General features: G+C 45.1%; 1 protein-coding gene, 1 long non-coding RNA gene and 1 other non-coding gene across 7 annotated transcripts; all 3 read right to left on the minus strand.

Annotated features, from left to right (window-relative positions):
- Positions 1–1025: 1025 nt before the first annotated feature.
- SEC14L1 (SEC14 like lipid binding 1) lies at positions 1026–39698 on the minus strand. Of its 2 annotated transcripts, XM_062506058.1 has the most exons (17): positions 39674–39698; positions 37894–37985; positions 16097–16246; positions 15876–16007; positions 13751–13879; positions 13272–13506; positions 13161–13163; positions 12490–12599; positions 11558–11747; positions 8440–8528; positions 7595–7665; positions 5921–6092; positions 5435–5569; positions 3682–3816; positions 2949–3200; positions 1805–1983; positions 1026–1282 (listed from the first exon to the last, which is right to left on the minus strand). In XM_062506058.1, the coding sequence occupies exons 2-17, from the start codon at positions 37954–37956 to the stop codon at positions 1177–1179; spliced, it is 2151 nt and encodes a 716-aa protein (XP_062362042.1). In that variant the 5' UTR covers positions 37957–37985; positions 39674–39698; the 3' UTR covers positions 1026–1176. The 2 variants fall into 2 exon arrangements, with proteins under 2 accessions (XP_062362042.1, XP_062362041.1); XM_062506057.1 differs by lacking the exon at positions 13161–13163.
- A 1589-nt stretch (positions 39699–41287) lies between these two features.
- LOC134051956 (uncharacterized) lies at positions 41288–54423 on the minus strand. Of its 4 annotated transcripts, none has more exons than XR_009933833.1 (5): positions 54202–54423; positions 53332–53386; positions 44777–44949; positions 42364–42509; positions 41288–42089 (listed from the first exon to the last, which is right to left on the minus strand). It is a non-coding gene; the product is annotated as an uncharacterized LOC134051956 (long non-coding RNA). The 4 variants fall into 4 exon arrangements; XR_009933835.1 differs by having other exon boundaries at positions 42225–42509; XR_009933832.1 differs by having other exon boundaries at positions 41288–42509.
- On the minus strand, positions 53996–54151 carry LOC134052240 (small Cajal body-specific RNA 16). The gene has a single exon (XR_009933865.1). It is a non-coding gene; the product is annotated as a small Cajal body-specific RNA 16 (non-coding RNA).
- Positions 54424–57742: the final 3319 nt, after the last annotated feature.

The following is a 57742-nucleotide window of genomic DNA, read 5'->3' on the forward strand; positions in this document are numbered from 1 at the left end:
AGAACAGAGTTCTGAACAGAGTTCAGCAAGGATCCAGCTTGGGCCTGGCAAACAGGGATAGAATCCCAAATGGCAGATCACCTCTGGCAGTGGCAGTAGGGAATAAGGTGGAGAAAATCCTGAGAGTCTTTTCTCCTGTATCATTTAGAGGGAAGATCCCTGTGCTCCCAGCCCACATGAAGGCTGACCAGAACTGAGGTGCTCTAATTCTCCAGGCACAGGGAAGGACAGGAGGCCCCAGGGAAGGAGAAGTGCTCAGGAAGGATGGAAGCCTCACCTCCTTCAGACTGGTTTAAGCAGCAAGCCGAAGCCCTCCATAAATTCCTGACAAAAAGAGAATCTCAGTAAAATCCATTTGCTTGGAATGCACTAAGGAAGCAGAGTGAAGCTCCAGCAGAGCTGGGAACAGAAGCTCAGAGCAGCTCTGGATGAGCCCAGTGTGACACAGTGAGGGAGAGCCTGCTCTCTGCCTCTCTTTCTGCAGTGCTCCATGCACAAATCCAAGGAAAGAACAAATTGCTTTAACCCAGCAAGACCCAGAGCTCAAATTCCCCAGAAATGTGCTCATACAAAAGGTATATTCAGTGTTACAGCCTGGCCACAGCTCTGTGGGCACGCTTTGAAAAAAATGGACTCACAAAGTCAAGTATCCAGCAACTGCTGTCCTTTGTCTCAGAAATCATTAGTGGCAGCAGGAGAACAGTTTGCAGCACTGGAAGATCACAGGGGATTTCTCAGGATGGCAAGGAATGTCCTGACAGGAGACTTGCAGTTGATCTCTAATGCACTACAGAGCATTTTTGGTAGGGTTTTTCTTTTTTGCTTTTTAACATCTACACAGTTAAAAAGAAAAAATCATTCTTAACTGATGCACTGGTTGTTTTTCCTTATCAGTAAGAGCCCTTGTGTTCAGAGTTAGGATTTGTGCAAGCACACTTGCAAAAATATTTATGGCTGAGTTAGGAAAAAGGGTTAAAGTTAAGAGACAAGCTGCTGGATCTAACAAAGACCAAAACCACTAAGTGTAAAATTCAAACAGCTACTTTACTATCTATAAAAGGCTTTTTGGGGTGGGGTTTTTTTGCACAATTGCCAGTTGAATATGCTGTATTGCAGTCAGCTGCCATGGGCGAGGGTCCAGCCATCACATCCATTTGCTTTTGAGCTGTTGTGGCACTACCTGGAAATCATGGAGCTGGAATGGGACTGGCTAGAGGAGGTGGTGGCAGCACTGAGCTGGGAGAATCCACTGTGACTTGATTCAAGGCTGGTCATAGATCCCCTGAAGAAAAAAAAAAAAAAAAAAAGAAAAAGAAAAGGCAGTTTTAAGCTTCAGAACACACAAAGATTTTAATTTCTGCTGTGTATCTATACTGTTTTTGTTTGCACACTGAATAAAGAACATGTAACAGCTTTGGTGCAGATACTCAAAAGCTTTTCTGCCTCACCACATAAAGTAATGAGGACACTGCACCCCTTTCAAAAACCAGATGCTATATAAGAGATGCAGACTTAATTTCAGTCAAGTTTATCCACTGGCAGAAATTGAAATTCAACAACTGGAATTTGAATTGCACTCCCTTCTACAGGACAACCTGCCAAGCCCAACAAGCTCTCAAAGCAGAGCCAAGTGACCAGTGACATTACCATGAGACAACAAATTAACCCCTTTTATACATTAGCTGCCCTAAGTGCAACTTTTCAAGGCTCTCACAATTTACTTGTATTTAAGCAAAGTTGACATTGACTTGATCATCCAAATAATCAGAAAGGTTTGACATTGGCTGCCCTTGACCAGACATACCTGAAATCTTCAGATCCTATCACTTCTGTATAGTACATCACTTTACATTTGTGAGAGGACACCTGTAGAGATGCCAGCACATCATCCACACGAGGCAGGTTGGTTGTAGCACAGGCAGGCATGCTGTGGAATTTCCACTGTAAAATGTAGAAGCCAGGCCACCTGGTCACGTGAGAGCCCTGCAAGCAGGCACAACAAAAATTAACTTAGTTAACAGAGATTTGTAAGCTTGGCATTTCTTTTCCAAGCTTACATAAAGCGCCTACATGCCCAGGATTTTTGCCCAATGCCAATATTTCAGCTCCTCAGCCAAATGGCAGGGCTGGGAGATTCTCCCCACATAACATCCTTATCAAATCTGGGATGGAGCACCATCTCTGGCTTTTCAACAGTGTCGAGGAGTTAGGATTTAATATGCTGAAAGGACAAGTTCTGCTTTAAAACAATGTTCATTTTTCCATTTATTTTCATTCACAGCTGTCCTTTGAGATCATGAAAAGAGCAGCCAAGGCTTCTACCTCTCAGCTCAAGAGGACAGTGCCCATACCTCCAGTTTAACAATTCCATCTTGGTGACTTAAAGAGCTGCTGTTTGACTCATTTCAAGTCTAAAGGAAGAGCACTGGCAGTGTGTGACTATAAACATGCTGCATTTTATAACAAACTTGAAATTAAAGGACAGGTTGTAAATGGCATAAAAAAGCCTTCAGGAGCTTTGGTCATCAGCAGCTCTCAGAGTGCCCATTAGAGGGCAAACACACGGAAGCTCAGACTTGATTTCCAGTCTTCTCTTATTACTGAGGGCAGGCACTGTGCTATTCCTCAAACACAGAATATTTGCTACAGTAAATAACTGCCAGAATTACAGCACAAAGCATGTTTTGTTACTTTCAGGATGTGCATTTTGGGTGGCCTCCCCATGTTCCTTGTTGATCCATCCCAGTGACTAGCAGACTGATACAACTTCCCCTCCCAGCAGATCCCACATAAATCCCATCCCTGCAGCACCCAGGAACAGCAGCTGAAATGCTGGCCAAAAGCAAGCAGCCAGCCCAGCACTGAGTCACCACTCAGCTGTCAGTGCTGTGAGTAAGAACAGGCAGTCTGGGCTCCATGTGCCCCCACAGAGACTCTGGCTGCCTCACCTGTACACTCTCCCCTTCTTTGCAGATCAGGGGAGACTCCACCATGCTGTAGTCACGGCCCAGCTGCCATACTTTGTCTATCAACTGGACGTTGTTCCCACCAGGAGATGTAATGCTGTGAGCTCCCAGAGAGTCCTTTTTGGGAGGCTGTGGGGCTCTTTTGGAATGGAAGATGTTAAAAACAATGTCGCCCTTGCACACGTCAAAATCCCACGTGATCACCGACGAGGCGTCCACGATCTGGATGAGAACCTGAGACAGGAAAGACACATCAGACAACAGCAATTTGCTCAGTAAAGGCAATCTCCTGCAGAAAAAAAAAAGACAAAGAACAGAGCTTTTTTGCTGCTGGGCTCAGTTTCCACTATTAAAAAGGCTTTTAAATAGTCAAAAAAAGGCATTGCAGATTCATATTCCTCCCTGATGGTGCGTCTATTCTAACACACGACTTGCATAAGCTTTCAAGCAGCTTCTGAGAATTTTGCTTGCTTTGCTTAGAAGAATATGGCTTTGAATAGAATGAAAACCAGTGATGTTGTCTAAATGGCAACAAAATAACAGGAGGAACAATCACAAACTTCACAAGCTACTAAAGCATCACCATGCACCAGCTCCAGAAGGTGGAAGCACGGGAACTAAATAAACAAACAATAAACCATTCCCAGGTCAAGAGACCAAGCTCAGAGCACAGGGCTGAGATGAAAATGAAAGCAAAGGGTAGCTGGTGCTGTACCTCATGTGGAGCTCCTTTGAAGACACTTGCAGACTGGTAGATTGTTTCAGTCCAAAGCTTGATGTCTTCATTTTCCAACTCTTCTGCTGTCCGGTAGAGGGACTTGGGAACCAGCCCACCCTCTGGTACTTCACACTAAAACAAAAAAAAAAAACAAACCCAAAACATTAAAAATTATCTAATTATCTCCTATGGCCATCCCATCATGCTCTCTGCCTTCCAGCTTCAGAAACAAACATTCAGCAATACTCTGGAGAAGGGAACAGCCCGACAGTAATTTTATAACTTGTACATGATATATCTGTAATTCTTTTTACAATGATCTGGGTGAGGTGTTTGCAGAACTGCACACCAGGGGAACAGATCTTGTACACACCCAACAGCCAGCACCCCAGAAAGGGACTGAGTAATGGTTGTAATTATCATTTACACCACCTTACACTGAAGAAAGTTGGGAGGCACTTCAGAATCCTGAGGGAAGTGGCAATAGTGACTAAGTCTGAAAAGCAGAGACACACAGATCTGAAAGAACAGGGGTAGCTAAATTTAAGGATGGATAGTGGGGAGATACAGAAAGTTTCCAAGCAGGTAAAAGAACACTGCAGCCAGGAAAGTTAACAGTTTTGAAGTTAACAGCTGTCTGACAGCTCAGTACTGGAAGTGATTACACAACTTCTCTAAGCAAACTTCTGTTTTAAGAAGCCTGTAGCAATGAAGTTGACAACAGGTTCCACAGAAGTGTCTGGGGAAGTAGAAGTGTTTGGTAACTGAATTACAATAGAGAATTGAAAAGATCACAGAGAAGTCATTTTTGTTCAAATACCCAGAAGTAAAGAAGAAGAGAGAAACTGCCACTGCCTGTAACTGGCAGGAAGTATTGTAGCAATTTACTTTCTGGTAACATTCACTTTTGCTTATTTAAGCAGTGGATTTTGCCAGCTTTAAGCTCCAAATTAGATAACACTGAAAGCTACTGCTGCAACAAAAACCAACCTACTGGAGATAAGCACATGCTCTAGTCCAACACATCAAACTGTACTTCATTATCGTTTGAGACACTATTGGAACTGACACAGATGAATTTTCAAGAATGGTAGAGAAATTAATCTGGAGAGTGTACAGGGGCTGAAAACACACCCAGCCTGTGTTGTCAAAAGTATTACATGTGAAACAAACCTCACACTATCAGTGAGATGTTAAAATGCCAGACCCAACTGACACCCAAGGTCCAGGCAGGAAACAGCTATCAAGGCATGTGACAAGGGACTGGGAAAATACAGTATTCTGCAGTAAAAACACCTTTCTGGTTTGCTGGGGGTAACTGCACATTCTGTGTGAGAAGACTGGGCTGTTTGCTGAGCCCTGTTAGCAGATGTGCCACAAGTTCCTTGTCCTCTTTATGGGATCAGTTTTTCAGGTGACACAGACTCTCTGGATCAGCTAACAGTGACATCTCCTGCTCAGAGCTCTGCTACCATGTCTGCCTGAACTTTCCAGGGAACACACTGTGGCTTTTAGCTGTGCTTGGCTGTTTTGATAAGGTATTTGATACTCATCCAAGGGCAGCATTGTATTGGTCTTTTTAAAGTGGATCCAGAAAACAGCACTGAGCCTGGAATCCTACACCGTAGCTCCCACCTCCAAACTACACCAGGAACCACACTGTGCCTACAGACTTCTTTGTTAGGAGGAGAAGAAAAATAACCAAAAAAAACACAAATAAGTTGCTATATGCAATATTTTACATTCTCACCATGCACTCTCCGCCAAGAAAGTCAGGGATAATTTCTTTATCAATGTAATCCAGCAGTCCTCCAGGACCCTGGTAGTCATTTCCAGCATAAATAAGGAATTTCTTTCTAGTGTTGTCATCTATGAATGGACTAACCTACAAAGAAAGAAAAACAGAACAGATCAGGCCCTCACGTTTTTCTCAAGTCAATTTACATTGTTTTCAAGTCAATTTTGAAGGGATCAGTTTTGATCACACTGAGTGTTACCATCCTAGTTATGCAAAGTCCACACCACAAAGAAGCCAAATTAATCAACTGTGTAATTAGGTGGTGTTTTTAAATCCCCTCCAGGAATCCTATATAAAGGACTTATATAATACATAATATATATTATATATATAATATTGTATTATAAAATGCTTCCAAATTGCAACATTTGCTGCACATACAGCCTGATCTCTGAAGTGCTTTTACAAACTGAAGAACACCTTGGATTACACACATACCAGTGTCCAGAGAACTGGGAAAACTCGAGGTGCTCTTAGGATAAGCAGACGACCCAAGGTCTCAGGGTAATTAGCTTCAACCACCTCGATGATTCTCAGCAAGGCCTTGACACCAGGTCTCCATAAATGCCTCATGTTCAAACCTTCCAGATCTACTAGACAGGTCCAAGAGCTGAATTTGAGAGAGACAAAAAGAAAAATCCCAGTAACATCAAAATTCTCCTCACTTATGCAAGTGTCCAACACACTGAAATGTGGGGATCCTCTGCGTGCTTTGCTTTCTTCTGTTTTACCTCCTTTGTGCTGCCTGTAGACACTGGAGTTTAAGGGTTGTGCAGTGATCACTCTGCACACTCCTCCACAGATATTTTAGATTCCAGATAAAAGTTCCGTTCATATGAAGCAAAAAAAAAAAAATCCTGTCAACAGTCAGCCCAAACATTAAACCATTGTTTTTACTGGGAGATCAATTAAGTGGCCACACTGCTGCTCTGAAGCAATTTAACATTCACAGTGCAGATTTTCTACTAACACAGAGAACAGTGGTGCCAATACACATCAAAGCTAATTCTGTTGTCAGATCTCAGGGAAGGAAGCTTTTTCTATAGGAAAAGAAATGTTCTTAGTACTAACCACTGAATTGCAGCATGTGTTTCAGTTTCTTTCCAAGTTCAGGTCTCATCCTGGGCAGGAATTCAAGATTTACAGCTGTGCTGCACCAGCCAGCAGCCATTACATTATGCATAAGGCTTCTATGAAACACCAAACCCTTCTTTGTTTCACTTTAAATGTTTAATACTCAACCCTTTAGGATTATGGCTGCAAATGAAGATCCAGTAGGCAGCACCATTCAACTGTTAAACACACAAGACCTCTCCCTTGGATCTGACCTCCCTCAGAGAGCTTGGGCAGCGAGGTCTGTAACAGGGAGGGGATAAGCAGGCACACCCCACATCCCTGGACCTTACAGATTACAGGAAGGAGGCAGAAACTGGACAGAGTCCAAGAAAAATGGCATCTTTTGAAGGTTGGTTCTGCCTTCATTCCACTTCCTTAAATTCATTTTGCAGTTACCACTTTCACGAGTGACCCCTACAATGACTTAAGGATGGGCTTGCAAACCACTTCTGACTGAACTTCACATGAAGTCGTGCCAGAACCTGGAAACCAGGTTTCACAGGAGCCTCATGACCTTACCTTGGATCAACAGCTGAGTAGCCACACATCATAAATGGAGAATGCAAACCAGAACTGAGCATAATGAGCCTTGGAGTGGACTATGGATGAACAAGTGACATGGAAGCCACACCTTAAACTACTGGAAATGTTACTCATGACACTGAGTACTCATGGCCTGATTGTTTGGAAACCTGTGCTCATGCTCCGTGTCTGTAAAATTCCCCCTAACCCCCAAAGAGATTTGGGAGTTAGGCTGCACTGCTCTGCAGATATCCAGCAGCAGAAGGGAGCAGAAGAGAAACAGCCCCAACAGAACCCTTATGAGTACAAGACCAAGGCTGCTGGGGCAGGCTTTGTGTGTCCCTCAGTCTTCCTTAATTAACTGTGTGATTGTACTTGCATGTGACACACAGCCTACCCTCTACTTGTTCCACTGCCTGACATTCCCCACACACATCCCATGAAAGCAGCTCATTCCCACAGAGCAGACTTTACCTTATTGGCCTGCCAAATACTTTTGTATTCTCCTCACATCGCCTCAGCCCTTCTTCATTTATTGAAAGAACCTGCACAAGAAGGAGTGGGGTTTAGAAAAGACAGTCTCAAACTCAGTAGGTGGGAAAAAGAAAATATGTTTATATCCAAAGACTAATTAAAACTACAAGATCAAGCCAGTATAAACTTTTCCCCTGCCAAAGAATGAACTAGAAGTCACTACAATTACCCTTAATCACTCAGAAATTAAAGCCCCTTTAGAAATCACTGAAAGTAACCTTGAAACAGAACTAGGGCCAGCAAACAAAAGCTAGTGTCTGCTTGGAAATGCCATTCAGAGAGAAAAATAAAATCCAGTTCCTATTCGTAACAGTCACTATGGCTACCCCTGTCATTACTAAGAGTCACAAAAAGTTAGTGCAAACGTGGTATTCTGCCAGCTTTCTGCTTGGAAGCTGAGCACAGCAACAGTCTGAGTGATGCCTTTAGAGAAGGCAGAACTACAGGCAAGCATTCTTTCTTTAAAAATATATGATTCCTATCCCTGGAATACAGGCTTGACGAAATCCTGAGCCTGGCATTTTCCCTTCTGTACAAGAGCAGAGACTGGAGACTGAAACCCTGCACAAGCACAGAAGAATCTGTGCAAATGCCAATCAATAGACACGAGAGCTGCCAGAACTCCACCTTTCCACCAGCCTGCAGAACACACCAGGAACAGCTAGCAGGGGTCTCCAGAGTATTCCAACCAAAAAGTGATGGCCAGAGAGCCCATGAGAATGGCCGGGGGTGGGTGCAGGGGCAGAGGGGATGTGGAAAAGGAGAGCTGCTGTAGGAACACTCACGTAGCGCAGCAAGGCCTCCTCCCCCAGCGCTCGCACCAGGCCCTTGGTGTCCATCTGGCCCAGCCTCAGCACGTACAGCGGGCGCCCGTCTGCACAGAGACACAAACACAGCACAGACACGTCAGAGAGCTGCTTCTAAAGAATTCTGATGGAGACACGCCGTAACGCTTCAACCTCCCCGGCAAGAGGAAGAATCAAGAGCAGACTGCAACACAAACATAATTGGGTGCAGCCACGCCAACAGATTACCTGTAAATGAGCTGCAAAATGGAGATATCCTGATTCAGAAATAGCTCCCTGACCTTCATGGAAAGTTCAAAGGACTCTGAGCACATCAGTACACTCCAGACAAGGTATACACAATTAACGACACAGACTATTCTTAGCTTCCAGGCCAGCTCAGGTACACCAAGGAACTGAAGCTTTTCCTGGAACTGTAGAGCTGCAAGGAAGGCTGTAAGGCTTTTATGACACGTGGTGCAGTAGTGCTCTGGAGAGTCTACAGCAACCTTTCCAGAAAAATAGCCATCCTGACGTGTGGGAACTAATAAAACCAGTGTTAACCCAGAGCCTGCCCTCTGCAGAGTCTGCTGGATGGAGCCACACTCCAGCTCTGCCACTGCACACTGTGCAGAACTGGCACACAGCCCTGCTTATGCAGGTTAAGCCTGGTGAGAACAGACTCTGTTCCAGAGATCAGCTTCAGCTGGACCCTCTGCATTAGAGCCCTGCTTTTCCACAGTCAGCCTGCACACTGGGGCAGCCTGACACTGGCAGGATACTCAGGCACTAAAATAAGTTACTGTCTTGGCTCAAAATGAGAATCAAAGTTTGCATTTCTGGCTCTTAGTTGTACAGAACAGCTCCCAGCCTCCTCCTAAAGCTGTGATGCACTTGTTAAACTTTGTTTCATCCATTCTAATACACAGGCTAAACAATCACCAGCTTACAAAAGTGAATATGTTAGCATACAACATAAAAAGAAGAGGAAAAGGAAGTTTTCTACATAAAAATCTCCCTCAAGTCCTGCTGTCTGTGCAGCTTCACCCCCCTCCAACACCTGCAAGAGAGGTTATCAAATTATCATTAAGTACTTTGGGACATAAGGAGAGAAACTGCAAAGAACACACTATTAATAAAACCAACAAACAACCAAAACTGCAGAGTCAAGGCAAGTTATTTATTTGGCAAAGACACTGCCCCCATGGAAGTTCACAGTGTTTTATGTTTTATCAGGTGGACTAGAAGAAAATGTTATTTTAACATCACCACATGCTTATCTTGGAATGTACTGTTTAGCTTTGAGACACTAAACAAAACCTGCTATTAAGTTTCATAGCAGGTCTCCCTCCCTCCCTGACACAAATGCCTCCAAACCCAACCTAACAGCTCAGTAACCCTGGTCCATCCAAATGACACATGAAAGAGTCTCAGCTGACAGTGCTTTGTTATCACTGTACAATTGATATTCCATTAGAGCTTTGTGGTTTTAAAAAGACATTAGATTGAAGCATTGCTGTCAAAATAAAAGCCATTCAGATGTATAGAAATCTGTGCTAATTGCAAGCCAAAATAATAACTTCTTTTCTTTAGCACTAATAGCTCATTCTAGACAACATGTTTCATTATCACTGCTGCCTTTGCTGTAGCACCAAAAGCCACACAGCATTAAGTCAGCCTAAGTTTGGCACATTTAGCATATGTAGGAGGAAAGGAGCAATACTAGAAAAGAGGATTTTAAAAAAGAACTTACCACTGTACAGTTTTAAATTATAGAGAACTGCTCAGTTCTGAAATGGTGTTTCCATTATTGACAAAGCCATGCTTTACTTGTGGGCATGCTGCAAGAGAGATCAAAGGAACTGCAGGGGAAGGGAGGGGGCATGAAGTTCACCACAAGACTGCAGAACTTCTCAGAAGAACATTAAACAAGCCTTTGATGCATTCTGCCCCTTTCTGCTCACTGGCAGGACCCAGTTGTGTGCTATTGACAGAGGAAGTCTTTGCAAAGGACAGACAAGGAACAGGCTGAAAGGGAGAACTTATTAACAGGTCTTTTCCCCTACAATCTTTACAAGCACATACTCATTTTCCATTTTCTCAGTTTGAGGTCTGCCAAACCCAGAGCAGCAGGGAAGAGTCATTCAAGCTCTGTGATTAAACTTCTGCTTCGTCCTCCCTGTCTCCTGGCCAATACTGCTGACAGCATCCTGCCCTGTTTCATATGCTGCATGAAAAACAAGGAGCTGAGCAGAAACAATGGTGCCTGGTGGGAAAAGACTCAATCAGAGCACGGATCGCTCACACTAAGAGATCATTTCCTTATCTGAAGAGCCCAGCTTGCCTCAAGCCACAAATTCCAACGTGTTTCATTTCTATGTATGTATTAGCAACCAGATCAGTGCACGACAAAGCAGAGGGACAGGGGAGTGTGTCAGCCTGTGGCTCACAGTACAAAGGGAATTCAGCCAAAGCTGCTTCTCTTCTTAAACCTGCTATATTTGATGTTTTTGCAACATTCCACTTCTCACCATTAAGCTGATTGTAATGCCAAATAAATATTCATTTATGCCATCAGCAGATTTATGCAACATCAGAAATAAATTGATTACAAAGATATAGTTATTTACAAACACCTTTTAATCATTGAAAGAGCACACTCAGCATTTGCCTAACACCCTTCTAAGCATCTCAGAGCACTACGGAAGTGCAATTAATCACCTTTTTTAAGCTCCTGGCAAAGCAGATTTAAGAATGTCAGTATTAGTCAGAAAGACTCTGATCCAGCACTCTGCCTCCAGCAGCTAAGGCTGGCAAACACACTGGAACAGGCTGTTCAGAGAAGCTGTGGATACCCCTGGAAGTGTTCAAGGTCAGGCTGGACAGGACTCTGAGCAACCTGGTCTAATGGAAGGTACCCCTGCCCATGGCAGGGAGATGGAACAAGATTATTTTAAATTCCCCTTCAACCCAAAACATCCTATCAATTTAAGTGTCTTTAGCACATAACAACTGAGAAGTTCTAACCAGCCACCTCTATTTCACAGAGGGACAACTATCACCTTTGATTCAAAAGGTAAAAAGGCTGTCCAATATATATTTTGTACTGAAACCATACCTTTGTCATGGTGATGCCAGCCTCCTGCATAGTAATCCTGGAGCACTTGGGGAGGATTCCAGGTGTCCAGAATATAATCCACCTGGTGCTGCTTACGCCACGTCAGGGACTGGCAAAGGATCTCTCTTGCTTTGTCGATGTTGAAGTCCCGGGCACGCAGGAATCTTAAAATGTGTTCATCCTTTGGGATCTATTAACAAAACCAAACCAAATTTTGTATTCAAGGTTTTAAACAAGAATAGAAACCCAAATAATAGAAGCTGATAAATGTGCAGCTCTGCACCAATGCAAGAGGATGGTGTGTAGCACTGGGAGTTACTCAAGAAAATCAGCCTTTGTTTGAAACAAAATCATGAGCCCTGTCAGGTACTGCAGCTACCTTCGTAAGGGATATAAAAATTTCATGAACTCTAATGTAATCATTTCCATCTGTATGAACATACCAAGCCACTCCAATTTAAATAAATCAGGACAGAACACAGACTGTGTTTTACTGTTAAGTTAGAGGAAGCTGAGACACACATGCAAATCACAAGGCACTGGGAAAACCCCACCCTTGCTATCAGTGCTCCACTGCTACCAATGTTTCAGTATTTAGGGCTATGATGTTTGGCCAAAACAAACAAATGTCAAAATAAGGTCATGGTAGAAAACAGGAAGACTTATAAAACTGATAAAACTGATGTTATTCCCTGTGGCAGTTTAACTGACAGTCTGAGAGGCTTTCATGCTAATTATTGAAGCACCTCAGCTGCAAAGTCAGCTGGACAGTCGCAATTAACTCCTGCTATTGCCACTACTTAAATTCAGGTTTTGATCATGGAGGGCCACTTAGCAGAAAGAGTCAGCCCCAGGGGGTGTGGCAGGACGTTCCCTCAGGCCCACCTTGTGTGTCACACACTCTGAGGCAGGGGACACCCCCAGGAACTCACTTTGCCTTTGTGCGTCTCTTGGAGCCACTGCCGCAGGCGGATGAGGCAGCTCTCCTGCATCGGGGTCAGGTCCCCCAGGTACCTCTTGATGTAATCTGCATCCAACTTATCTAGAAAAGAGAACACAGGTGATCAGAGTGCTCCTGATCTGACCTAGGCCAAGCACCAAGTGATCTGATTTTTGGCTGTCTCAAAGTGGCCACTGTGTTTAGCGCAATCAGAACTGAATAAAGTTCCTTTGAATCAACGAAAAGATAAGCAAAGCAACAAACACAGTCACCTTCAGGAAGAAGATAAAATTCTCCTTCTGCAGCTAAGGAAGGAGCAAAAGCAGACATTTGTAAAAGCATTTTGTCAGCATACTCAGATTCATCAATCCACAGCACTACTGGGCTTGCTGCTTCTAGAAATACTTTGATCTCCCAGCGCAAGAATTTCCAAAATTCCCAGAAGACTGTGTCTAGGGAAGTTTCAGCTGTTTCTTCCCCATCATTCCTATAGTTATGCCCATCCCTGAAATTCAGGGTGAGAGTAGACTGTTCATTTGCCATCTAATGAACAGCAAAGAGTTCTTCTGCTCATACCTGATCTCCACTCACAAGCTCAGCCTGTAACAGCTGCCTGAGCTCTGCCATGTGTTACTGCCTGGTGAGCCCACACTGTAACATCACCAGCTCAGGAGCCAATGTGGAGCTCCTCAGCTGCCCAGGAGAAGCTGCCCAGTGCTGAGAGCCTCTCCAGTACAAAGCTTCCCAGTAAAACCCATCAGACCCGCCCCATACCATCAGGTGTTCCCGCAGTGGGCTCCGAGGGGCTGCTGGAGGTGTTGAGGATCTCCTTGTTGCTCAAGCCCTCCTTTGTGGCAGATTCTGGGATATTAATGGCAGGTGACACTGGTCTCCTTGGGTGGGATGTGCTGCTCTCTGATTTACATGCAACCGGAGGAGCCCAGCGAGGGACAAAAGTTATTCCTTCTTCCTCCAGCTGCTTCAGGTAGTACTCTATTATTTCCTTTCCCTTCAAAAAAAGAAAATTTACTTCAGCTACTGAAAAACCCACATATTTAGACACATAAAAGACTGGGCTGAAAATTAAGTGATCAGACCTCAGAAGATCTGAAACAGCCCTACACAGACACACTGCTCCAGGCCTCTAGCAGAGCAGCCCAGCTTTCTGAGCAGGGCAGCCTGTTATTTAGCAGCAGCCTCATTGTCTTTTGGTACCTTGGAGCTAAGCACATCCTTCCCAACTGCAGGCTCACCTTTTTAATATTGCTGGTGTATTGTTTCATGGCAATCTTTTCCACTGTGCTTTCAAAACCAAAAAAAGATTTGATATCCAGACTTGCTGACTGTTCAAAACAGGTCCAATCTTCATTGTCAGGGTGAACCTGCAAGTCAGAAGATCATACAGCTCAATTATCCATTTAGGGCTTTTTCTTTTTTCCCTCACAATATTTGAAATGTTTCTTGTTTTACAGGTTCACACAGTCAAAAACATTCAAGTGGAATTTGCAGTGTCTTGCTTCACAGCTGGGAAGAAGCAACACCAAAGGACAAAAAGCTGAGAAGCCCCTCCATGGTCCTACAGCCCTCTTTTTATTTTTTTGTCTTAAGAAGAAAGGGGAGGGTAGAGAAACACAAGTGCAGCAGCCAAGAGCCAGAGGACTGCACATTCCTACACTGCCTCAGACTAGGTAAGGGCTGGGACTGCAAGGTGTGGTGGAACAGGGTAAAAGCCTCCATGGGGAACTCTGCTGTGGCTGACAGCCCAGGGCCAGCTCAGCCAGGCTGAGCCCTGCAGCAAGAGCAGGGGCAGCATTCCCAACATGTTTCCAAGAGACAGCCAAAACACTGTTCCCTCACTGACCTAGGAGGTACTTTAGAGTTCTGTAGAATGAAAACTGTTTCAGTTTGTTCTCCCATGATAATGTCACAGACAGAAGAGCACACTCCTCACTCAGCTGACACCTTCCCTCTTAGCTTATCTCTTGCTTTACTGACATGATCCTGAAGCAGACTTTTAGTTGGAGATGATCTTAAAAGGCTTTTCCAACCTAAACAATTCTGTGATTGATGCTGATACCGTTACAAAAAAAATGGTTTTTAAACTCCCTTCAACTACCATAGATTTGTTCAAGCAATTTCTAGGCCAAGTTCTGAATTTGTCATTATAAAAACATCACAAAAGGCTGGATTTCTGAGGATGCAACTGGCATGATGCCTTGGGGCTCCCCTGCCCCTCAAAACATGCTAAATTTGGCTAAGAACAGGATCAACACTTTATAAGGAGATAACTACAGAAAAAAAAAACCCTTTTCCCTTCATTTTCTGTTTCTGCATTGGGGAATGGGAGTTTCAAGAATAGCTTGTACAGCCTCAGTACATAATAACATAATTTAAGAAACTTCCTGTATTTTCATAAATTAAATTATAAGTTACCTTTAATAAAAATGAACTTTTAGAAGCAATTTATTATTTCATTAAAAATCTGTTTTCTGTATTTACCTGATTTCTCCACTGAGTAGAGCAAATGAGCATAGAGAAGTGCTGTGTTTTGTACATATTTACTACATGCACTTTTCTGAACAGCATTTCCCAGGTTTAAACAGAGCTTTCATATAAAAACTGCAGGTAAAGTGGAAGTGTATTCTTAAATTTACCCTGAAACTTAGGCAGAAATAATTATAAAAATATCAGATAATAGTGTCAAGTGGGTTTGGAGCCTGGTGATCCTTTAACCACAAGTTAAACACAGCAGAAAATGTCAGGACCTAAAAGGAGCACTACAAAACAGGTAAATCAGTCACATTTGTTAGCTCTGACCTGACCTTTAACATCAATTTGATGTTCTACTGCTACAGGACGTGCTGTAAGAGCCCATGAGGATGGGCTGAGCCATTCAGAAATAAACCATGGCCAAAGCAGAGCAGCAGGCCTGCCACCAGACTCCTCTGCATCAACATGTGCACTGAAGACCAAGAACAATGAAAAAGGACAGGTTAAAACACAGCTGACTCAGTGAACTGTCTGAGCTGAGCAGAAGGCAAATCAGCTGAACTTTTCTCTGGCAGTTCTGTCAGGGTGTCATCAGTCTCACCAAGTCCCACACAAAGCACAGATTTACCTAAACAGAGCTGTCAAACACAGCAAATTATGTTGTGCTCTGCTCTCTGAGAAGATGCTCAAGCAAGAGGGTGCCAAATGTGTCTCAGTTTTTGAGACAAGTATGTTACATTTAACAGGAACCATTATCACTCAGGGCAGCGTGTTGGTTATTTTTTCTTGCAAGGCAAAAGCCAGGAACAACTCCAGCTGTGTTTGAGTCCTGAGATGTGAACACTGCCTTGGCTCCATGTGCCCCACCAAGGGCCTGCTGTTACTCACTGTGTAGGAGCAGTGCTCGTTAATGATGACTCTGTTAGAGAAGGTTTCATTGTAGGCTTCTATGTGCAGAGTCCTTTCTCTCCTGTTCAGAGAGTTCTTCTGGACAAAGTAGACGTAATCCACTCCTGCAATCTGGGGAAGAGGCACAGATTATGTAAAGGTACAGCATTCAGGTGAAGGGATATCCAGAAGTACAAACCGGGCACTTCAGAGCTCATCACCTTTTTCAGCAGCCGTGGTGCATCGATGTCCAGCTTGCAGCGCCGCTCAATCACGTGGACGGCCCCATCCTCACTCTTGTACTCGTTTACTGTGTCACTGGCTACAAACATGGGGATCAGAGGGCACGTAGGAAACCTTCTTTCATATGCCTATCACGATGGAAAGAGAACAAACAATCATCGCCATTAACTCCTGAGGGTGTGCAGAGTTCCTTCATTGGCAGCACCAGCATTTAGAGGCACAATGCCCTTCAGAGCTTCCGTGGAATGGGCTGAGCCTTCCTGAATCCACACAACAGCTGAAAGAGTCCCAGTGCATTCCAAACAATCCATCTATTAATATGTTCCTTGCCAGTAAGGCAGTTTTTAAACCACACAAAATAACCTGTTCCTCCCCTCCCTCAAAAAAGGAAGTTATTCATCCTGTACCATGACAACCCCCTTGATAACAGGAAAATCAGACCCTCCGGTTCTAAAATACCACAATTATGTGTGGATTAAAAAAACCCACTTACTAATTACCGGTGTTTCACCAAGCTGTCTAGAGGGATTTCATACAGCTCCCCAAGGTCTAATAAAAACATTTCAAAAGCTATTTCTTTAGCTAATAGAGCTCTCAAGCTCCCTGGGCACATGGTGTTCCTAATGATTTCACTGCAGTTTATCAGTTCCCAGTTTTGTCTAACAACAGTCAGTTTAATACAATGAGCTCATTTCACACTTCTGAAAACGTAGAACTTCTTGTAATAATGCAGAGCTAGCAACAGCTTTGATTTTGGTTAAAGAGCACAGTCATGTAAATAACTTCATCTCTTAAATACTTGGCACACAGAGAAGAGGGTATTAAATCAGACATAGGATAGTTAAGGATTTGGGATCAGTAAAACAAGTCAGAGGGTGTTATCCCCACTAGGAAACTTGTTGGATTTTGATTTTAAAACCACTGCGGCTGGAGAATACAAGACAGCTCTTTTTTCCCCCCTATTTTTTAACAGTCTCTAATGTATCTCTGCTTCTCTACAGCTTTTTTTTCCCCCTCATGGGGTAGCAGTGAAGGACCCAAATCTTTATCCTGCTTTCCATATTATGATTTCCTTCATTTTTTTTTCTACTATCAGAACCTCACTGGCTTTGGTGAAGAGGTCAGATTTTGCAAGGTGTCCCAATGCAGATGAAAACTTAGATAAAGTAAATCTGAGAGAACATGAGGAAACAACTCTTTTAAAGAGGTAAAATAACAATTCTATCCTTTCAGATGATTTAGACTACTCTGAAAACAGCTGGGCTGCAGCACCAAGAGGGAGAGGGTGGGGAACAAAACAAGCAGCAGCTGCACTAAGTATGCAATGGTGGGGCTGGAACAGAAAAGGTCTCTTAATTCTCTATTTAGAACAATTAAAATAGTTCAGTTTACTACCAGTGTTCAAACCTAGTTTGAAGGCACTGTTACTATGGTGATAGTGGTGTAAGGCACTAAAACAGTGTCAGCTTTTTTCCCCTTGTGCATATTTTTAAACCATTTTTGCAGCATGACTGTCCTGAGTTCATAAAGCTCCTCTGTAAGGCAGCAGAAGTGCAGCCAGGGAAGGGGTCACACACACTCCCTGCTCCAGACCTCATCTGTGCACAGCTGGTCGGGCTTGAGTGAAGAACAGCAATAACTGCTGGGCTCAGAGATGTGTGCACAAAGCAGGGACAGAGCATTAGTGTTCTAACACAATAGTCAGCACTCAGGGAGAAAACCTTCCACAGCTCTGAGACAAAGGGAGGATGGGTTCTATTAACAAGGAATAAAAAGTTTCTTTTGCCCTATTGGTATGGCAAAGAAGTTCTATTTCTCTTACAAGGCTCTTGTTCTGGACAGAAGGCTGTACATTTTAGTTGCTCAGCCCTCTCCCTGAAAAAACCTCAGCATTCTTTGAAATTTAATCACTATTTTTAACTGCAATGACTGTAGTTAAATGTTGTTGAAGTCAGAAAAAGTAGTTCTGATTTTCAGATTGCTTCATTTAGTACTTTTGAAGGCCTTATGCTGTAATTATTTCATAGACAGGAAAGCAGAGGCAGTAGGTATCTAACATTTTTCTCACTTTTTTCAGTCTTTGTTACATGTGGATAACAAGTTTCTCCCATCTGAACAGCCTCCTTTATGCCAGTCTTTGCAAGTGTCCTTCACTGCTCATACTGATGCTTTTCTCATCTTAGTCCTCCACACACTTCATGTTTGCCCTGTGAATATTTGCAATTCAGAGCATTACCTGCTCCTGAGTGTTTGCTGAACTGTGAACAAAAACATGCCCAAGAAGAATGTGTTGTTTTAAATGGCAAGACCGAATTGAATGTGTTCAATTTAGAAGAGAATGAAATAATTATCTGCCAAAAGCTGGCAAGCTGAATGTTCACAGCAAAGTACTTGAGGGTTTCCAAGAGATTAACAGCGACTCAGGATTCTTTCTCCCTAAAGAACATACACACAAAACTGCTCACAGTCAATTTTACTGGGCTCTTAAATCATGCTGGTTTTATTTCTTTATGTCCCACTGCCAATATCTCCTTGTAACGCACTATTTCTCAGCACAGCCCGGTTTGAATAAAAGGTGATTAAGAGCAAACTATGGCCACATCAAAATATTCAATCTGATTCAAGCACGGCTGTGTCTTTTACAAGGGCCAAACTGGTCCCTTTTGCAATGCAGAGTGGGCAGGGAAAAAGCTGCTGAGGGCTACAGGACACAGAGATCTTTCACCAAACCAGCACAGCACAGGAAGAAAACCTGTAATTTGTGGTACAACACAGCAAGAGCCACGTGAGGCAGAGCAGCACATGCATGGCCCAGACTGGAGATATTCACGGAGCACGAGATTAAAGAAAGATCGAATGCTGCTTTTATTTTTCAGGAGAACTGAAGTGTTTTGAACCAGAAATCTTGTCTCAAATCCAGCTTTGCAGACAGGAAATCAGTGAGCTGTGTTATGCAGTATTTCTCCAGCAGGCTGATAAAGCAGAGTTTATTATAAAATCTCCCTTCCTTGTATGACAGCATTGTGGTCAAACCTGGACAGATAGGTCTCTCTTCACAAATAAAATCAGATATTCCACACCTTGGTGTCAATGCTCCAATTTCACTGTACAGATACAATCGCAGACAATTAGTTCCTCAAAAGAGAAGCAGCTGCAGAAAATCCTGAAGGGCTCCACGAAGGAATGAAATGCTGCTGCTGTAGCACTAAATGCACCCAAGAATGGTGTTTCAAGGACATGACACTGTTACTGTTTTCCCCGTCACATTTAACACACAGGGTGTGTGGAGACTGACACGGAGCACAAGTCAAAAAGCACAGATGTGCTCATCCTCAAAACTCTGCAGCTGCTGCTGGGCTTGACATGAAATCACAACATCCCCGTGCCTGAGACACTTGTGTACAGCTCTTTCAAAAAGTGATTTTGAGCCTGCAATTCTGTAGCTCCTCAATACTTTTACATTTCCCACCAGACTCTGGAACCTTTGTGTACTCTGATCCATTAGAAGCTGCACTGTGCATCAAGAAAAACACAGTCTGGTGAAGCAGCTTGAACTGCAAATTTAACTTTCTTAATGCATGTTAACAGCAAGAGCACTGACAAGCTTAATTTCAACCAAAATAGCACCGCAATAAAGCTTCTTTTCCAACTGCTTCCCTTAGCAACTCATGCTCAGAGTAGAGTCAAAATAACAGGATTTATTCCACTTTTATCCTTGCTAGTACTTCAGCTGAGTGTGAAGACATGAAAGCAATTCAGAAGTCAGACTATTTTAAATCCATTGCAGTCATTTTTTATAGCCAAGGGAATTGTACTTGCTGCTGCAGCCCTTAGATTTTAGAATTCTAGTATCAGGAATAACAAGTTCCTTTCAAAACACCACCTTTAAAACAGCACTTAGGTATGACCCCCAGCCCAGTTTTCAAAGATTTCTGGCTTTTTGCTTCTCAAACCATGCCTAGGGCTAATAAAATACCTTGATAATAAGCATGTGCTCAGTCCTCAGTAGGGAGAGTCAGTCATTCATGCAAATAAATTACTCATCTTCTCTGGCCAGATTAATATATTCCCAGTCTCCTGTCTTCAAGGACAGGGATTATTTAGTATTTCCATTAAATGACTCAAAAATAATTTCTACACTGAAAAGAGAAAAAAATATTCCAAGCAATCTTATGCTGTGCTACTCTAGTAGGTGAATCCTCCAAACAGAAATTCTAACCTGGTGAAACATGGAGGAATTTCAATTACCATTCGTAAAATGAAGCATGTTGAGTGCTTTAACAGTTTAATGGTATGAATCAAGCTGTTAAGATGTTTTATTTCTTTTTGATATTTTCTGTCTGAAATTGCTGGCAGAGCAGCACCACATCCTCCAAGGGCACCTCAAGAGAGCCCACAAACAGATTCATCCTGGCAGTCTAATCTCATCTGCAGTGCTAACTCGGTGCTAACTTTAATTTCTGCCTGCAGTGCCTGACCATGTGTGAGTACCAAGGTGCATACCAAAGTTCACTGTGCTCCCCTACCCACTTCCAGCGTGTGGGATTTCTGAATTATTCATAAGCACAAGAAACAAGAAGGGTCACCCAAGCAGGATGCTGCCCTGGCTCCACAGGCTGCATTCCAGCAGCCTGATCATTCCTGCAGAGCACTGTATCTATCCCTTCCTCCCCTTGCATTAGAGCACTGCAGATCAATAGGAAAAGCAGTGACTCATGGCAGGGCAACCACGAGGTTTCAAATTCTTGGCAGCTGAACTTGGAAAGAAACAATTCTGGATGAATCTTCGCAGATCAGCAAATAACTTTTCCTGCCCTGTATTCTGCTGTTCAGAGCTCTCTACCACTCCCTTCTCAAGCCATACACATGTATAAAAACCACTACACTTGTTCAAAGCAGGATAAAAATTGTGAGACTTGAACAAAGCAGTGTGATCTCAGCACCAGTGTCTCTGAGGGATGTTAGCTCACATAGGAGTGATCAGCTCGGGGGCGTGCATGCAAGAGAACAGATGGTTACACACCTCAAAAAGCTCCAGAAGTAGGATTTTTGGTAAGGTAACAATGCCAGGCACTGGGAAGAGGGAACGTGAAGCGAACCTCACGTTGGGGAAGCACTAACATCTTTAACATACAGGTAGTCATCCCTCTGGGAAGAACCTCTCCTGTGAAGCCAGGACAAGTCCTCCAAGGACAAGTGCAGGTCCCAGCCAGGCCCTGCCCCAGCAGCACAGCTCCCCTTGGCTCTGTGCAGTGACCTTCCACTCAGAGCAGCTCTCCACAGCAGCCCTTGCTCAGGAGGATTAAGTGGGTTTTTTTCTCTCCGCTGTGTTTTCACTTCATTAAATGTTCTTATTTACAAAGAGAGGAGTTATTCTCTTACTGCTGTGAAACAAAGGCTGCTTGGCAGGCACTCAGTTCTAGAACTCTCTCTGGAAAAGATGGAGAAGGTTAAAGCTGCACAGACTACAGCTGAGGGCTGGGGGACTACAGACAGACCTGTCAGTGAATGGCTGTGTATCATCTAAACAAAAACGTCCTTTATGTACAATTTCTGGTCCTCAGCAAATATGAGGTTGTTGAACAGTCCTTTGACTTCTCTGTAAATATTTGCACAGTCTATGCCATCAAGATATGACTAGCCAGAGTGTAAAGAACACTACGACTTACTTTAAAAGAAAACAAAAAAAAAAAAAAGTTTAAGCCTTCCATTGCAATTTCTACTTTTAAAAAGTGTTTTTAGAAGTGTTGAAGTAGAACTAGAACAAATACAACAAATACTACTCTATAGCTTTTCCAGCAAGATTCACTGATTGTGAACCTGCTGGCTATCAGAGCAAGATCAACAAACAAAATGTTTGCTTAACAATTTATCACCGAACTGGATTAAGCAATTAGAAGGTACATCAGGAAATACCTTGTGTGGAAGCAATTTGAATTAAAAATTATAAGTCTTCACCTGAAAGAGAGCTACTGCAGAGATTTTAAGAATTAAGGCAAATGAAGCAGGCAGCAGGCATTTATTTAAAAGGAAGGCTCCATTCCCTCTTGGTTTGTTAAAAAAGAAACTAAATTACAATGCCCCACATTCAAATATACCTTTGTTTTAACACATTCATTTTGCAAAAGGAAAAGCTCTCCTGCTCCACGCACAGCAGAATTCCACAGAAGAGAGGAAAATCCTGCCTTTCCAAGCAGAGCTGTACTTGGGCAGGTGTGAGGAGCAGAAAGCTGGCTCCACCTGAGAGCATGGCTGCACCCTGTGCTGGGATGCATTCCAAAGGATTCCCAGAATGAGAGCTGACATTCACCTGGCAAATGTGACTGGCCCCTTACTCTAAGCTGCAGGAAAAAAAATCGTACAGTTCTCCTTTCTCCCCATTACACTTCCCTACAACTGCATCCTGACCTTATTTTACTTTGTCCCTCTTGTATCCTCCCTCCATTACAGTCCAAACGAGTGGCACCAGTCATTCAAAAACACAGTAGATTGTCTTCACCCTTTGTTCCCTGGTACAATGAAATTTGGCCATCTAAGTATTAATGATGGCTATTAAGTGTTATCCAAGACAAAATAAATAACCCTTCTGTAAGTTACACCAAAAAAAAATCAATAGGACAAATCAATATCAGTAAGACAAACATTTTTGCTCCATTTTAGAGGCTAAAGAGTTCCTGTTTACTGCATGAGTGTAAGCAGTGACCTGGAAATTTCTAATTAAATGATCTTCAGTACATTAGGAGTGTAAGTTTACAGCACTTTTCATATCCAGTCTTCCAAAGCAAAGCATTCCCAAGTAATTGGCCAAAATGGCCCGACTCCTACTTGGCAGAAATACACTCCCATCTTAAAGTTCATAAACAATGGAGTTACTGTAAAGCTTTCATAAAGGAGGCTGTGAAAGTTTTATATAATTATGCATTGAATCCTTGGACTACAATTACAGTGGCTTTTTTGTTTTTGAAGTTCTGGGGTTTGTCCTTTTTTTAATAAGCCACACAAACATGTTATTATACAAATCAGACAAGTACTAACAAGAATCTACTTTGCACAGATGTTGATCATGAGTTGTAATTGAAGGTTAATTATTTCTCAAACAGCAAGAAAAGCAGTCTTGAAAAACAACCTTGGATGTTCTCCAAGGCAGAGATCAGGGCTTTCAGGTAGAACATCTGGGAAGAGAAACTGTCAGTGGTTCAAAAACTTACTGCAGCATGATATTCAGATTCTTCAAATGCTGTATTTACAATAGTGCACTGAAAGGGTGCTCAAATTTACAGTCCAGGTCTACATCTCTTCTCAGAAGATCCAGGAGAGACTTCCCACACTGAATGAGTCCTGATCTCCCAGACATTACAGGACCCTGCACAGTCTCTAAGCACTCCCTGGGCTTCCAACACCCACAGCTGTGAAACAACCCCTGCTCTAAGGTGCCCTTACACACTACAAACACTGAAGGTCACTGCAGAAACCTTTTCATCAACACCACCAGGGCTTCCCCGGGCCTTGTTCAATCATGAAGTGCTATAAGGACTTGTTATTTTCAATATCCTTGTCTCAAGAAAGCATCTGAAAGCATTACTGGCTTAGCAGCTAGCAAACTGAGCTTCTTAGATCACCTCTCCTTCTGTGGAATGGAAATGAAATTCCTGAGAAATTCTCCATGAAAGCAGTGAGTGAGGAAAATGAAGCCATCTGTAAAGCAGAGGTGAATAAGAAAACATTTCTTTTCCTGGCATTTACCAAAGCCATTAATTCTTGCCCTCAACAGCTCCTCTGTCACTCAGGAGTCCTGCATAGAAGAAAAGGTTTTATTAAGTGTACAGAAGAGCTTAATCTCAACTCGTCCTTGTCTTCTCTTGGCGCCTATACTTGTTCAAGGGGTTCTCTTGATTTAATCATGTTTCACTGAAAAGGATTTCAGACTCTATACTGCTATGAACAACCCACTTGTGCCTTGCAAACATCCATAAAGAGCACGATGGGATGAGCAGATTTATTCCAATACATTTAAATTCACCCCAGCTTAACTATATAAAGCCTCAGATTTCATTACTTGCTATAAAAAGAAGAGGGCAAAACTGCTCTGTCCATTTTTACATTTAGCTGTATTAGAAACTCACAGTACTTTCAAGTTAAGTAAATATCCAGTTAAATTTCTTGCACATTTCAAATAGACTCTACCTGTTAAAGTGATCTTGTCTTCAGTGGATGTCACCACTGAACAAATAATACCTATTTGTTCTACCAAATAAGTTAACAGCCCTGCCACATGCCAAGCAGGCAGCTTGCTGTTCAAATCCTAGAAACACAGCAAGAAACCTCTCAGTTTCATATCCATTGTGCAAATTCCTGAAAACAATGAGGATATTGCCCATAACCACTACAAAATAACTCAGTATACAGACTCAAATTCAATAACTGCTTTGTGATCTTGTATGAAGGCCTTTGATTCAGTAAATTAAAAATCTCTATGGAGACAAGAAACAGCAGAGAAGTTATTCTTGTGCTTTGGCTTCACTGAGTTACTCTGAGACCATGAAAATTCAGAGACAATTTTTTCTTGGTTCCTGGCTTCAAACAGCACTTACCACCACTCATCCAAAACAGGAGGGATGTGCATGGGGAAGCAAAACAACCTTTCAGAACAGAGACAGAACAGAGTTTTATCTCCACACAGCTCTGCAGACACAATCCAGGCTACTTCACACCTATTTATTCTCTTCCAAGTCTTCTGCAGTGCAAAAGGAACAGCTTCATGTTAAATTTCAAGCATAACCAAAGTTGATACACACAGCCAATCACAAAAATCATGCAATACCACTGAAATGATGTTATAAAGGCAACTGCAGCTCTGACAGCTCACAGAGTGCTGCTTACACAGCACATCACACACCACCTCAGATTTCTGATAGCAGGACCTTTCATGTGTTAAACTGCTACAAAGCACTTCCAAGTGAAAACAACTGTACCAACACAAACACTGGCATTTCTGCTCCTCTCTGTGGTTCAGGCAGCATTTCCATGGTTACAGTGTTGATCACTTACTGGCTTTAATTGCATTCCAAATCCAGACAAAATGCATAGCTTGGCATTTTAAACAGCCCTAAAGGCAACCCTGCAGGCCAGTTCTTGTAACCTGGCTTTGAGTCCCGTGTGAGGTGGAATGCATTTGGAATCAAACTCATTCTGGTTGGAAAAGACTGTCAAGAACATTGAGTCCAACCATTACTCCAGCACTGCCCAGTCCACTCTGAAAATACCACACTGCTCATTGCAAAGTGTCAGTGAAACTGGACAGATCTCCAAGGAAATTCAGCACAGCATCCACACCATCATCCCAAACTTTGGTACACATTTTAGTATGGCTTGCTCGTGTTTAAACCTCTTTCCTTTGAGGTCATCACATACAGAAAGCATCAGGAGCCCTACTGAAACCAAAATATTCTCACTGCACAAAACATGACCCGAAACCACAGGACTTTGGGACATTATCTCAGTTGTTAATCACAGGACACTGCAACAAATTCACCTTTGGTAGCTGTTGCACAGAACGTTTTGGAGAAATTCAGGCTAAGACTCAACTAGATAGGATTATGCATATTAGTATCACTTTCACGAGCAGGATTTAGAACTAATTTTCTACTGCTGTTACGTTAAAGTAGACATCAAACCCTTCCTACTATCAAAAACATAGTAACAATTTCATGGGGAAAATTGCAGTGATTTTTAAAAAGTTTACACACATTTCTGAGTTTTAGATTACATTCTCTGCAAAGTAAATGCAAAGCAAGGAAGTGCTTATTCTTCTACAAGCACACAAACCAGAAATCAAAAGGATTTCACAGGCAGCTTATTGAAAGAATGCTCCATTTAGACAGCACCTGCAACTAAATATCAGTAAAACTCTCAGCTTATCCAAGGAAATACCTGACAATGTATGTTCATTAAGCATTCTTGACAAATCTGAGTTATATAAAAAAAAAAAAAACTAGATTCACTACCCAAAACCAAAAAAGGGGATAGAAAAGGAAAAAAAGCAGGATAAAAAAAAAAAAAAAAGGAGATTCTGAGGGATAGGAAGGTCTGCACAAACTTCCTCTGTATGGCAGCATAAATGCATTTGCTGCAGAGCTAAGGAATCTCAGCCTTGGTTTTCAGGCATAAAGTTACTTTAGTACTTTAATATTTCATTAAAATAATTTAGGCCTTATAAATAAAGTAGGAGATTCAGAACAGGTTATGAAGCAATCTTCTAGATAAGTGGAATTTTACTGGTAGTTCACTGCTGAGTTATTCAGCTGTGGTCACCAACATACCAAGGCAAGCAAAGAGCCTCTTTCTGCACTAGAAAGAAACAGCCAGACACAGAAACCTCAGGTCTCACATCAGGGCTGTGACCAGACAAGTCACCCATGTAGGCTCCTTCTACACAGATCACTACTCCATCCCCCTCCGTTCCCATTCAACACCCGGGCATTTTCATTTCAAAAAACTGCTCAGAGAGAAGTTCTACCAGCAAAATTACAGTGGCCTGATGTTGCATGGAATGACACTGGAAGGGAGCTGGCTCATAGCTACTTAAGAACCACTCTGCTACACACAGAGATTCCATCTTCATGCCGATAAAAATTAAATCTTTGATGATTTAATGCAATTTCATTCAATGTTCTGATGGCAAAAGGTACACCAATTGAGCAGATAGAACAAATTTGGGATAAAGGATGCGATCTGAAGACAAGGGCTAACATTCCATCTTCTATCTGTAAAAGATCATCTTCAATAACCACAGACATGCCTCAACATGACTTTAATTTGAAGAGCAGTTACTTTAAAACAGATCTGAGTCATCTGCGGTTTGTTTAAATAAATTTGCACAGGTGGAATTGTGTAATTGATTCTTGTATGGGAACCTACACGTCCATCTTCAGAGGACACCTTAACGAGAGGGCAGGACAGAGGAGAAAGTGGACAGCCTGTGTAGGAGTTTGATTCACACCTGCTTTCCCTTCCAGGCACACACAAGAGAATCATTAATTCTCTTCCTCCCTCTGGGAAATCCAGAGAGGCCAAAGTGCCCAAGTGCCACTCCACTAAAGAGTGAGCAAGACAAACTTCAGCTGCAGCCTCTGCACAATCTTGAGACACGACTCTCTAAAATGAGAAGCTGAAATAGAGAAGTTGGGCAAGTACCACTCCTTCCTCAAAAAACAAAACAAAAGGTAAAGGACAGAAAACCCAACAACCACACTGAATGCAAATAAAATAACTTTAATCTTCCTTTCCTTTGGAGTAAACTGGGAAAGCCTGATCATTCAGGTTAGGCTGGCTTACAACTGAGAGACCAAGATCAAACTGCTGGTTAGAAAACAACTGACATTGCTTTGGTCTAAACTGAAGGTGGAACACCGAGGACAGACTTTCCAGCTGTGCTCCTCCAAGCTGCTCTTCAGCATACACAGAATTCACCTGGCCTCGTGGGGGCAACAGCAATACCAGATGGACTTGCAATGTCACTGTAGCTTGTTTATACCGAAGGCATTTCCAGCACTATTCTATAGTCAGAGAAAAAAAAAGTCTGCCCAACCCATGCTCCAAGATAGACAGATGGAAATCAGTCTGGCCCAGAAGCCACGTAGCTCCAGGCACAACACTTTGTTTGACAGAATGTGCCCTGCAATTAGAGTCAACTTCAGTAGTTCCTAGGAGAGGAAACTTGGCTTCTGACCCCAATTGCACAGGACACAACTCTTTTGGCTCAAGGTTAAAGTACTCTGGAGAAGAGGCTGACCTCCAAAAGAGCATCACAGCAAAGGCTGGCGACAGGCCAGGGAAAGCTTAAATGCCTGGAGACTGACATGTGATTACAGAGGAATGTGAGCTATTCCCAAGCACTTCCTATTTCTCTGCAACATCGGCAGTACACAGCCCTTTTCATAACACAGGAACATATCTTCCTGCGAATTTTTTAAGAGACATTAAAAACCAACCGTAAATCATTAAGCTTGTCCTACCATTTCTTCTAATTACCATTCCTTGTCTTACAGCAGCTGAACAATCACAAGCACGCTCTGCGTTGCCAACAGGCATTTCATAGGCACGGGGTATTGTCACACTGAAAGCAGAATTTGGGGCTTGGCTTCCCCTTTCCTTTTTCCAGTTAACAAATTGCATGTCTGGTTCCTCTGCAGTCAGTTTTTTAAAATTCAGCTGCAATCCCAATGTGTCCACTGAGTATCTATTTTTAGAACAGTCAAATATTCCTTGCTGCTCTATTGTACCACACTTAAGTCTTACTTTTATGAGCCCTATAATTAGTATTCGTCACTTGTTTGGTCTTAAAATCACAGACACTTTCAATAACAAGGCCTGTTACAACATGTTTAACATCTGGAAAATGTTAGGCTATTTTAAATAAAATTATTATTGTGCAGACAAAATCTAATTTATGAGTGGAGGAGGACAGGATGACTACAGCACTGCTACAGTGTGGGCTCAGAAATCCTCATTAAACCATTGCCTGAGAGGTTAAAGACTTGTACTACCACAAGGAAAAAAGTCTCCAGACTTCCCCCCCCCCCCCCATGAAAGTTCAGTGGAACAGGTTTGACTTCATTGCCTCAGACTTCACCCACCAGGTTTCCATTTGGCCCAGAGGCAATTGGCCTCTAAGCACTGCACCAGTGATTTCACTCATCCAAGTCTATCATTAGTTCAGCAAGCTTCACTAGAAGAACACAAAATTCAAGATAAATAACAAGGCCTTGGTTTGGCTTTTGGACCAGCAAAATATCAGCTTCCAGCTAGAGAGCAGCCATATTCTGTTAAGCAAACCAATTACAAAGTTTTAAGTACATCATTTTAAGTCTCAACCATTCACTAATGTCAATGGAATGTAATCAAAATGGAGCATGATAGGGACTGGAGCCTGCACTGTATTCATCTCAAGCTAGGAAGTGTAACAAAGAAACACCTTACATACATGTCTGATGTATCAGGAGACCCTCAGAAAGGTAAAAAACTGATGGTGGTAAACCAAGAGTACAGAGCAGCAGTTTCTCATGTGAAATCATAAACTACTGAACTAACTAAGGCCATAACCATGAAAATGAGTCATTTAAGACCTGAGGGGGGACCTGCCAGATCGAAGAGGGCAGGCAGCACAAGAGCCTGAGTCAGGCTGTGCTGCCTCTTCTGACACAAGGAGCAGGAGGTGAGAGGCTGAGCAAGCTCTGCCAGGATCAAGGGAGAGGATCTTGACAGAGCGTATGATGAAGCACCAGCTCCTGCTGGAGGGTGTCACCAACAGAGTTCACTGGGCTCCAGAAAGGAATTGGGAGCACAAGAAATCAAGCACATGAGACGTTATTCCTGACAACGGCACATTCTGGACCAGAAGGGCTGTCAAGACACATTGCTGGAGGATGAGAGAGTATCCTAAAAGTGTTACCATATGTTTATCTCATTGCTATCCTCTCCCCTAGAGGCAGATACTGCCCTTGGCCACTGCCTGAAAGGCAGCACTGGCTGGAGAGGCCCGTGGTGCAGTCCTGTTCTGTACTTCTCATTAAGAGACAGAAAAAATCCGAATTCATCATCCAGATCGCAATAACCAGGTAATACCAGTACAAGATCCATTACTGGCATGGTTCAACTTCTGCATCCCTTCATCTGCTCCCCAATAAAACATGGAAAACACCACCTAGCTTCAAAAGGTAAGCCAGTAAAAAAATAGAACAGTCAAGAATAATTTGATTCCTTTCTAAAAAGAAATTAAAGTCACAGATTACAGACAATCACTTCTTTGTTATTCACCCTACTTTACAACAAAGAAATGCAAACAAAAGCATGAATCAGTTTAATCAACACAGAACAAACAAGTTCAAGTGAAATTGCTTTAAATCCTTTTCATTACAACTTCAGTGGCTGTACCACACACACCATGAAACACTTCAACAGAAATCAGTAATTTCATAGAGCCTTGAACTCAGTAATGAAGAACTTATCTACAAGCCAATGAATTGCACAGCAAAGAGAGTTTTTGCCAATTATACAATATAATTCACACACTGAATGAAATAGCATAAAAACCATCCTGTGGAAAGGCTTCTGCTGCCTGGAATGCCTGAACTGGACTAAGTGTCCGTGGTATTTGAATTTTACACTAAATCAAGGGACACAATGCACACAAGAAAGGAAGTGCTCTCATCAGGAAGCTGCTCCCTTCTGCTGTGGCATAAACAACTCTAAATGGCATATCGCCACCCTGACCATCACCAAGGAAATGCTCATTTTCACAAAGTGAGACCTATTATTATCACAGCAACATGATCTAATATTACAGCAGCAGTAGGCACAGCAGAAAGTTATCAGACAGGCTGAGATGGTGAGGTTTGCAGTGTGGTTTTCAACTCCTGCACAAATTGATCTGCAATATATTCCAAAAAAGCATTCGTCCTCAAGTTATGACAGCATAAACACCAACAAAATGAACACTGTTGTAATTATCCAGTAATCCATAACCCCACAGATTTAGATATTTAACTTCACCAATCTGACCATGACAAAACCTTGACACAGTAATTTAAGAGAAACCAAACATGTATAATTAAGAATTACAACAGTTTAAATAAAAATTCATTTTTAATGCAAAAGAGTAGCTTCTCTTTGCTCCCTCCCACAATCCCACTGCTGTCACCAGAGTTAAAGCTGGTAGCCCAGTGATATTTTTATTTTCAAACCCGCTGATACATAGAACCCAAAACTAATTATAGTAAAGTAAAACCCAAGAGAAGTCCAAGATGGAAAATGCTCAAATGTGAAGTTTTACACGTGAATACAAAGCAAGACAGGCAGCCTGTCCATTCACATGTGATCATGTTCCAGCATACAACATAGAAATTTTTAATTTTCCTTTTTCTGAAGCAAAGACAGAGCCCCCTTTATGCCAAAGCAACTCACAGAATCCACAACTCCAAGCCATTAAGTGTAATTTGCAAGTACTTTGCACTGCTAAATAATACCTGAAGACTGCTGAATCGGGTTTCTAATGGGCCCTTCATTTAGTGTTACAGCAAGCAGCTTCTGCATTTTTCAAACTGCAGATCCCTAATTATTCCCCAATGGAATCGAGGGCTCCCAGTGTGCAACCCTAGTGACAGATGCCCTGCTGACTCCTCTTTCTTGCAGCCAGCTGCCAGCAGCTCAACCACAGCACAGGGGGGACAAGCACCTGCTCCTGCAGGGATGCTCAACAGCCTTCAGGGAGTCCAGTGAGGAAATTGGGTTGACAAGGAATTTATCTTCCTTTTTTCCAAGGCAGCTCTGGCCCAGCCTGTGTCCCTAGGCTGGCTTGCTGATGAATGTGTCTTTGCAAGAAAGCAAGAGCAGCAGCCTGGTGCATCAGCTTAGCTACAGTGGGAAACCATATCTTGGTATTTCTCTGACCCTTAGAGGACAGAGGCTGTGAACCACATGCTGAAAGCCTCTGTGGACCGGGCTGAAATCAGCATGACTTGAGCAAAAGCTGTGCAGAGACAAGCCAGGAACTTGAGAGCTGATCTCAAATTGCGATGGCTCGCTGCTGGCTTGTACTCTCTTGGCAGTGCTGCTCCACACTGCAGCAGAGCCCAGAGGATGCCAGGCAGTCCTTCCAGCCATGCTGCCACCAGCCTGGGTCCTTGGCAGGGCTCTGATCTCAAGCACCACGGGCTGACTGGTGATGGCTGAGACCAGCTGCAGCTCAACTGTGAGAAAGTAAAATCATTAAACTACCTGTAATAGGCCTTAGTTAACATTTTACATGAGCTGCTAGCCTGACCTGCCTTAACTCTACCACAAAAATGCAATAAAGTGTTAAATAATTCTGTTTAACATCCTAGTTCTTAATTTAGAATACATGCACAGTATTTTTATACTACATGAAAAAACTGGAAGACAAATTCACTTGGGAGAAAAAGAAATAGACCATTTAAGACCAACCTGTAATTAATTTCAACTTGAGCTAATTAACAGCTTTCCTTGCATATTCTCAGAAGATTCATTTCACATTCAGAATGCAACAGCTTAAAGATTCCATCACTGGCCTCCCTCCAGGAACATACTGACTCCAAAGAAAGTTGAAAGCAGAAGTTCAATCTTGGTTACAACAAATACCCCCTCAGTTCCGGGTTCCAGATTGTGGACTCCAAGTGAAGGTGCTTTATGGAAAGTCCTCAGGCACCACAGACTGCCCAAGGAATATGGAAACACCTCATTCTGATCTCTAAGCAACCTCTGGCTCCTTAATGGATATGTTTCTTTGATCATTCCCAAAAAAATTCCCCTTATCTCCTTCCCACAAGGTTTTGAAGGTTTTTACACATGCTTCTTCCTGTCTAGCCACTCATTAGACCATGAGCAGGAATTTATACTTTCTCCAGACTGGAACTATAGAACCCTGAATGCCCAGGATTCTTCAGGATGTATATCCTCTTCTTTTCTGCCAGATTCCCACATATTTAAGAATTTTAACTCAAAAGTAACATCACCTGGTTGCATCAACAGATCCTGGAGCAGCACTTCATACCAGAGCTAAAACACCTGCCAAGGGTGAAAAACTTGGAGTGCTTTCAGAACAAAACACAAGAACTGTTTTGATACATATTTTCCTTCTTCTGACACCTTTCAGAGTGTGACAGTAGTGGTGGCTTAGCTCTTAAAGTGTAAAAGACTTGTTAAAAACTGACTCAAAGCTTTCGGTGAACAAGAGAACTGCAGCTGTCAGCACCAGTCAGGTCATGTGTTTGCCCAAAAGAAAAAAAAAAAAAAAACCAAAAAAAAAACAGCAAACAAAAAAAACCCAGCAAACCAAGCAGATCACAAAACACAAAAATTGCACTGTTAGCAGACTGCTAAGTCAATATTTTTTCCTAGTGCTTAAGTGAACTCTCCCATTTGTTACCCACAGCTCGTTCCAAACAATCATTTGTTTGGAAAGCTCCACCACAGCTTTACCAATAGCAAATAAGGCTGAGTTTTCAACAAAATCAGGAAGCAAAGCAGATGAGACTCTGGGAGTTCTACAACAGAAAGGAAAACTGCTCAGAGATTTTGAGAGCAGGCACTCAAGTTTATTCCCTTCCCCAGGATTTAAGTATCCAAGAGAAATTCTCAGCAAAGTGCACTGCATCAGGGGAATAAAATACTTCTCTATATGTTTAAAGTCTGCTTTGTGCCTTCAAAAGCACTTGCAGAAGAGCTTCCTTTTTCTCAGCCCCTCTTCACATGATGTGTGAAATGCATTTTTTCCAGGAAAACATAATGAGACTGGAAGGAATAAAATTTATGAGCAGACGTGGCACTTATCGTGACACAGTTTGAATTTTTTTTAAATGACTTTTTAAAGTAATAACTTTTATAGTGAAATAATGATGTACTCCTGATCAGGAGCTCATTACAATCTAGATCAAGGGACTATACTTTGATTTGTCAGTCTGGAAAAAGAGATAATTTTTTTCTAATCTATTCTTATCACTGAAGCACATTTATCCCATTTACAATCTTATTACTTGCCTGTAATTTAAGGATACTTTAATAAATGAGATATACCTTAAGAACTATTTTTTTAATCTATAAAGCCAAAGAAAGCCAGACAGCATGATGTTCAAAAGCAGCAAATTTGAAGCATTAAAATGATAATATAATCAAAGGCACTACACATTATACTTCCTAGGAAAGATTAATGTTTGAGATACTTCAGCTATTCCATCAGAACAGTGGCAAAATGGGAGATCGATTTTTAAAATTCACATTATTTCTGAAACTAAGTAATTTGTGACTGTAAATAGGACATTTTCTAAATGGGCTGAAGAGCAATACATTTTCCCCAGAGCGTTCAGAAACTTAAAAAGAAAAATCCTGCTGGTCAATGGTTCAATCCAATGTATGCTTTTTCAAACATCTTATTTCTTTTCCATTTGCATAAATTCCACCCTTGAAATGCCATTGCAACTCATTATTCATTATTTAAATTTACTTTGGAAATTAAACTCAAGAGGAATTATCTAAAGTATGTCAGACTGAAAATGAGCTGTGAATCTCCAAAGTGAATTTTAGCCTCCTGTGTTAAGGAAGATTCAAGTTCTTAACTGCCTTTTAATATTAAGAACTGCTTATTCAGCAAAGTCCCTGTATTACTTTAAATGTAAACCTCTTTAAGCTAATAGAAAAAAAATTGAATCTGCAATCTTTTGAAGTTTTCTAAAAGCAGCTTCTCAGTTTCTCTCCAGTATATTTAACCTTGGTAAGTTGACAAGTGAGCCTAAGTAAACAGCCATTTTTCCACATTTCAGCTGCTTCCAGCATTATGTAAACTCTGAACAGGAGGAGAAGCAAGATTCTATTCAGTCTCCTGAACAGCTGTGCAAGCTGCTGCTCTGGGTGCTTTTTAAAAGCACCACTAACACAGAGATTCCAAGAAGTGCATTATGACAGCTATTTCACAGAGCAGCCAAAAATCATCATGTCAGCTTCGGAAACTATTTGGTGAAATCATCTGGCCTGTGTTAGAGGTGTGTCACACTCAAGTGTGGTAATTTCTAACCTATGATTCTAGAATCTTTTCAAGTTTAGGAAATAGTTTCATTAAAAGATTTGCATCTTAAACATTATCTGGAACCACACGATTTGCCAGTAGAAGGAAATCTTCAAGGGAAGTAGCTTATGTTAGATTTTACACAGCTGGACTTCAGTGATGAGCAAAGGTTGGAAGCTTTGAAGCAATGGATGTCCCCACTCTCTCCTCTCCCAGCCTCAGCCTCACCAATTCCCAGTTGGGAGATAAGGGGTCATGCCTTAAGGATATTGTCACAGAGACACATTAGGGTTCAACACATGAGTTTTGGATTTCAGTGGAGGAAGCATAACAGAAACTTATTTTCAACACCAACTTAACTTAGGAAAAGAATCTTGTCTATTTTAGAAGTCCTTATATCACAATTGCCTGCAAAACACTTTTGTCTTGACAATCTTGGCTTAGATCAAAGAGGAATTAAATCCAGTGCTTTTGTCTTCATACAGAGCTGCAGTCACTCTTCCCAGAGAACAAAGTTCCCTGGGAACACACTAGAGCTTCATGAATGGAATGCTGATTGTGCTCCATTCTCCCTCAAGTACCTCTTGGAAGCCCAGGAAGGGCAAAGTGGGAAAATCGGAAGTTTGTACTGTAAATGACTCACTCTGCAAGTGGCATTCACTCAGTGGCTTCTAGAAAATAAGAATTAATGTTGATTTCTCTATCTGAAGGCTAAATATGTTTGACTTAATCAGTTTAAATTTGCAATTGCAACACGTATCATCCAGGGAATCTTCCCAGTGCACATGGGCTTCATTGACACCAGTGAACTTCTTTACTACTCCAGAGAAAGAATTACTTCTGGAGCTCCACAGAATGCCCAGGCAAGGGAGGACAATTGGCCAAACAGAATTTTTAAAAATACTCAGCACCTGAACACAAAGATGAGATCTCACACAAGAGCCAGGCTAGGAACAGTTCTTTTTTTAAAGACAACTCAGCACACAGAACCCTGCTGCCACATTGACCAAAGTTTTCCCAAGAGATTTTTTACTGACGGATCTCTGCGTGTGGGTTTAAACCTCCTTTTGAGGACACATTCTCTCAAGGGCTGGGTGCAAATAAAAAGAGAGGGACAATCAAACAACACATAAGTCACTTCTTGGGTGATTTGCATTCAAGCTTGGTGTACACCAGGCTGTTCCTTGTTTCAGAAGAGCTGCTGGCACTGCTAACATTACATTATAGCACTTTTTTTTTTTTTGTTGAGAATATGCAAGGTAGTGCTTCCACTTTACTGAGCACAGATTTTGACACAAGTATTCCTTCCAGAAATACTTCAACTTATGCAATCGCTGTTTCAACCAAAGAGAAACAGTAACAAAACAGCAACAAAAAGCATCAAGCTCATATACACTGTTTACATTCCTCACAGAACTTGGCTCATGGACTCCTCTACACAATTCATAAAATGCATGGACAGTTTTGATGGATCACCAGCAGGAATTCCACAAGTTTTAAAAATCAGTAACAGCAGCAACATGGCAGGAGGAAGATGCTCATCCAGCACTCACATTCTGAACAAGTACAATTGATAACCCACTGTTCTGACACAGACTAAATAAACTAGATGTGTTATTTCTCAGCTAAACTTCCAGTCTCAGAAAGGATCCTGTCTGGCTGTTTCTTTTTACAAGCATTCTTCTCCTCTTAGTTCACTTTTAATTTTTAAACTATTATTTTATCCTAGTTGCATACTTACCGTAGCCTCTTGCTTTCTGAAGAAAAGCTTTAATGTAAGGGAAGACTTCATATTTGTTAAACATTATTCTTCAGATATCTCCAAGACACAGAACAGTTTGAGAACTCTCAGTTAATACTAACAGTCAGAAGTGTTTCTAATTACACCCAGCAAAGTGTTGCAGACATTTCTGATGTCAGCATTTTGACTCAAAATATCCTTGAAGAAATAACTCAGGGGAATAATTTTTTGCCTTAAATTCAGCAGCAAGGTAAAGACTCATCAGTTTAGCAAACAGCCAGGGAATTTCATTTAAGAAACTAATTTTGGCTCATTGATCTACTGCAGGCTAAAGTTACAGACACCATCAAATTTCACTGAGAGACCACCTGAAGCCCAGCTGTCAGAGTTACTGAACACATAGAAGATTTTACACATATCACAGTTGGCTTCTTCTCTGCTCAGCAAAATAACAACTCTCTGCCTTGAAGTGTTGCAAGAGCAAGAACTACATTTGTAACACTGAAGGCAGCCTAAGGAATAAGATAAAAAAGAAATGCAAGTATTCCCTGTAGAGTGAGCTAATCTTTTTTTGCCCTGTGACTGCAAAGGATCACTTCTGTAAGGAACCCTGCACTCCAAACCATGTGATCTATCTAAATATTTACAGTATGAGCATTACTGAAACTCTCCTCTGAAGCCATTAAACACAGTATTTTCAGCAAGTGAAATCAAACAATTATTATTTAGACTACGGTTCACTTTTAACAGTTTTTATCAGTGAAAAGCTCCTTAATTGCTCTTTGCAACTCATAAGAGCCCCATGGCTGTGATTTCAACTGAATACACTTTAAAATGTCAAATACTTACTTCCACTCTGTTTTCTAAAAGGAGAGAAAAGGGAGAAAAATAAAAAGGGGAACCTAATTAAATTCTTTCTTTTCATTACTGTTTGTACCACTATCACACCAATTAGCAACATGCACCCAAAAAGGGTTTTTGTTCCTCTCTCTTGCCTCCCTACCAAGCTACTACTTCCTTCCTCTCAAAATGTTCCCAGTGTCCTTTCTCTCTTTCATTCAGGCATATCCTTGCTTTCTCTGAGCTCTCTAATCCTGTAAATTCTACACTGATGAGGACATAACCATAACAATGTTTTAATCAGTGTACACGACATTTCCTCCTGTTCTACAAGAGTCTACCCCCAGTAATCAACTTCCAGTTACTTCAACCTTAACTTCTGCTCTAACTTTCAAATACATCTGTAAACACTATCTAAGCTTTGGCAGAAATGGAGAGCACATGATATTAAGAAAATACTCTGGGCAGAGAAGAAACCATTGAAACACACAGCCCTCACAGCTCACATTTTGTTTTCAGCTTTGTATGTTCTACAGCATCTATCAAACAAAGCCCAGCAAGGGCTCAGCAGCACAAGGAACTGTCAAGTAGGAAATTACAGAAAAAAAATTAATACTTACAGCCATAATTAACTCAAAAGGGTGTTTATACACCCGTACAGGGGACTGGTACTTCTGCACCATGGCTGCAGTTTAGTGAGATCAACTCAAACCTGAAAAAGAAATGTTTAAAACCATCTGTCAGACGTAGGAAGCCATTTTCCACTTTCTCTTACAATTAGTCTGTGCGTGGTACCACGCTAGCAATTCCACAGGAAATCCTTCACAATTCCCTGACAACCTTTTCTAAGACCCAACAGGGGCCCTGAAAAGCTATATATATATATTTCTGTCAGAAATGACTTATCATTTCTTCCAAAGACTACATAAAATTAGCACATTTTTAGTCCACTTTTAGTAACAAGTCTTCAACATATTTTATGACTCTTTGTCAGGATGGTGACACTTCCTGTGCTGCTGCTCAGAATCAAATACTGACACATGCCAGCAACAAGCAGAAAAGCATTTCCCAGTCCCCCAGTACAGTATGTGGGCTGCTCTGCTCAGAGCAGGGACTACAAAGGAAAAAAAAAAAAAACAAGAAAGAAACACAGAAAGCATAAGAAGTTTAAAAAAAAAGAGCAAAAAATTCTTGTTTGCAGAAAGAAGGAAAAACTATATTATTAAAGCACACCGATGCATCAAGAGCATTACTTGATCATCTCCAAAAAAAAAAAAAAAAAAGAAAGAAACTTTTGAGAGAGAAACTTATGAGATAGTTGGGGGAAAAAAAAACCTTCGAGAAAAATTCCACTATGCGGCCAGGAAATGTTCAGTGGCAACACGGAGAGGAATTACTCCAAAGGCTTCGTGTCTACTTCTACCCAGCAAAGTGCTTGACCCGAACTCTCTCGACTGCAATTACGATTATTGAAAAATCCTGGCAGTAGCACTCGCATATGAACCGCGGGCTGCGAGCCAGCCTCACTTCAGCGAGAGATGGGTTTGCTACAGCAAGTTCGCTTCACTTTTCCGTCCGTAAGGGACTGCGGGAGCGCTCCCGGCCCCGGAGCTGGGGCAGTGCGGCTCGGCCGGAGCCAAGAACAATCCCCCGAGCCACGGAAAAGTTCTCCGACATGCCAGCCCCGAGAAGAATTTACCCATGACTACCCCGCTTTTTAAAAAAAAAAACAATAACAAACCCACCTGAATCAGCACAAAAACCCCCTCCGATCCCCGGACAAAACGCGTTACACAACAAAGAAACTCCGCGTTCCTCCCGCCGCGGCGGAGCCGGGACACCCCGGGAGGGACGGGACGGGATGGGGAGACACCTATGACACCCTGAACTCTCCCGGAGGGAGCCGGGACAGCCCGCGAGGGGACGGGACACCTGTGACAGCCCGCGAGGGGAAAGAAGGAAGGAAGGAAGGAAGGAAGGAAGGGAGGGAGGGACACCTGTGACAGCTCCGCGCTGCTCCGGAGGGATCCGGGACAGCCCGCGAGGGAACGGGATGGAGGGACACCGGTGACAGCCCCGCGCTGCCCCTGAGGGTTCGGGACACTCCGGGAGGGGACGGGACACCGGTAACAGCCCCGCGCTGCCCCGGAGGGACCCGGCCACAGCCGCCGGTCCGGGGCGGCCAGAGCGCAGCGGCCGCGGTGCCGCCGTGACCCGCTCGAGGACCGCGACCCCCGCCCCACCATCACCATCACCATCACCCCCCCCGTCCACCACGGGCAGCGCCGACCGCTCCTCGGGGCTCCCCGGCGGAGAGCGGACGGACAATGGGAAAGTTGCCGCGGGGCTGGGGGACGCGGGACGCGGGCGGAGGCCCGGGAGGCTCCGCGCCGTCCTTACCGCTCGGAGCCGGCCGCGCTCTCCCCTCATGCCGCCGGGGCAGCGCCGCCGTGCGCGGGAGGGGCGCGCGCCGCCGCCCGTCGTTCGCGGTGCCGGGCGGGGGCGGGCCCGCGCCTGCGCGCTGCCGGCGGCGGGCACGGGCGGGGCGCATGCGCCGTGGGCGGCGCGGGGCTCGCGGCGGCCGTGAGGGGAGAGGAGGATGTACCGTGGTGGGATGGATTGCGTGGGGAAGAATCCTGAATATAATCCAGTTTAAACCCCTGCCGCGGGCAGGGACGGCCTACGCTAGATCGAATGGCTTCGAGCACTGTCCAGCCTAGCCTTGGACACTTCCAGAGCCACAGGTGCTCCGTTTCACTACCTTGCCCTCACAAAGAAGCGTTTCTTCCAAATCTAGAATCGCAGGATCAGTTAGGATAGAAAAGACCTTTAAGGTCACCGAGTCCAACCTATTACCTAACCTTGCCAATTAGACTATGGCACTAAGTGCCACATCCAGTCTTTATTCTTAAACACCTCCAGGAATGATGACTAAACAAATCTAAATCTCCTGTCAGTGTGAAGCCGTTCCCCCTTGTCCTGTCACTACATGCCCTAGTAAATACTCTTCCCCACCTTTCTCATAGGCTCCCTTCAGGAACGGCATGAAACTAAGTCAGGGAAGGTTTAGGTTGGATGTGAGAAGTTTTTCCCCCAGAGAGTGGCTGAGCACTGGAACAGACTCCTCAGGGAGATGATCACAGCACTGAGCCTGCTTGAGATCAAGGAGCCTTTGGACAATGCTCTCAGGCACATGGTGGGATTCTTGGGGTGTCCTGTGCAGGGCCAGGAGCAGGACTCGATAACCCTGGTGAGTCCCTTCCAACTCAGAAGATTCTGTCATTCTCTACTGGAAAGCTGCAGTTAGCTCATCCAAAAGTATTCTCCAAGCTGAACAATCCCAGTTCTCCCAGCCTTTCCTCGTATCAGAACTGTTCCAACCCTTCAGTTATCTTGCTTCCTCCGCTATACTCGCTCCAACAGGTCCACGTCCTGTGCAGGTGCCCCAGAGTATTCCGGGGAGGGTCTCACCTGGGTGGAGCAGAGGGGCAGAGTCCCCCTCAAACACACAGACTCATGTACACACATCCCAGGCCCAGGAGGACATGGCACCTTCTGCAGGTGCCTCCCATCCCCTCAGCCCCCTGAGCATCCTGTGGTCCCACACCTCCCGTGATTCCCTCGACTCTGGGGGGCTCTGGGTGGGTTTCAGGCACCATCAGGGGCAAGGTCAGCTTAGGGCAATGGCACAGCACGGTGCTCCAGGGCCATGGTGCTGTGGGAGCGCAGGGATCCACCTCGGTCACTGCTGGAGCATCCTTCTGCCTATTCCCTGTCTGTAATCAGCCAGCATTCACCCATCTCAGGGTATGTGCAGTCTGGGGTGCCTCAAAGAGCTCTGTCTCACACCTTGTGTGGTTTAACTGATGCACTAAAAGCAAGAAGGACAATTGTGGATTTTACAGTACCAAACTGTGTTAAAATAAGGATTTTAAAGTTAGGAACCCATGTTCCCTTCTGCAGCACTATTGAGACATTTTGTTTACCCACAATATCTTTTATTAATGGCTCTCTCCCTCAGAATATAAATGTACTAAAATTCAGAGTCATGTCCTGGCATTTTGATACAAACCTTGTGTCTTTAAAGTTAGTCAAGCGTAGCCTCTTGTCTGATCTGAACTAGTCCTTACAAGAAGTTGTTTAATGTGTTGAGAAATTATTCCTCCGAATCTCATTTCTGTTGTGGCACCTGGCCAGTTGCCTCCATGTTACTGGAGTTAACTAGTTAAATGTAATTAGATTTAGTTATCTGATTGATATTCCATGCCATTATGCCTGCAACATCCTTTTCCTGCTCTGAAAGCCTGAGATATAATCCTACCGGCATAGCAGGGCGAGGAATTTACGCCCACTCAGATTCCTCTTTGTTCATAACGTTTCCCTCTGTAGATTCTGGGAAACGTTTTAATTCTTACTGACTGCCTCTATTCTACTTCACCCGATGGCCAGGTAACAAGAAAAGCTTTATTTGGACTTTTAAAGGTATTTGGAGTTTATTAAGAAAGTGAAAATTCCGTAATTTAATGCCTAAATCATCCGTAGTCTCAGCTGTTTTCTGCAGAAACAACAATCTTAGAAAGATAAACAAAGAAGAGGAAAGTAATATGGGTTTAAATTTTTTTTGCTGTTGTTTTTTTTTCCTGTGACATCTTCTCTTACGGAAGCTCCAGCCATGCATTGTCAGAAGAAATTTAATGAATAAATGTGTGGGTGAAATGTTTCAGGAAAGCTGTGAGGCACGCTGGAGACTGAAGCCCAGAGGACACAGGCTGAAAGCGCACACCGTTCCATATTTTTGGAAAATTAGCAACACAGCCTGCAAGATATGAAGGGAAGTTTGGCCTTAGGGAGGTTATGCAAGGTCGGTCACTTCCCTCCATCTGAGCACTTTCCCTGGATTGCATTCCTTCACATTCTGAACTTTAGTTACACAACTTGAAGTAACTGTTACCTTGATTCAGGCAATATTGCCATGGAAATTAATGAGAACTATTGGTAGTCAATCCATTACTATTAATATTAACTAACTGAAAGTGCAGTTTCTTGGGAGCAGTGCAGGGCTGATGCATATGAGAAAAGATTCAAAACACCTCTCAGCCGTGCTGGAATGCAGCTAGAGCTCCTGGAATTTCAGCAGGCAGGAACTTGCTTTGGTTTCTTTTGTTGGCATCCCAGGCAGTGAAGAAAAGTGAATCGACCCTGTCTTCTTACTGTCCATCAAGTCTCATCTTCAGAGCTGTTGTAATAAAGAGAGGAGATTGTCAGCAGTTCATGACAAGAGAGAATGTGTTCACTCAAGGTCTTGCTGCTAAGCCATACATTTATTAAAATACGTGGAAAAGGGATGAGAGTTTGGCTTCAGACACACTGAAGTGCTTCAAGAGCCATTCCCTAACAAATCAGTCCTGTCTGAGTCAGTGGAATTTTTTATGCACTGTTGGCTGCATTGAAATAAATACCTGCTTCCTAAACCTTGAAATACATGGAAATGGTCCCAAATGATAACACTGCCAGCATGATGGAAATAATAATAAGCATGATGAGTAACAAACAGTTAATGGAACAGAGTTGTGCCCTGGAGACATTGATTCTGGTTTGCGCAGTTTTTATTTAATGCATCACAGTTATTTCACTAGGTGTCACCATTTTTGCTTTCCTTTGTCAATCTAGGGAGACACAAACTGGTAAAGCTGGGTGTGAGGATGCATGAACTCCTTCACCCCTCTTCTCTTAAAAGTAATAGTGATCCCCCAAGTTCAGCCCTCCAGACGCAGACCTGAACGTGCCCATCCATTACATTTGTACATATTTTTGTAAGCTCCCTGGACAGCCCATACTGGGGAAACAGTGAACTGGAGGAAAAAATTCTCCACATATCTCTGGAGAAATATGCCTTCATAATGGTAGGGAAGACATTAATAATCCCAATATGCAGTATAAATACTGAGGCTCACAAAATGCTAATGGAAAATCACAATGCAAGTCAGTATGAGAAAGGAGACCAGAGCTCCTCACTTCCGGGTGGTTCCCTTATTTCCATATATTCCTGCCTTTTAGCTCTGCAGTAGTTTTCCACCATTCACAAGATTGGGATGGGGGTAAAATATCTCCAAAACTGGCCTGTATGAGGGGATGTTAATGTACAATACCTAGGAGATGTTACACTCTGGGATGGGATTTTTATTCAGGATTAAACCAGCCTTAGTTTACTGTAGTTTATTGCAGTTTAAGTGAAGGTGTACTAACTTTACACCACTATTTGATTTATCTGAGCTTTCCTGTAGAAAAGCCTTAAATGACCTTGTGGACTGGAGCCCTTTATGTCTTGATGCCACAAACAGGCAGAAACATGTTTTTTCCTGTCTCCTCAAGTGACTGGTAGGAAAATTGAATTGTAGGCTGGGAGCTGGCCAGGGACACCAGCTGCCAGTGCTCAGAGTCCAGCAGCTGACATCAGAGCACCGTCCCCATTGACAGCAAAGGTTACGCAGACAAACATTACCAAATAGGACCAAGTCCTGATTCACAAAATAGATGAGTCAGGATGCGCATGTGGCACATGTCCCAGCCCTCATTCCCGTGCTCCCCCTGCAAAGCCTGTGCCCATCCAAGACTCCCTGCCTCGAGTTCCACGTCGCTGCTCAGGAGCCGTGCCATGCTAAAACAAAAGTGAGCAGGTAGTGCAGGGGGGGCTGCTCATACAGAGATAATGAAATGTGAGGAGCTGGTGGAGTGGATATTCTGGATAGAGAATCGGATCCAACATTTATTCCAATACCCGTGTTGGATGTTTGCAACACCTAAAAGCCTGATAGCACTGTTTTCTCAGGGGGCTGTGAGAAACAGGGGACACCCTCTGGAGCTCCCACTGGAGTATCTTATCCCTCAGACATCAGGAGGTGGCACAGGTTAAAGAGAACTCACCCCCGTGACCATTTTCCCAGTAAAGGAAATAAAAGTAAAGGGAATAAAGGGAAAAACACTTGGATAATAACTGATTTCCTGAGGTGTTTTATTGATGCTGAAGATGTCAAGCTCATAATGCAGGGAGTTGGAGTTGTGAGTGAGGAGGGGTTCACTGGGCTGTTGGGAATGCCCAGCTTTTCTCCTTGCCTTTGCAAATAGCCTTTGTGTCCGTGTGCCACTGCCTGGGAGCTGCCTGGTACCTGCCTCCCAGGGAACAGCCTGTTTCCAGTTGTCTCTTTAAACGACTTAAAGCACTGCCAGGATCTGATCACTCATTTCTTAGAAAAATAGGAGTCTCAGCCAAAGGCTCATCAGAAATGATGGGTAAATTTCCTGTAAATATAAAAACAAAGGCTGTTTACCATCCCTCCTTTTAATGAGTCTGACAGTACAAATACTCTCAGCTGCTTCAGCAAGTACTGAATCAAGCTCCTGGATCACTCACAGGGGAGAGACTTTGTCCCTATTTGCCTCTAACATGTTGACAATTATTTTTCTTTTTTAATACAAGAGGTGTAATAAGAAACAATTACTTACTATTAAAAGTATTGCACAAATCAATCTCCTTTTGAAGGACACAGTGACTCCTCTAGAGCTGGGTCTGCATCCTGTGGGCAAACAGCACCTTTCAGTGGACCTCTGTCAGGACAAGTTGCCTTTGTGACTGCTGCTCCTTACAGTGCCTGTGTCTGTACAGCTTATTCCTGTGCCTGGAGGAAAACGAGGCATTATGAGGCACTTGCACACCAAAATAACTACCAGTATTGCTATTTTAGGGTTTACTTTTTAACTTGCAGTCTGTGGATCAGGCCTGTGCTGGCAGCCTCCGTCCATGCGTGTCTCAGAACTTGAGAAACACAAGTTTCGTGACGCTGTTTGCAGACCCCAGAAATGCTGTTTATCGTCTCCAATTAGCATCATGCTTTGCATGAATTCCAGTCCTGTATGCAAGGCAATCTCATTATTTGCTATACAGGCTCAATCTGCTGGCTAATTTCTTTCTCCTTCTCATGGGAGAGAAACCTTCCTGTGCTCCACAGGCGTGCCTCTGTTTAGGAGATTAAAGAAAGCAGGCAAGACGCATGAAAAATATCACCCCGTCACGGCGACGGCAGCTGAATGGGAGCACAGTTCCGAGACAGATGTTCTTTCCAATTGAATTGTCTGTGTCAGTGGTTGCAGAGCTCAGCGCTCCGGAGAGGTGAGAAGCAGAGGGCACGGCTGAGCAGAGGAGCCAGGGAGCTGGCACAGTGCAAGCAGCAGCTCTGCTGATTCTGACATGGCTGCAGCATTAATCTGTCTCGGCCTCGAGCACCGCTGGCTGGCTGTCCTGGAATTAATTTGGCTAAAGTAGCACGTGATGGAAAGCCACGTTTGCAATCTCTCTGCCAGGCAAGGCTGGACGGATTTTTCCCGGTTAAGAGAACTCATAGCAGAGCTCCACTGAAGGGACACCCTCTGAGAGTGTGGCTCCGTCCCCCAAGGGCTGAGAGAGAAGATGTTTAACACCTCCTGGCTCTGGTGATTGTCAGGGGGAGCCCGAGGAGACAGGGAAGAAGTGGTGTGAAATATTACATAGTGATTTGTGTCATTAGGGAAATACATCATGAGATCAATATAAACAAGAATACAGATCTCAAAGTAAAACATGGACATGAGACACAGGAAAATATAATTATTTCATTATACCTGTTTAAATCACTTTGCTGTGAATTGTTAGCTTTTGTTTTTATGTATTTTTTCTTATTTTGCCACTATAATTATGAATTGTATCCACTTTTTATGCACAAAGAAAACACAGGCTTGTAGGAACATAAACAGACTTGTTTGTTACAGCTGTTACCTGCTTGCTAGGAGCATAATCTGAGAACATGTATGAGCCTTGTCCAGGCCTGGTGGGGGCTTGTAGCCACTGCTACTTGAGTGGTAGCCAACATGTTCAGGCTTTCTCAGACTTGTACCCCAGCACAGTAGGCATGACACAGCCCCACCAGAAACTGCCTGTAAAAGGGGCAGTGACCAGGGGTAGGACGAATGTGTTGGTGGAGTGAGGACTCCCCACAACCCCAGCACTGCTTGCCCATTCCTTATCAGTGAATTAATAAATTGCCTTATTGATTAACCTACCCGATTTTGGTGAGTAAATTTATAATAGTGGCATTGTCACAGGGGTGGCTCTGCAACCCCTGTGCAAATGGGAGGTGTCAGAGATTTTTCAGAGGGCAGGTTTCAGTATCAGTCTCCAAATAAATTGTTTTGACCAAGGGGATGGTCTCCCACACAGGAAGCCAATTTGCAGTCATGGCTTCAAGCTGGTGGCTACAGACTAATGTGTGACCACTAAGTAAGTTATCTTATGAACAGCTGTTTGATTTGCTTTTGGTCACAGTCAGGCTTAGTCTGAATTAAACAAGAGCCCAGTGATGGAAAGGACTGAAATTCCTCCAGACAACTCCCTGGACCAAGACTGGAAATGAGCCCAATTGTTTCCTTGTGCCCCATCCCCAACACCCCTCATGCATTTGGGCCCTTGTGGGCCTTTGCTGAACCACTTCTGTGAGGAGAAAGAAAAGAGAGCATTCTGAAGCACCCAGGGGGAGGCAAGAGGCAGGAGAACACAGCAGTGGTGGGGTTTGAGGCAGAACCAGCCCAGCAGAGGCTCCAGAGAAGCAGAGGAAAAATCTGCCCAGCAGTTCACCATTCAGAGATGACATCCAGCTTGGAAAGCAGATGAGGGTGCACAACAGACAGGATGATACGAGAGGGAGTCCATCACATTAATTTTGTGTCACAGTCAGCAGGAAAGGATTTTTTGAGGGAGGCTGAGCACCCCTTTACCACCAACCACTCTGTGACATATCCTGGGGGAGCAGCTGTGTGCCTCCCCACCACTGCACTGGCACATTCAGGAGCACAGAGAGAACTGGAGTTGATCGCAATAAACCAAATTGGCACATGGATGTGAGCCACAACATGGCACTGAGCAAAACCAACCCAGAAGGAGGTTTGCAATGTAGGCAAGTTAATTGCCAAAAATAACCCCCAACCCACCCTGGCTGCTGTGCTTTGCCATGGGAACAATATTGTGCATGTGATCACATTCAGCAGGACATAAGCAGCCTAAGGGTCTTTTTACATTTGGCTTGAAAAGGCTAAAAATAGACCCCAAACCACATTCCTTTTTTGCATTGCCATCTCCTCTGCCGCTTCCTATTCATTGGCACTTTTACATGCAAAGCAGAATTTGAGATCCAAGGCCCTATAATTAGACTCCAGCCTGGCAGCTGTAAGTGGAACAGCTGGAGATGTTATTTTTACGGGTTATTAATTGACTCCATGAAAGCCCAGCAAACAGAGAGCCAGCGAGCTGCAGTCCACAGCCACATGACAAGGTCTTAGTGACAGGAAAAGATAAAATAAAAGAGAGAATTCAGAATCCTAAAGCCGATTAGTTATAGCAATTTCTCCTAAGCTAAATATAGGGAAAAAATCCTCTCCCATCTTCAGCTCTGCTAGCGGAGATGAGAAAGCACAAGGAAGGAGATAGGCGGAAATTTCATTTCTCACATAAGTCCCCATGGGTTGCAGAGAGAAACTGGTGCTTTGGTGACGCTCCCAACACTTAAATCCAGTTCCCCCCTAGCCAGCCCTTTGCTCAGCCCTCACAAGTGCAGCTGCACTTGCTCCAGCCTCACTGCACTGGAGAGCAGAACGGCACAGGGAAGCTCCTGGTGCCATCCCAACACCCAGTCGTGGCCAGGCTGGCACAGTCCTGGTGCCTCTCTGCCAGGCATGGATGGGTGAGCCTGCAGAGCTCACCCTCAAAGGGCCTCAGCCACCCACACTGCTCCAAACCAAAGCAGGACAGAGCCAGGAGACTCCTTGCCTCCAACTCTCCTTCCTCCCTGCCCTTCCTGCAGCTGGCGACAGATGAAGCTTGGGGACAACTGAAGCCACTTGGGGCCACAAGAGAAACCCTTCATCAAGAGCTGGAATAAGGAAAGGCTCTGGGTGCTGACAGCGCAAGGGGATGGGACTGGGTCATCACCCCTACAAAACATATTGTACATCTTAGACCTCAGGGAAATAAATAACAGGCTACTCCAGCAGAGATGCTGGGAAACTGGCAGAGCATTTCAGATTTATGAGAAATTAACTGAGCCCTAGTCAGGATGCTGAAAGCCAGCAAGGCCCTCTCCTCAGGACAGCCCATATTGCTGGCCCAGGCTGTGGGGTATTGCACAAATATTGCACAAATACTTTGTCAGCTCAGGTTTAACTTCTGAAAATAAATCACAGTTGTACAGCAGAGGTGAAGCAGCACCTCTCCCAGAGCAGAGGTCAGCCAGGATCCTGGCACTCGACATCCCCTGTGCTGGTAGTCCAAGAGGAAGGGAAGGCAGTAGAAAGGCTGCTGCTGCTTGAATGCCAAAACTCAGCCCAAGAAAGCCCCTTCCTCATCAGAAGGCAGGACAGTCCCATGTTCCACAGCTCCAAGACAGAGATTTCTTCCCACTTTCATCACCCAAACAGCAAGAAAAGCACCAAACTCCTCCTGAAGCTGTGTCTTCACAATGTTCAGTCATAGACCGTGGTTAGAGGAGGGGGATATTTCTCTCTGACCTCCATCCTTGACACTAGACACCCCTCTGGGTGGGTTTGGGGTATTTCCAGTCACTCCCATATTCCCAGCTGCAGAGGCTCTGTATGTGGAGACAGCTGAGGGAATGTTTTGTAATCTCACCCTTTGGAGACCATTTCTGTGATAACCAATCCCCTTAGACATCCCTTCAAAATGAGTGTGCCTTTCTGGCCCAAACCCACCCCTGGGCTTGCTGCCTGGGCTGTTCTCCATGCCAGCCTGGCAGTGCTGGGTCTGTTCTCTGGCAGGAAGACTCCTCTTCAAAAGCCAGCTCTGCCTTGTGCTGTGAACTGGGAAGAGCTGTCAGAGCTCCTGCTGGGTGCCAGCACTTCATTCCTGCTGGATGGGGCTGTGGGTTAGGTCTGTATTTCCAGCACAGTCTGCCTGCTCCACACACAGTGCCCAGGCTGCCCAACCCCACAGCAAGGCCATGGGGCTTCCTAAACTTGGGTTTCATACTGTCATAGAGCCTTTCCCCAGTCTGGGGGTCCCCACAGGAGCAGCAGTGCCAGGGGAAGAGGGACAGCCCCAGAATAGGGTTCCCATGCAGTGGGAAATGTAACAGAGACAAACACGCAGCAGAGACAGCTGTGGCTCTGCACCAGCCCTGTGTCCCTGTGGTGCTGCACAGAGACCCTCTCCACTCCCTTTAGCCCCAGTAGGTGGGGGGCAAACACTGCCACAGGAAGGGAGCTCAGCATCACCTGTGTGACCCTGCTCAAGCCTGGGGATGCACATGTTGCTCCTGCATCCACAGGTGTGGCTGTCCCACATCTCCCCAGGCTATTTTCCCTGGTAAGGCTCAGTCTGTGCCATCTGTGCTACCATCACACCTTTCCACAAGATCCAAAGCCTTGGCTGCACAGGGATAGACAGCACTTTGGGGACAGCAGGAGGGGAGGAGGCTTTTTCCAGGGGGTGTCAGAACCACAGGTGACAGTGTTGGAGAGCAGAGAGCTGCTGGCAGCTCCCAGGGTAGCGAAAGTCTTTGGCCTTCATGGCGTGGGATGGGGATTTGGGAGCAAAGCACATCAAGCGAGCTGAAGAGACTGACATTTTCCTTCCCAGCTGCTCCATCCGTGCCCACGCAGCCAGTGGGATGACTCTGTGCAACTAATGATGCAACGTGATTAGTAAACAAATGATGCACTTGCACCAGGAAACAAAAAAAAAACAAACCAAACAAAACAAAACGAGGAAGAGGAGAGAAAAGAAAGAAAACGAGTCCCAGTCTGGGCTGGCAGCACGCAGCAGTGTGCTCTTTAAAAATCTGCTGAGGAAGGCACTTGCACAGCACATGGTTTGGGCAGATCAATGAAGCTGCAAAGCAGCCTGGCAGGCACACAAATCCACTTTCTAATGAAATTTACAGCAAGTGGAATTTAGGTCACTACTCGGAAGCATTCAGTTTATTCCAGGCAGCTTTTAAAATATTTAAGAAATAGCTGTCAAATTAAGCCTGCTCGCCTCTGACTGCAAGGTCCAGCTTGGAGCCATGGTAGATTTCTTATCTATGGCTTAAAAATGAATTTTTTTTCAAGCTTTCTTTGATTGCCCCCTCCTTTCATCACCACAGCACAGTGATTGTCATCAGCTCCTGCCATGCAGTCCTGGCTCTGGTGAGAGCTGAGAGTTCCCAGGATGCTCAGGCTGTGCCCAGCCCAGCCTAATCCTTCCCCAGGGTTAGGGCAGTGAGACACCAGACGTGTCCTTCCTGCAGCCTGTGCCCAAAGGACTTCAGCTGCTGCTGAAGGAAGAGCAGTGCTACAGCCAGACCTAAAAACAGCTCTTGAGGGAACAGCTAAAAGCAGCCTCTTAGCAGAGGTGAGCCTTCACCAAGGCTGAGTGATGCCGAGTGGAAGGAAAGGTCTGGGCTGTACTATTCCCAGATGTCACACTCCAAGAGAGCTGTCAGAGCATCTTCAGAGGGTGGTGGAGGGGGAGGAAAGGTGGCAAACAGGCAGTTCTCTGGTTGTTTACCCAGCAGAAGTGGCCACAGTCCCCAGTCTCCACACTTGCAATTCCTGCAGAGATCAGAGCAGGCCAGACAGTTCCGCTTCCAGCAAGGCAAAGTTCAAACTCTTACATAACACAGACAGTGTGAGCTGATTGCTGCCCCAGCTCAAGGTCCAGCCAGGCACAGAGCTCAAAGTTTTTCCAGCCTCAGCACAAACCAGGAGCAGAGCAGGGGAGTGCAGAAGGCAGCCCTGGAGCAGGGCCGGGCTTAGTGTTAAGGGAGACACCACAGGCATAGCCAGACCCTCTCTGGGCTGTGCTTTAGAGGACAAAGAGGTTTCCCCATTGCTCACCAACCTGCCCCACCTTGGCAGCTGCCCTCAGCTTGTTCCCCACAGCCTGGGCATCTCCCCTGCCCACACAGGACCTGCTTCCCTTCCACAGGGTCTGACCAGATCCCAGTGCTCGGGATTTGGCCTGGCTGTAGTTGAGGTATAACACAGGTGCCTGTGCAAACGCTTCTGCCTCCTTCCTCATTATACACAAAAATATCCATTTCACACTCAGCTGATTTGTTTGGCTGGGGTATGATCCTGGCTGCTGGTCCACAGCTGGCTCTGTACCAGCATCTGGTACCAGGGTTCATGGTCTCTGACCACTCTCCCATCAGCACTCCTGGCCATGGATGAGCACACCAGCGCACACTCGGACACCATCCCTGTATTCATCCTGGGGGCCCTGGCCCTTCTTCCACCTCATTGTCTCTCCTGACAGAGTTCCATGTCCATCCCTGCAGCCCTCCCACTCCTTTTGCTCCATTCCTTGCCCATAGGGATGTTATAGAGTCTGGAAGAAGTGATCCTTGGATATTACCCAGCTCTCTGTGACCCCTCTTCCCTCTTGAAGGGAAGAGCATTTTCCCATAGGATTCCTCCAAAGAGGTCTCTGGAGAGGCCAGCCAGCTCTTCCCATGCCCAAGGCTCTGACTGGATGTCCCTGGCAGCACACAGAGACCTCGAGCCCACCTGACCCCAGAGCTGTAGATACCACGTGCCTGTGGAGCTGCTCCCCTCCCAGATGGATCCAACTCCAGAATGTCTGCAGACACACATGGTACCAGCAGCAGGAGAGGAGCCTGTGTTCCTCCCCATCCTCAGCCACAGCATCACCTACTCACCCAGCTCTGCTCTGGGTGCTCCCTCAGGCACTGAGTACCGGAGCAAAGGCAGCACTGCTGGGTCCAGTTCTGCTCAGGATTTCATTCTTAATGAGGACACTTGGAGGCAGAATTTAGCAAGAAATCCTGTACCTGGCCAAGGAGCCAACATGGCCACCTCGAGCTGAGCAGCACATCCTACAAGCACAGGGAGCACAAACAGCCCAGCAAGCAGCACAGGCTTATGGAATTTCACAGCACACTGGTGTTGGGCTTGGCTTGGGAATGTTGCAGACCAAGTGGAAATTCCCTTCTAGGAAGGGAAATCTAGGAGCCAGGCCCTTGTGCAAGTGAAACATTTGTCCCTGCTGTTTAGATACCTTTTGCTTCTGAAGCAGGAGGGGGAACATGGACAGTGCAAGTTACCCCTCCAGGAAACCTCATCCAGGAGCTGGGCAGGACCTGATTCACCCTACAGCAGAGCTGCCTGCTCTGCTCACTCCAGCTGCTCTTCCTGGCTGCAGGCTGCCCAGGGACATCCATGGAATGCTCCGAGCCTGGCTGGCAGTTGTGTAATGCACAAGCATCCTGGGCTGCTGCCAGGACACAGAGCAGGGATCTCCGGAGGGATGTAATGCTGCCATGGCCTCGCTGCCTGTGCATCTGATAACAGAAAGGCTCCCAGTTTTCCCATTTCCGTGAAAACAAAGGATTCTGCGGAGCTCCACACCCTCTAGTGGAGGTGGGAGCTCGGCACACCAAAGTGCGCCCAAATCCCACAGCACTACTGAGCTCAATTCAGGATCTGATTGCCCGACAGCTCCCCAAGCAGGGCTGGGGCACTGCACATCTGCAGGGTGTGACAGCCCCGGGGTCAGTGCAGCTGTGCAGTTAAACACCTGCCTACTGTGGTCAGACACACAAGTATTATATAAGAAGAAAGAAATCAATTTTGAAAAAAGCATTTTATTCATGTCCACCATCCAATTAGGCACAACGGCTTTCTATAACCTACAGAAAAGCAGGAGGGGGATTTTTTTATGAGAGCATGGAGTGCCAGGCCAAGAGGTGGTGGTTTCAACAGGCACAGGGAAGGGTTAGATGCAGTATTAGGGAATTAGTGAGGGTGAGGAGGCCCTGGCACAGGTTGCTCAGATAAGCTTGGCTGGAACCCTGGACATGTTCAAGGCCAGGCTGGACAAGGCTTGGGGCAACCTGGGATAGTGGAAGGTGTCAGTGCCCATGACAAGGGATGGAAGGAGATGGTCTTTATGGTCCCTTCCAGCACAAACCCTTCTATGATTCTGTGATAACCCAGAAAGACCACACAGGTATTACCAAACTGCAACAGCAGCTCTCACCATCCTGCAGAATCACCTCTTGGTCCAGCTACCTGAAAATAAACAACCAGGATGTTCAGCCAGGAATGCAGCTAAAGCCAGAGTCCCCTGTCCTACACAGGCCCATCTCCTCTGGATCAGTATTAACTGAAGCACCATCCCACCCCAGCTCTCCCCTAAAATCCTTCCCAAAAGCATCTCTACCACAAGCACTTCCAAAAGTACACCAGGGCCAGATCACCCATCCCACTGCAACAAAGCACTTCTTATTTTGCCAAGGAATTTTTGCCAGGAGCTGGGATCACTGTGGCGCCAGGTTCCCAGCACAGGCCTTCCCCTCTCCCTTCTCACACTTTCCAGGGCACAGCCCCAGGTGAACCCCCCGCTGCAGGAGAGAAACCAAACATGTAGCAAGAGAGCAAAGTACACAACTTCCAACAAAGCTTTACATTTGCTCCAGTGCAGAAACTACTTTACCACTATGCCCTACTACATGGGGAACAAAGTTGCAACTCAAACAGTATCTAGTGATAAATCAAGTACCCCAGTTCTCATTTCCTTATCTGAGAGCACCAGTTCGATTTTGTAAAACATTTTCAAAAGACTTGGTACACATTAAAAACCCCAACCTAACCCGTTTTGCCTTGGATTAGGGGTGCAGCTGTTGTATGCAGTATCATACATGACCATCAAAATGCTTCATGAATGTTCACACCTGTTACTGCACAGGTGAGGCCCAGCACGGAGCCCACCTGGGAGCTGCTGTTGGGCACGGGTGAGGCTGGCTGGTACCACCCAGCAGCCCTTCCCCAGCCCACAGACCCCATCCCCCTGCCCAGGAGGGCCACACAGGACTCCCACGACTCACCTGGTGCTCCCTCACCTCAGGAATGGAAGAACAGAGTCCCACCTGTGTCACCATCTGGGGCTGAGCCCCAGAAGGAAATCCTGGGATACTCACAGCAAAAACAAAGTCCTGGTCTGGCTGTCGGCCCTGCAGACCCCTCCCCACCACACACACACTTTGTCCTTGTACAGCACCCAGCCCTCCTACCGACCTCCTCACAGTCCCAAAGCCCCCACAGACACCCCAAAGCCTGTGGCCACCTATGTTCCATCCCCCCAAACCCTGCCTCCCCCAGGCCCCCCTGCAGCCCCCCACAGAACTCTGACCCCCAGGCTCTCACTACACCTCCTACACCCCAACATCCCAGAGATGCCTACCCCAACCAACCACCGAATCACACACACTCTCCCCCAGGCCCTGACTATTCCTCTTCATTGCATCCCAAGCCCCCCAAACGCCCCTCAGCACCCCAAACCCTGTCCCCACGGCCTCCACACCATCCTCCAGCCCCACTGCAGCACTCCCCACAACCCCACACCCTTCCCTTCGTACCTCAATATCCGCCACCCTGCATCCCAACACACCTCGACACCCCAAAACCAGCCACTCCCAGCTTCCCCCAAACCTCCATACCCTGCACTCCAGTACCTCACTTCCCCCCACTCCGCACCCCTCCAGCGCTCCAGCCCCCCAATCCCCGAGTCCTCCATGCCCCCCACCTCCCACACTCCCGCTTACCCGGAGCCCCCATTAGAGCCCCTCCTGCACCCCACACTCTGCGCCCCAGAGCTCCAAATCCCTCCTTACTCCATCTCCCGCAGCCCCTGCGCCGCACCCAACACCCCACTGACCCCCAGCCCCCCACGTCCCCGACCCTCCCTCAGCACCCCGTGCCCGCCACGTCCCCGACCCTCCCTCAGCACCCCCAGCCCCCCACGTCCCCGACCCTCCCTCAGCACCCCCAGCCCCCCACGTCCCCGACCCTCCCTCAGCACCCCGTGCCCGCCACGTCCCCGACCCTCCCTCAGCACCCCGTGCCCGCCACGTCCCCGACCCTCCCTCAGCACCCCCAGCCCCCCACGTCCCCGACCCTCCCTCAGCACCCCGTGCCCGCCACGTCCCCGACCCTCCCTCGTCGCCACGCGGCCGGAAGCGCGGCCCAGGAGCAGAACCCGGAAGCGCGACCAGAAGGCACCGAGAGCAGCCGCGGGCCAGAGCGCCGCGCGGGGCACGGCCCGCCGGGGACAGCGCCCTCGTGTGGCGGGAGCCGGGACTGCAGCGGAGCCCGGGACCTTCCGGAAATGCCGGGAGCGGAGCCCAGCCCTGTGGGATCGGACCGGCAGAGAACAGAGCCGGTACATCTCGGGAACGGCCCAACCGGGCCAGGTTCGGTTTTGGAGCTGCTGGTGCAAAGGGAGTCATGGAGATGCCCCAAGGGAGATGCTCTGGCAGAGCTTGGGGTGCTCACCTGGAGAGGAGAAGGCTCCAGGGAGAGCTCAGAGCCCCTTCCAAGACCTAAAAGCAGCTTATAAAAAGATGGAGGGTCACTTTTTACACAGGCAGATAGTGATGGGACAAGACAGAGTAATTTTACACTAAAAGAAGCGAGGAAGAAATTCCTCCCTGGCAGAGTGCTGACATGCTGGCACAGGCTTCCCAGAGGCTGCCCAGGCTGCACCACCCCTGGAAGTGCCCAAGGCCAGGTTGTCCCACCTGGGACCTGGAAGGTGTCCCTGCCCATGGCAGGGATGGAATGAGATGGGCTTTTAGATACTTTTCAACCCAAATCATTCCATGATTCCGTTATTATAATCCCCCCCAATGGCAAAATCTCAGCACGCAGAAAGTTCAGAGGCTGTTCCTGGCCAGAGCTGAAACCACAGGGCAGTTGAAGCACAGTAAAATCAGTATTTAGATTTAATATTCTGCTGGTGGTTCTCAAGGCTGCCTGTTTGTGTTGAATTGTGCTTCGCTGTCAGTGACTCTGACAGCCGCACTCCTGGCTGAGAGAGAGAGGCTTTCAGCACAAATACAGGTATCTCTCAAGAAATTTAATCACAATTTCCCCTCCAAGACATTTTGGCACAAACAGCCTTGGAGCAGAAAACCATTCCAACACACAAGCAATAACCTGCTCCCTGAAGGCTCATTAAAAAGGAAGCAGTGTTTAGTTTTATTTCTGCAATAACACATTTTAGCAGACCTCTTATAAAACATACATACAGGTTCAAACCGTGCAAAACCTGGATGGGAGGAGCAGCTGGGGAAACCAAGCACCACAACACCAGTAAACCAAAACTCTCTTCTTTTTTTTGTCCATTAAAGCTTGGTGTGGTCTCTGGGTGTTGGCACATCCGAACACAGGGATTGAGTGACACAGGGACAGGTTTGTGCCACCAGCCTGGCCCCACGCTGAGCCAGCTGAGCAGGTAATTCCACACTCAGGTTTCCCAGGAGTGGGTGCCTGCACTGCTCTGAATACTAAACTCCTCATTTCTGTGTGATTTTCCTTCTGCTGCTTGTAAATACACAGCAGGAGTGTTCTACAAACACTGGGGAGCATCTTTCCAGTCCCTGTGAAAGCAGAGGGCACGATCCCTACTTTGCACAAAGAACTGTGATACAGGGGGATGAATGAAAACACAAATACCCGCAGATCTGAGGAGCTGACTTTGCAAAAGCTGCTTTTGTTCTTCTCAGAGTTCAAAGCCCTTCCCTGCTCCCCCTTGCCCAGCACTTACAAGCCGAGGGAATATCCCCTCTCCCAACAGAGCCCTGCTTTTCATGCATTGCTAGTTTAATGCTGAAGTCATAATGCTCGGTGTTGTTTTTTTCCTTATAGATTTGTAGAATCTTTGAGGTTCTAAAACATCTCCAAGATCATCAAATCCATCTGTGATTGCAGTGAAATCCTTTAGGGGTGCTGGGTACCCAGAGCTCTGTAGGAGAGTCCTGGAACCAAATGTGCAGTGGCCAGCTGAGCCAGCCAGACTGTGCTGAGCTCATATCTCATCTCATCTCATCTCATCTCATCTCATCTCATCTCATCTCATCTCATCTCATCCAGCCAGGCTGTGCAGGCTCCCCAGGCATGCTCTCTCTCAAGAGAGGGGCTTTAACACCTGAGCCAGAGGGGCTCGGACACCTCACAAGACAGGAAGGTGACAGGACAATCCCAACAGGATTTGGGCAGGGACAGCCATCCTTTTCCTTCAGGGCAGCCTGGGGCATGTGTGTGCAGAACAGAAGCATTGCACTGCCTTCCACGAGTTTAATTTGTGAAGGTGAAAGCATTTCACACCCAATGGCTGCAAGCCTGCATGCTGCTGACCCTCCTGTGCCCCCTCGCACTCAGTCTTCTGCCTCCAAGGGAGCCAGGGGCTGGCCAGCTGGCAAACCCCACAGGATTCCATCCCTGCTGGGTGCAATTCTGCCCAGTTCTGGCTGGTGTAAACGCTTTGTATCTCATTTGTACAGCAGAGCTCAGGCTGCCTGGCTGATGGCAGGGACAGCGCTGAAAACAAACGGGGTTTTTTTTCCCTTTTGATAAAAGAAAACATTA

The sequence above is a fragment of the Cinclus cinclus genome, chromosome 20, assembly GCF_963662255.1.
Source record: "Cinclus cinclus chromosome 20, bCinCin1.1, whole genome shotgun sequence".
In the NCBI taxonomy this organism is placed as follows: Eukaryota; Metazoa; Chordata; class Aves; order Passeriformes; family Cinclidae; genus Cinclus; species Cinclus cinclus.

Coding starts and splice junctions, on each gene's coding strand:
- SEC14L1 (XM_062506058.1), bottom strand. CDS start 37,956: ATGGTGCAGAAGTACCAGTCCCCTGTACGGGTGTATAAACACCCTTTT. Junction 8,529..11,557: donor CTGGCATCACCATGACAAAG/GTATGGTTTCAG, acceptor GTCTCTGTGCAG/ACGGGCGCCCGCTGTACGTG. Junction 5,570..5,920: donor TCCCAGTTCTCTGGACACTG/GTATGTGTGTAA, acceptor CTTTCTTTGTAG/GTTAGTCCATTCATAGATGA.